This window comes from Lygodium microphyllum, chromosome 1 (genome assembly GCF_053477565.2).
Source record: "Lygodium microphyllum isolate KBCC chromosome 1, Lygodium_microphyllum_v1.1.10, whole genome shotgun sequence".
Taxonomy (NCBI): domain Eukaryota; kingdom Viridiplantae; phylum Streptophyta; class Polypodiopsida; order Schizaeales; family Lygodiaceae; genus Lygodium; species Lygodium microphyllum.
Genome location: NC_141135.1, coordinates 50,195,994 through 50,268,082, shown reverse-complemented (window position 1 = coordinate 50,268,082; position 72,089 = coordinate 50,195,994).

The window sequence follows — 72,089 nt, the reverse complement described above, 5'->3', positions numbered from 1 at the left end:
AATGCTCAACCATGTTGGGCTCATATAGGTTTCCAACCCTATTTTAGGATGACCGAGATCGAGATTACAACTCAACCTAGAGCATGCTGGTTCTTGCCACCCACCATAATGGTAAACCTTCCTATATGTGAGACCTAACGTTACTTAAGTGATGGTCTACCTCCTTAAGTAGTGTATATGCACTCCGGGTGAAGAGTAACTAAGACGGCCCTAGGAATGGCATCACGTCTCATTCTCGTCCGACTGGCTAGAGCCACGTACATTATTATTTTTTCTAAATTACTATCGAATTATTTCAATAATAAACTATCTTAGATGCTTTAGATTTTTCTAAGATTTTTTAGATAATTTTTCTATTAAAAATATACAACTTTTTTAGTTTTCAAGTATTAAAAAGAATATTAATTTTAAAATCAAGATTTTTTGAATTATCAATTTAGTATTATTTTTAATGTTACTTAGTTCATTACATTTTAAAGCTAGTTTAATTTGACTTTTAAATTGTTATTTTTAAATAAAAATTAATATTATTTTGATTATATTTTTAAATTCAAAAGATGAAGAATTTAAAGAAAATAATATCAAAATGATTTTGTTATTTGAAGGGTGTTTTTACGAATAAAATTGATAATAACTTGATTTAAAAATGAAGTAAAAAATATAATGATATACCTCAGCTATATTATCAATTTTAAAAATAAAATTGATAATAACTTGATTTAAAAATAAAGTAAAAAATATAATGATATACCTCAGCTATATTAATGATATCACGATTGCTTGAGAATCCCATCACATTGATATGGTTATGAGGGGCCATTGTAGATGAGAAGAGCAAGAAAATGAAGGATTTGGATAGGATGTCAACGCGTGAGCTGTCGCTAACTCCTTTTTGGGGAAGTTCTTCACCTCTAACTTGTTAATTTTTACACGCGCACAGTCTCAAGAGTAGACTCGTTATCATTATGTGTTGTAAATGAGAGGAGTGGCCCTCCTTTAAATAGTTTTTAGGGAGAAATGGAGTTGTCTTTTTGTGTGGGTTTAGTAAAGAGGAACGATTTTTGTTTTATTCTTTAAGAAGGATTTTTATTTTTTATTTATTTTAAAGAAAATAAAAATTTAACTTAATTTATGCACATTTTTAACTTTAATTTTCTTATATGAAAAAAGAGAGAAGAGGCTTGTTTTTAAATTAACTTTAAAAGGGGGTTTTGTTTCTTTTCTAAGGGGGGACCTCTAAATTATTTTTGAATTAAAAAAAGAACCTTAGAGAGAGAGAGAGAGAGAGAGAGAGGCCAAGGTAGCTCCTCGCAAGATGATAGTTCCTTTATCTCAACGGTCTCCCTAATCACACACACACACACACACACACACACACACACACACACACACACACACACACACACACACACACACACACACACACACACACACACACACACACACACACACACACACACACGCACGCACGCACGCACGCACGCACGCACGCACGCACACACGCACACGCACACGCACACGCACACACACACACACAAATTTTATATAATTTATTATACTTTAAAAAAGAACTAAAATATGTCAAAATTTAAGATAAAAGCTAGATCATATTAAGAAAGGTTATAGCTTTAAGAAAACTACTGAAATTATAAAATAATTTGAGAAATTTATTTAAAATTTAAAAAATATGAACATTTTAAAATAAATCCTTAAATATATAAAATTATTATTTTAACTTAAAAATCATAATTAATATATAAAAATATTTTCTTTTAGTTAAGTATTAATTATCTTAGTTTAGGTTATTTCAAGCATAAATGAATGGAAAAATATGATGGTACTGCATATATTTAACTAAGGTAAATTGGGCATGTTGCGTTCTATTTCTCTTAATAAAGCATTGGAATGACCCCATTCCAAGCAATATGTAAGAGCAAGTCAAGGCAATCTGGTAAGATATAAAAGCAACACAGGATAAGCAAAAGGCCTACATCGATCCAAAGAGGATTGATCAAATATTTAAGAAAGGTGATATGGTCTTCCTAACGATTTGACCCAATAAAACTTTCTATCTCTTGGGAAGTTCAAAATGCTTAGTTCCAGATATTGTGGGTCATACAAAATCATAAAATGCCTTGGGACACATACGTACAAGCTAATCTTACCTTCTCATCTAAAGATCCATAATATATTCCACATAAGCTTACTAAAATCTTAGGTTTTCAATTTAAACATATGCTTGATAATGAAGAAATCATAATACCAACCCAAGGGATCCTTGAAGTCCAACATGAGAGAATCCTAAAAATTGGAGAAAACCCCTTTAGAAATTGTACCTTACAAGAATATCTAATCCAGTGAAAAGACTTTCCAAAAGAGTATGCAACCTGGATTGAGGAATCCATTCTCCAAAAAGAACACCTTGAGTTTCTCTCGACAATAAGAACATCTTGATTGTGGTAGTACCCAAGAAGAATGGAAAGCTACAAATATGTGTGGACTTCCGAAAGCTGAATTCCAAGACTAAGAAGGATAATTTCCCTATCCCTTTCATGGACCAACTGTTGGATATAGTGGTAGGACATGAACTTTATTCCCTCTTGGATGGATCCAATGGATATAATCAAGTCCAGATCGTAGAAGAAGATCAACCCAAAACAACCTTCACAATAGAATGGGGAATCTATGCTTACAAAGTGATGTCGTTTTTGGGCTCTGTAACGCTCCTCCTACCTTCCAACAAGTAATAAAGGTCACATTTCAAAACCATCTACATGACTTCATTGAGGTGTACCTAGATGACTTCTGTGTCTATAGCCTAATCCGTGAGCATTGGGGACACCTAGAACAGTGCTTTGACAGATGTCGAGAGTATGGGATCTCTCTCAACCCTGATAAATGTGTCTTTGACATCTCATCAGGAGTTCTTTTAGGTCATATTGTCTCTGCACAAGGGATAGCAACAAATCTTGCTACCAAGATTGAGAAGATTGCAACCTTAATAGTGCCAACAACCAACCTCAAATAGTCGAGGGGCTTCCTTGGCCATGTGGGTTATTACAGAAGGTTTATTGCGCACTTTGAAACAAATGCATCCCCCTTGCATAAACTCCTCAGAAAAGATACAGAGTTCACATGGACCACTGATTGTGATGAGGCATTCAACACTTTGAAATGGTGCCTAATTGAAGCACCTATCCTGCAACCTCCTAATTGGATGAAGGAGTTCCATGTGCACACTAATGCATTGATTGAAGGCCTAGGTGCGATCTTGTGCCAAAAGGGCCCCTCGAAGTTAGATCAACCTATCTATTATGCAAGCTAGAAAGTAACCAATAGGGAAAGGAACTATATCATGATGGAGCTTGAGTGCTTGGCAATGGTGTTTTCCTTGGATAAGTTATGACACTAGCTACTATCGACACACTTAAAATTCTACGTGGATCATGAGGCCCTATCCTTCATGATAAACAAGGCCGATGTGAAGGGAAGAATGATGAGATGGCTCCTTCTATTTTAGGAGTTGGACTTTGAAGTGGTTACCAAACCTGGTCGTTCCCATGTTCTAGCTTATCATCTTTCACGAATCCCTCAGAGGGATGATGAATAGCAGGACGATCTAGACCTTCTTGATGCTTCCCTTTTTCTAGTCGAAACTATTACCCCTTGGTTCATAGACATAGCCAACCTCTTGGCAACTCAATAGTATCCCCTTGGTATCTCTAGCCATGAGAAGAAGAAGATTATGTTGGAATTAGCCTCCTACACCCTGTTAGGTGGCACACTGTACAAGAAAGGTAAAGATGAAGTATTGCGAAGATGTATTGCAGGAGAAGAGATTGGAATAGTGTTAAAAGCATGCCATGATAAGCCCTATGGAGGACACTTTGCAGGAGAAGCGACAGCGAGAAAGGCTTTACTCGCTACTCCCCTCTAATACCCCCCTCGTGTGGGCTCCTACATGACTCCCCCTCCTAGTGTCCCCCCCCAATACCCCCCCTCCTCATGTCCAGTCCCCCCCGTCCCCTCCTTTCCCCCCTCCCCCCAATCATCCCCTCCACCTCCCTCCTTCTCTCCTTCCCCCACCCGTGTATCCCCTGCTCCCTCCCTCCCTTCCCCTCAATCTTCCATCTCCCCCTCCCCTCCCCCTCCCTTCTCCCTTCTCCCTTCTCCCTTCTCCCTTCTCCCTCCTCCCCTCTCCCCCTTCCCTTGTTGGCTGTTGCCGCCCATGACATGGCCATCGTCGCCCTCCTCCCGCTGTAGGCCCTGCACCTTGCGAATGCTTACACTTGAGTTGAGCCCACTGAGCCCCGACGCCCACGTGTCAAAGGACACACCCACCACGCTCCCACGAACATGCCCGTCACTCTACTCCTGTACTCGAACACACCCCTCCTGTCAGCCTCCTTCTTCCCTCTGCACCCCTCCCGCCGGTCTCCTTCTCCCCTCTGTGCCCCACCCACTAGCCTCCTTCTCCTCTATGCCCACCTTACCCACCCACCTCGCCCGCCCACCCATCACTAAAGCCCCCCTCCCCTCCCAATTACCTCGCTCTCCCACCCCAAGAACCCCCCCACCCCCACCCCCACCCCCACCCCCACCCCCACCCCCACCCCCACCCCTACCCATCCCCATCCCCATCACCCCACCCAAACCCCCATACCCGCCCACCCAACCACAAGGACGCCCCCCCCCCCCCCGCCAAAAAAAAATCACCATGCCGCCCACCCCCCATCAAGTATTTTCCCCTATCTCCACCCCTCAAATTTTGCCCCCGTGTCTCTTTTCTTCTTTCGCGCCGCATAACCACCCGTTTTCCTTGTCTTGTTGGTGTGTTATCCCCTAAGGTATGTTCACGTGCTACGGGGTTTCGGCTCTCCTTACACATGTTTGGGATCGCGGTTGTTCATGCACGAGGATGTGCGTGTGGTTTTGTTTGTGTGAGGACAAGCTTGCAGTTGTTTACGTGCAGTCCACATTGTCTGTGATAAGCCGAGTACCATGTTTTTTGCCTTTTTTATTTTCGTAAACAAACCATAACAACATTTAAAAAATTGTCTTAAATCCATAAAAAATCAATTAAAATGTAAAAAAGTACTAATTTTTTTTTAAAATCTACAATTTTTGATTTTTTTAAAAATATTTTATATCAATGGAAAATTCCAATAACAAATTAAAAAATGTATTATGATATTAAACAAAAGATGCAAAAATTCACAAACCTTCAATATGTCATATAAATTTCTTCAAAAATCAGAAAAAGAAAAAAAAGAAAAAAAACTTACAACTAAATTAATATTATGATTATGATCTATTTAAATTACATAACAATTAACAAACATATCGGAAATGATTGATTGCAAATTTTTCAAAACATGGTTGTTTTCATGCCTTAAAACATTTCAACCATATTTCTTTTATATTCCTAATATTTGTTGCCATGTGGGTAGTCATATTCATTTATTCATTTCTTTATTTATTCACACAAAAAAACCAAACCCGGCTTAAATTACATACACATAAATCTTTAAAAATAAAAAATATTTTTTGAAAAAGAAAACAAAACACACAAACCTAACACATAATTACCTAAATGCAAACCCCTCTTTTGTCCCTGTTCGTTTTATAATAGGATGTAGTTTTTTGTAAATGCCAAGAGACTGACTGTTCCTTGGTCTCCTTATTGGTTGTATACAAGGATTTTCCTATCTTTTGGATTGTTTACAAGTGAGATTTTGCACGACAGACCTTGTGGGCGTCCACATGACGCCAGGTTTTTCTCTTTTCCTCCTTCACATGCACCATAACACACAAGTAATTGTAATAAAAACCAACCGACCGTTGCACCCACAAAATTAAGAGAAATCACATCTTAAATTTTTAATTAAAATGAACCGACTGTTAAGATATAAAAGGAACCATGCCATTGCACGAGCACAATTGCACTATAACTCACTTAATTTGGTAACTTAAATTCCATTTACATGTGCACATGCACACGCACTATACACACAATTAATTTGTAATTAATAAAATGAACCCCCAAAAGTCATGCATGCATGCACTTTGCACCAAAGATCATATAATTTTCTAAAAATAAATTGCATTTGTAGAGATCCCGGTCCGCCAGTCACGTCAATATAAGTTTGGTTTGGGCTATGCAAATGACTCATCATGCATTAACAAATTAATTTGACAATGAACTGTGCTTAATTGATTATCTAATAAAATAAATTTTGTAGTTTTCACTCACCCACTTCACCGCATCCTAGGTATATGCCTTACGTTTCTGAGGATTGGGGATTTTCTTGGTTAAAGATAAGATCTTGTATGTCTATATTTATTGATGATCAGAGTCTATGGTGGTTTAGTCTTGATTTCTCTATGATGCATAGGATATAGGATACAAAATGTGTGAAATTTATTTTCTTTTGAATGACTAATACGGGGTTTATGGGTGCCTAAATGTATGCATCGCATCAAGCTTTCGATTGCATATATGTGTAGGTCATGTCAAATTTTTCGTAGGATGTGAAATGCTTGGGGAGGTTTGGTCAAGTCCAGTCAATGTATTGTTATTGCTATTTTTGTTTCTCCTTTTATTTATCTCAATGGTGTTATGTGTGGTTTTTGTAGGAATCCTTCCTCTTTTCATGGTTTTGTGTGTGTGTGGATATTCTAGTGTGGTCTAAGTGTTATCTTCTGCCACTCTTCCACTTGTTATCCAGCATGTATCGTTACCAATTCATGACTATTCCTGATGATGAATGTATCTAAAAGCCTGGCCTTTATCTTTTTGTGGCCTTGAAGTTCCCTCTAGTGGATGCGAAGCTTTGTCATTCTTTCTTGGAGACTTACAAGAAGCAATCAGGCTTGGTTTATGGCCGTCGATTCTGCCTATCCCCTATTACTGCCAGTGAGGCCTTGTTTCTGCCTTTTGCAGCTTTCTGTATGCCTATTGCTAATCAAATATTATCACTATGGAGATCCTTGCCTTGTTGCAGAAGGAAACCTCTAATCCTTTGGTAGGACATAAAGTTATCACCAGTTCAAGAGTATCAGTGGCACATATTACCTCTCCTTTATGGAATCAATTATGCCAATTCCTCCAAGATAGATTCATATCAAGTAAGCTCACTTCAAAATGTTTATCCAGAGAACTCTTCACATCCATTGTCAGGATCCTAGAAGGGGTTAAGCTTAATTGGACAACATTTCTATTGGGGCCAAGATGGATCAACATTTTCAGTGAGTCACAAAAGGTCAACTCAATAATGTGTCCTATGGAGTTTTTATATAGAAAATCACTCAGTTGACACCTCCACTAAGTGGCATTCCAGTGCCTGATCTTGTTCCCCTTCCACAACAATCTCCTCCACTTGTTCCTTACCCTCTTATGGAAGTCCATTCCAATCTAGCAGATGAACCCCCTACTAGATTCATTTGAAAGAAGCGTTGCATACAAGGTCCTTCTGATCCTCTACCTATGGTACAAATTCTGATCTGTGAGGTGTCTAGTAGCACCTTTCCCTCGTTCTTGTCTTGTACCAATCTTTTTGCTACACAAAGGGAAGGAAAACTAGATCCACAGATTCCTCCTTCATTACAAATAGTCATTTTTGGATCTATGGTGACATAGTTAGTTTCGGGTATTCACAATGCTTTGGAGACTTCCATGACTTCATGTCTTCATACCGTTTATACGAGATTGTGTATTTCATTGCAAGATAAGGTGGATTCTTTGACAAGTCAGCTTAGTAAAGCTCTTGTAGATTTAGCTTAAAAAAAGACTGCTTTAAGTGATATCCATACCTAGTTATGGCTTTGATGGATTCACAACAAGCCATAATTAAGGAGCTAGAAGCTAAGGTTGCCACTTTAGAGGAAACAAATATATCCTTAATGAAAGAGAAGGATGCCACCCTTGAGGAAATGATTGAATCAGCTTGCAAGCTTGGTGTTTATAAAGGCCAATTGCAGCATTCTCAAGAGACTATAGAGTCACAAAAGAAGTTTATTGATGAACTTAATCAGAAAGTTGTCACTATTTCTGTTGCTCCTCCAGCTCCCATGATGTCTTCTTTGTTGTCTAAGGAGGAAGAACTAGACCATTTGCACCAAAAGGCTAAATTGTGTGATGGATTTTCTGCAAAGGTAGAATGCCTTTAGCAGTGCATGAATTGTGTCCAAGAGGATTTTGACCATTATGCTGAATTGGTTTCACCTCCATCATCCTTTTGAATTCAGTATTAGCAGTGCTTTATGTTGTCTATCTCTTTGAGTAATATTGTGGATTTAGAACCTCTAGAGGATGGGTGGCAGAATATGTGGTCAGCAAATTTACTTAAAGCAGTATTTGACAGATTTGTTGATGACTTAATCTCTCATGAAACTCAACTTTTATCTTTTATGTATCTTCCAGGAGATTTGCACATCCCTAATTAGGAGGCAGTCATGTATTTCCATTCAGCTAAAATGAATTTGGTTGATGGCTTGAAGACTTATCATTAGTAGACATTATGGTGTAAAGGCTATGGTTGGCATCCTCCTTTGGAGGATGATGTTCTGGAGCCTCGCCGTCGATGAAGTGTATTTCACAAGTCTAATATTCAGCCCTTGAGATCCCAACTGTTAAACCATATTACTAACAATCCTTTATTCACTGAAGATTTTTTCTCAGCTCTTTTGATTTTCATTGTTCCATCTATCCTTATGATCCTCATGATATCCTATCGTATTCATTAATATCTTATCGATTACCATTGTATATTGCCATTCTCCAATCTAATCCAAATAGTATCCCTCTTTTATCTTTTACTCTTGCAGTTTCCCCTCACATTCCAGTTTTTACTACATGCCCCTTTATTGTGATTCTATATCCTCGCCTACTCCTATTGAATCTACTTTGGTGTTCAACCTATTCCTTCTGTTTTTCCAGCAAGATCCCTTAAAAAATTTCTATTTTCTTTCCCTTCTTTTCCATCCTCATTATCTCTTTAGATAACTTCATTCTATGATTTATCTTACCCCTCTCTTCACCGTTCTCCTATTATCCCATTACCATCTCCTTTAGATTATATCAATCTTCCTCCCCAATGAGTTATGGATACTCCTAGGTATAACAGTGATATCCTCTATCGACAACAATGGAAGTTACATGATTCTTTGATAGGACCAGTGTTTATTTGGCCTATCATTCCTAGTTCTTGGGACAATTCAGCGCAATGTTCAACTTCTTATCTGCAATTTGCTAAAGCACATGCTTCTTCTGAGGATACTTTGGTACGATTGCGGTCTCATTTTTGTTGGTATCTTGCTTTTATGCATCAGTAGTCTCACCTGAATACTAGAAAGAGTATTACAAAATTGATGATTAATCCAAATGAGGATGTGATTATTGCTTAGATGGATTCTCTATATTATTTTGCACAAGCTTTTCCTACCAGGCTCATTATCATGTTGGAAAGGATATATTGCTTACAATTTCTTTAGAATGTGCCTTTATCTTTTGTGGATAAGAATAAGAGTCTAGAATGTCTCAAACTGAGTATGAAGTTCAAGAAAAAATACATTCATCCTACATAGCCTATGGACACTCTCTTGGATGTATTGATTCTTTTTAATGAAAATCTTTCTTCTTGCTTTCAGTTTTTGGGAGCATGTGCCATTTAGACTACATTGTCTTGTGCCCATGTGAGTCTTGTATATGTTTTATGGTGTATATATGGTATTTTACCCCTTTTGCATAGAGTTAAAGATGAAGACAAAGCTGATTGAGAAGATGACTAATGGTGGTTTTATATTTTATCTACGAGATGGATGCTTATGGTAGAAGATAATAAACCTCTTATATCCTTTACAAGTTTGTCCTGCTTTTTGATTTCAAAGTTGTGATCATGGATAAAGGTATTTTCCTTTCATTGTATTCTTTATTAGATATAGGTTATGAGTTGGGGTTGTGGTTGGATGGTATTCTTGAAGATGCTACAGAAGATCGAGATGACTAATGGTGGATTTATATTTTATCTACGAGATGGATGGTTATGGTAGAAGATAATAAACCTCTGATATCCTTTACAAGTTTGTCCTGCTTTTCGATTTCAAAGTTGTGATCATGGATAAAGGTATTTTCCTTTCATTATATTCTTTATTAGATATAGGTTATGAGTTGGGGTTGTGGTTGGATGGTGTTCTTGAAGAGGCTACAGAAGATTGAGATGAGCTATTATTTTGAACTTATATTCTCTTTTTCCTAGGTTGTGAGGATGCTTCCTAGGTTGTGAGGATGCTCCCTAGGTCATGAGGATACTCCCTGATTAAGTGTGGGGATATATTGAGGGTTGAGATGATTTGACTTTTGTTGTTTTTGAGGACTGAATGATCGATTTTTGATGGATTTTGAATGATGTTTAGTTGTTTTGGAAGTGTTTGAGAGTGTTTTGGATGAGGTTGATTATGCTTTGAAAGTTCATGATATTTTATGGTGGAGATGTGATGATCTGACATATTCTGTTGATGTCCTGATAGTGTTTGATTGATTCTATTTGAGTTTGTTGACCTTCTATTTTGCTATGTTTTTCTTCTATATGAAGGGTTGGGATAATTATTGATGATGTTTGAGAGTATTTGGAAGCTTAATGATTAATTCTTGATGGTTTTGAATGATTTCAATTGAGCTAAAGGATTTTTGATGCCTTCTGTTAACCCTCTATTGAGCATATGTAGAGCCTCTCTTCATGTTCCTATTCTATTTTCTATGCCTCTGTAATGTGATGATGGATGAATGTGTAGCTTGGGAAAGTTTTTGAATATTGGTAAGTGATGAATATAAGTTCAAATTAGCTTGAAAAAATTGAAGAAGTAGATATTGAAGACTTGAAGTAAAGACTGAAGAGACAGTGGCAGTAGTGAGCTCTCAAGAGACACTGTAGTGGTCCTGGTGACCTTTCATACTAGACATACCTCTTGAGAGGGGTATCTACAACCTAAGAGGAGTTATGAATGATTCATCTTGATTATCTCATTGTAAAATTTAGAGATAAAATGTATGAGAGAGAGTGACTGAGTGAGAGATAGTCAAATTCTATGCCAAACAATGTATCTATGAGTGAGAGATTGTGAGAGAAGCTATGGAACCTTTGAAGAAGAATATTATGTGATGATTTCCATTCAAACTGTTGTATTATCTTGTGTCTTTTTGGTATCTTAATGAATTCTATGAAGATTGTAACCCTGCTAAAATATGCACCGCCTATGAATATTGTGCAGCAAGTATCCAAGTTTTTCCATGGCCTAAACACTCCTCTAAACCACCGTCTTGAAGCAATGCATCCAATAGACTTGCAAGATGCGTTACTTTGAGAAAAGCCAATCATCCAAGAACTTAAATTGGGCAAAAAAAGATGGTTCCCAAGATCATGACAAGATATGCCACACATGCGGAGAGATAGGGCACATCCGTAGGAGATATTCCTACCATCAATGCTTTCGTTGTAATGAGCTACGACACATCCAAGCAGATTGCCCTGATCTAAGCCCAGAAGACATTGAGCCTCCAAGAAAATGGAGCTACAGAGGTACATTCTATTGATATATCGAGGAATTAGATAGAGACGAAGACCTAGAACCTACAACACCTCTTTAGGATGATTAGAAATCCTAGAAATTTTATCAACATGAAATACAACTTGTATTAGAATAAACTTTACTCTTGTACCTACAGTTAACTTGAGTAATATGAGTTGCATCTATTTTGAGCCTAGAACTTGTAAATGATTAGAGATACTCTGGCAAGGAACGACAGTTATAACTTACAATGAATTTTTCTTAAGTCGTTCCTTCTCAACTAATATAGATTGGGTCTTACTAGAATATCGAAGCTTGGAAGTATTCTTTAGTATTACAAGCAAAGCCGATTGTCCAGGGAGCTCAATCTCGAACTAAGAGGAGGACAATCTGGGAGTATAGTTTCCAAGATAAAGGACCACTTTGATCTGCTAAAAGAATCCTAGGACAATTCGATCTAAAGAAGAAACTCCTGCCAAGGACAACCAAGAACCTTGTGACCGCATGTTGCCAGATGGCACCTACGCAAAGGGATGAGTGCCTTAAATGGTTCTCCTTTGTGTGTACGTTAGCCGGATGAGCGCCTTAAATGATTCTCTATCAATGCGGGGCACGTTCCTAAGAATTGTCTTAGGTGGAAGGTCGATGGGGACGCCTATCCTTTCTAGGCGTCGATGCAAGTGTGAATGTGGGTGGTACCATTTTATCCACATGAGTATTACCATCTTCGTGAACTAATTATTGTATGGAATTCCAAATTAATTGATTTATGAGGCTAGTTGCAATCATTTAGTTGGTTATTATTCTAACATGATTTTCGGAATTTTTGGCAGTTGATGTGTAGAGCAAGGAGAATTGGAAAGGCGTGCCATGCGCAAGCATTCTAAAGATTATTTCCTCAAGAATTTATTAGGCAATTATTGGATTATTGTATTAGACGCACTACTATTTCTGTGTAAATATTTATTAGCAAAATAGGTTTTTAGAAGATATGTTCAAATAAAATATTAATGGTTCTAGAGAGTTGTGGGATGTACAATTGCTAGCATCCATTAATTTAGATTGCTCTATCTCTTTTTCAGTTTACTCAAACTCTTTATGCAAAGAGTGATTGTAAAGGGCCTAAATCTTAGGCAAAGAAGATTTCATAATATTATTATAAATACAGCATGAAGGGAGCTACCCACTTCATGTCGGGGGGATATTGAACCCAATCTTGAGTCGTTCATCTTACTTTACCTTTTCTTTTAGTCTATTTTCAATTTCTCATGAGTTGTATGCACTTTTATGAGTAAAAGAGAGAAAGAGGGAGCTTATTCCATTTACTATGCGCAAACACGCATCCGTTGTTTGCAACAGTGGTATCAGAGCCCAGCCTACCTCTTGGGCTTCCAATTGCCTATCCTCTGGCGTGAAGGTGAGGCCTCTGCTGCAAACCGGCTCTATGGTCCATGTCATCGCGAACTGACTACATGGCTAGATTCCCAGGCCTTCAAAACCCCAAACCCCTCTATCACAGTCAAGAAATTCTATGATTTTCCCACACATTGAAGAATACCCACACCCACATCATGGCGGCATATTTCGTGAAGAGTTGGAGCTTATAGGTGATGAGTAAGCTTAATTAAAGCTTAATTAAAAGCCTAGCTAAAGCTTAAGCAATAGCTTAAGCTCTTTTTTGATTTTGTGGGGGAGGCATTTTTTGACGCCACGACAGCATCAAGACCCATTCTTGTTCAAAAACATCAAGTTTTTTTTAACTTGATCAATTTATCAAGCTAATTACATTACTAACTTACTTGATCAACTTCAACCTCTCTTAGTCCGAGTCATACACAGACCCTGCAAATCTTCACAAGTCACAGCCGACTATCTCTCCCATAGAGACAGTTCTCGTGCAGTTCTTTCTAGCTTCATAAATTTCACAAAATTTCCCACCTTTCTTGCCTACTTCCATCGATAATTTCTTGTCCAAAGATGGTTTAAAATTTTGGTCTTACACACCAAAATTCTTCAATGACAAAGCAAGGCATTTTTCATTTGCAAGGCATCCTAACACTCCAGATTTCTCCATCAAGCAATCATGGCCAATTTTGACTCTGCATCACCGCTTCCTGAGCCAACCTTGGAGCAGCGTATGGATTTAATATCCATGCAACTTGAAGAAGAGCGTCAATATGTTGCCACGTGGCACCTACGCAAAGGGATGAGCTCCTTAAATGGTTCTTCTTTGTGTATATGTTGGCGGGATGAGCGCCTTAAATGGTTTTCTATCAATGTAGGGCATGTTCCTAAGAATTGTCTTAGGCGGAAGGTCGATGGGGACAGCTATCCTTTTCGAGCGTCAATGCAAGTGTGAACATGGGTGGTACCATTTTAACCACATGAGTATTAACGTCTTCGTGAACTAATTATTGTATGGAATTCCAAAATTAATTGATTTATGAGGCTAGTTGCAATTATTCAGTTGGTTATTATTCTAACATGATTTTCTGAATTTTTAGTAGCTGATGTGTAGAGCAAGGAGAATTGGAAAGGTGCGCCATGCGCAAGCATTCTAAATATTATTTTCTCAAGAATTTATTAGGCAATTATTGGATTATTGTATTAGACACTCCACTATTTCTTATAAAGCGTGCACATAGCCTCTATGTAAATATTTATTAGCAAAATAGATTTTTAGAAGATATGTTCAAATAAAATATTAATGGTTCTAGATAGTTGTGAGATGCACAACTGCTAGCATCCATTAATTTAGATTACTCTATCTCTTTTTCAATTTACTCTCTTTATGCAAAGAGTGATTGTAAAGGGCCTAAATCTTGGGCAAAGAAGATTTCATAATATTATTATAAATACGGCATGAAGGGAGCTGCCCACTTCATGTCGAGGGGAAATTGAACCCAATCTTGAGTCGTTCATCTTACTTTACCTTTTCTTTTAGTCAATTTTCAATTTCTCATGAGTCGTATGCACTTTTATGAGTAAAAGAGAGAAAGAGGGAGCTTCTTCCATTTGCTATGTGCAAACCACGCATCCGTTGTTTGCAACACCGCAAGTGATAAAGCTTTGCACTGTTTCTATTACAGGGAGTTATGTCATTTTAAAATGGAATGTCCAAAGCACCCTAAACACTGATGCTCCAAGTGCCACAACATTGGACATAACTACGTCAATTGTCCCAACAGAATTCGAAGAGACCTTGGGCTTACAAGAAATGAAGTTGTATAAGTTCCAATGATCCAGAATATATCATGATACTTAGGAAAAACCTAGAAGATATTCATGAGATGTAACTACAATAATTTTTCTCTTGTAATCAAGACTTGGATATATCAAATACAATAGCTTGTTGTTTCAAAAGACCGCATGCCTATGAGTAATCGGAGTAGCGCAGCGAAAGCATAGCGGGCCCATAACCCACAGGTTCCAAAATGATACCCTGGTTTCTCTCAAGATGAGAACATCTCGATTTCTCTAAGGGGAGGAGGATGTAATATTTCCATGCAATGAAAAGTTAGTTGGTTAGTTTGAAAGTTAGTTAGTCAATTAATAAGTTAGTAAGGTTACTAACTAAAGACTAACTAAGGTAAAAACTAACTAACAATAATAAGTAACCATTTTTATTTAATTAAAAATATTTTATTAAAAAAATATAGAGTTGTAAATCCGATATTTTCCTCGGATCAACAAGGACCATAGCCACCCTTCACAGAAGTTACAACATGAACGAGAGTTATGAGCCATATTAATCACTAGTGTTAATATGTATAGTATGGATGGTCCAAAAATATTAGATTTTGGGCAAAACTGGCATATTCTAGATATTTTAAATATTATCCTATAAAGATATGGAGATTTCTAGAACTGGATGTCATTTAAAAGAAAAGACAAGTGATGTTTTAGTTAGTTTTGGAGATTTTATAAAAAGAAAAAAATAAAGAGAGATTAGCAAAATCGCGCAAGTTGCGATCACAGTCAACAAGTAGTAGACAACACTTCGAACAGTGAGAGAAAAAAGGAGTGATCTAAAAGATTTCTTATCAAGTGTCTTGGAGTTTTACCCCCCTTTTGGAGCCAATGGAACCATTGGTTTTATGAGTTGAGCATCAAATCATTGATTTCTCCAAGATCCCCTCCACTAAGAACTCTTGTTCTCAGCCACATCCCCTCTTCTCTAATTCATTACAAATATGAGGCATGGGAAGGCACAAGAAAGCACGAGACCTCGAGAGGCTGTGAAAGAGGTTGAGAGAAAGAGAAAGACAAAGAGAGAGAAAGAGGAGTTTTTCGAGAGGCTCTGAGGGAGAGAGTTAGCTCAATTCTCCCCTATCTCGGTCTTCAACTAAGCCATCTTCTATTACGCTCTCTTATCTCGAATCTATTCCGTTTTCTTATCTCTTGAATCTACTTGCGGACGATGGCCTCCAAGCGAAGAATGAGAGGGGATCACTACCAATCCAACCGCGGGTCCGGTCTTAAGTAATGTATTTCTAAATTGATAGATGCTTGCTTTGATTCTCGCATGAGATACATTAGGCTCCATACTATGATGTACGAGAATAGGTCATGGGAAGGGATAGGCCTCTTCTCACATATTTGAAAAATGGAGTTTGCAAAGTGCATGTATCAAGGGAAGTTAATTGCACTTAGTTGTGTATGGCTTATTCGTTGATAGAGCAATCAGTCAGGGGTTATGAATAGCATAATCGTAAAAAGAATAACATTAGGAATTGTGCATGCAAGTATTAAGTAAATTCTACATAGAATTGCTCTTTGATCCCAAGGGGGAGAGCGAATATGCAATGGAATTATTATCACGTCTATTCTTGTATTGTTTGAAAAAAATACAATTAGTTTTGTTGGATGATTGAACAACACCCTAAATTTTTTTTTTTACAATCAACTGATTGTTGCATCTTGATTTGGATAAATATTCCAAGTGCTTGTGTTTGATGGTAAAAGCATGGCAAGGGTCAATAATGACAAGTAGCCATGGAAAATAAAGGAATGTTTCATTGGAAGATGATATTAGGCTGATTGCCTTGATCGTGCTTGATTCCTAAATGGATTAATTAAGAAAGGATATTTTTCACGGGTGAATCATCTCCAAGATTGCACCACAGATTACCCCAAAAGAGCACTGCTTGATTCACGGGCCAAAGGTTGAGTGGTGAAAATGTGAACCACGGAATTTTTGTTTCACTCCTAGGCCACTTGGGGTCAGGTGGAGCTCTGGATACCCCTTGCCTAGTCAACGAAGGTGAAGACTACCGTGAGCCCAACGTTTGGAAGTGTTAGAAGATCCTATTCTAGATAAAGGATGGAAATTTTGGTGCCATGTGATTTGGACTGAGTACTTCTGTTGGACAGAAGGGATACATAATTTCTCCTGTACGGGCACGAGAGAAATATTAACTAAGATAAGTTAAGAAACTTGTTTGTCAAAAGGTCTACTTGCTTTGTTTTCGTGTCAATGCTGTAAATTACGTGAATGAACCCTGTTCCCTAAAGGTTTAATTAAGGAAGCTGATTTTAAATGTCACACATAAATGTGATAGGACCTAATTAGATAACTAAAGAATACCTATTGAGGGAAGCGGGTGGACGAAAGCCCCAACGGGTGTGTCCTATGGCAAGGTGGTTCTAGAGAACTAGGAAGCTTCTCATAAGGATTTATCGCCATTCAACTTTAGGTATTGTTAAGTTCATGCCATTTTAGGGACCGGAATGGGACTATGCCCTACGGGCAGAGAGGTTGACCGGCATATCCCTCTCATTACCTAATCTCTTTGAACCAAGTGCAGTATGGATCTACTTCGGATTGGGTATCTCTGCATAAAGTAGGATGTCTAGGATTCGACACCAAAATACTGTTAGGAGACCTCGGTAACTAGGAACCCAAATTTCAGGTCGATCCTAGTGGGTTCGACCGCATACGTTCCGACTCCAGAAACCCTAGGAAACAAGCCTCGGAACATTCCATGGGAGTGCCTGTTGAGAAATAGATGAATGATGTACACTCCAAGAAGAGCTGTCTTGAATCCCATATACATAGTGAGGAAAGTGGAACAACCCAAAATCTATAAAGCATTGTACTTTACTATCACTTTTATATGAAATGAATACAATATCATGATGCTTTGTACGTTCAGTTCAGTGTCTTGTCATTTTCAATCCCACACAAGATTGTGTTTATGAGTCCAAGATTCCATCTTGGAACCTAATTCACTTGTGTAATAGTTTGTCTCTACTTGTCCATGTCATTATGAGTTTCATCTTCATCTTTCATCCACCATAGCTTGTATCATACTCTAGATCCGCATCTTGTCACAGTGCCGAGCAGTGATGCTTAGATTAGTTTCTCGATGGACCACTAAAATTTACTTGGACAGTCGATAGGCAGGCACGTTACACCTTCTCAAAACCTTAATTTTTTCAATTGGGTATGCAACAAGAAATAGAGAGAGGGAAAAGAAGTAAGAAAACAGAGAGGGGGGAATAGAGGAATAGAGAGAGAGGGGGGAATAGAGGGAGAGAGAGAGGGAGCGGAGGAAGGGGGAGAGAGAGAGAGAGAGAGAGAGAGAGAGAGAGAGAGAGAGAGAGAGAGAGAGAGAGAGAGAGAGAGAGAGAGAGAGAGAGAGAGAGAGAGAGAGAGAGAGAGAGAGAGAGAGAGAGAGAGAGAGAGAGAGAGAGAGAGAGAGAGAGGAGGAAGGGGAGAGAGAGAGAGAGAGAGAGAGAGAGAGAGAGAGAGAGAGAGAGAGAGAGAGAGAGAGAGAGGGAGGGAGGGAGGGAGGGAGGGAGGGAGGGAGGGAGGGAGGGAGGGAGGGAGAGAGAGAGAGAGAGAGAGAGAGAGAGAGAGAGAGAGAAGAAATGGAGAAAAGAAGAGATTTCTATCTCTGATTGGATGTCACCACTCTATTTTCCCCTTAAATCGTCGCAATCTTCCTCCCCCCACTTTAAATCTCGACAAGAGAAAGATGAACTCATCCCTTATCAATATTTGGACAATCAATTCTTATTCTCAACATCAATATTGTCTTTCTTGCCAATCCAATGAGATATCTACTCTTATTGAAATTCATGGAGCATGATGAACTTGACAATTGAAGACTCGTAGAAGTTAGCACGTAAAAGGAGTACGTTTGTAGCAGGCCACAAAGTTGCACAAGCAATGGGATCCCTTTGTCTCCAAGAAATATCCACATATCTTTGTAATAAGTTGGAAGAAAATAGTATAGGAACAAATGATGTGATTCAATGTTATCATTGCATACAAATACATCATGTGATCATCACCATTATATGATGTTTGCATATGTGGCAATTGAAAGCCTTGTACTTGACATGAGAATTAGACAAATTAAGCATGCACTTGTAATCTTAGGATAAATTTTTTAAAATAGTAAAAATAATGTTGCTAAGTATTATTTAATTGAGAAATAATCATCTTGTCAATCTCAATAGGGAAACCTAAGAATGTCTCTAGGAGAGAAATATATCTATTCTAGAATCTTACCAAATGTAGTAAGCCTAGAATCCTTTGAAAGGATTAGAGATAAAACTAGAGTCATATGTCATCAAGTTAGAATTTGATGCATGGGATTACTCTACAAGAGATTTGATGGCCCTTTTTGGAGTGAGATTAGAAATGTAGATAGATGCCTTGTGAAACAACAATGAAATGATTTTACATGAAAAAGTATTATATCTTTTGAGGGGGAAAATTATGACATATAAAAAGGTTAAATGTATGCTAACTTAAATTTTAACCAAGATACAAAAAGAGATGGTTATATATCACTTTTCCAATAGTCGTACTCTTAGGAGGATTATGTTGACAAACTTATTGACCCTTATGGGATACTCAAAGGGGTTGTTTGAATTCTAGTTTGTCTTAAAGAGATGTTATAGTTGTCCTAGAAAAAGATTACTTTTCTTAGCTTAAAGATAGGCTATTTACCTTATTTTTGTTTGAACCTTGAGGATTCCATAAGGGGAAGAATTATGCTTGTTCTAAGGCTTTATTGGACAAGGGTTTGATACACATGTGGATTACCTCCATGATTGCATTGTGGAAAAGATGTCAATAAACACATTAGAACTAGATAAACACTACTCGATACACAAGCCAAAGATGAAGTTGTAAGAAGGCCACTATAGAATGAAAGATTTGCTCCTACAACAACATGTACTTCAACGAGGCTCTAGACACCCACGCTACGACTAGGATGGAGAAGAAACGGCTCTATGGCCTAATGTCTTTAGAAATTAGAAGTCACTATTCTAGATAAATGGTATATTATGGATTGTGTCCATGGAAGGCTGGCATAGATATCTAAGTGCTTTCGATATGTGTAAGAGAGGGGGATTTAATAACGGGGAAATACTAGCTACACTGGCTGGGTAGGTGGGTGGGTGGGTGGGTGGGTGGGTGGCATGGTGGGTGTGTGTGTGTGTATATGTGGTAACATGGTGGACTGATGATGATGATCATGAGTGTGTGTGTGTGTGGAAGAAGAAGAAGAAGAAGAAGAAGAAGAAGAAGAAGAAGAAGAAGAAGAAGAAGAAGAAGAAGAAGAAGAAGAAGAAGAAGAAGAAAAAAAAAAAAGAAGATGAAGTATTCTGGCCGTTCCCACTTAGGACCGACCTGAATCAGTGTTTTCCCTAATGGTTATTTCCTAAACGAAAACTAGCGTCAAACCCGAGTGAACTACTTTACGCGTAAACGCCAGGTTCGAAGCGGATTCACGCTACACTTGGTTCAAGGAGAATGGAAAACGAGAGGGATGCAAAGCTCAACCTCTCTACCATAAGGTATAGCCCCATTCCGTTCCCCTAAAATAGTGTAAATCGCGATTATTATCACTTAGACTCTAGGTCAGTGCCCTTGCTATTCATTTCCTTTGAAGCAATCTTCTTGTTGTCCATCATGATCGAGAAAAGTTCCTGGCCAACCGGGACCACCCATCCATAGGATGGACCCATGGCCACATCCACCGCACTTTCCTTAGGTTGTTTTTGTTATCTAATTACCTACCATGTTTAGTTGGACATGCATCAATCAGCTTCCTTATTAGCCCGTTAGGTACCGGTTCCTTCACGTAATCATAGCACTTGACATAGAAAAGCAGTGTCAAACAAGTTCCTTTTCAACAGGTTATCATATTTATCTTTGAAATACACTTATAAAATCCAGCCCGTAGGCTTATCCATAATCCACCCGAAGGCTATCCAGTAATCCACAGGGATTACTAATCAAAGATTCCACCCATAGACTAGTATGCGGGCCTTGAGATCCAATCCCTAGTTTACGGCCAGAGACTCCCTTGGCACCCAAGCATCCTCCTGCTCCAAGTAGCGCTCAACGGAGAGACCTCTTGCGGCGGGTTCGGTCCATCTTCCCAGCGCCGTTAACAACCCCCTTGGTAAGGGTCAAGCAGACAGTTGGGGGTAACTGAGGCCGCCTCTCCCTTCAGGCCTTCAACCTGAAGCATTAGATATCTTTTCATCCTTTAATTCCTTGAGCAAACAAAGCAAACAGTGCTCTCTAAATTGTTACAAGCACAATCATTTCCAGTGGTCATTATTTTGGCCAACTGCTAAGGAGTGAATCCTTTTCTCTGAATGCATCCAGCACTCGATTCGGGTTCAATTGCGACTTCGCAAGATCCCTAAGGTTTTGTTTGATAACCCATATGTCCTTGGGTTAGGGCTGTACCTTATTAACCCAACGTAACCGATACCCTAAGTTTTATTAACAGAAAGTATGTTGTTCCAATTTATTGATTGGTCCTTTTCTTCCAAGCAAATATCTAATTCCCTTATCTTAGTCACTTTTCCCAAGAAAGGTACTATATTAGGACGATTATTCATCCTCTTGCAAGATAAACTTGTGCAAGAATCTGCCAATCTCATTCCGAGGAATTTGGCCATTCCCTTGTGATCAAATCACAAGATCATGCGACTCTGCAACATGTTGCACAAGTGTCACATCTAATCCATGGGACTATTTTACCCATCAAACGGTGTCTTCTAATCATGGAGTCATGATTAGATAGGGAACAGGGTTAGGGTGTCTTCATAACAATCCGTTCCTGATTGCACTAGGCTGACATTGTTGGTCCTAAGGTTCCAAATTCAAATCGAGTTTCATCCTTTTAGCGAGCGATCCTTAGGGTAAAAACCCTAGATCCTCTCTCGCAAGTACATCATATTGTCCCTACATTCCATGAATGTGGGCAAGTCTTTAGGGTATAAGAGTTTCAGCTTTGGCAATAAGAGTGATTAGGTCACGTCCTCAACATGCTAAATCCTAGTTAGCACTTGGGATATGTTGCATCGATTTAACCATTCCTAAACGAGTCCCTCGTAGTTTAGGTGTTTTAGGGTAAACCAATTTACCTATCTATTCTTGAAGATATTTATGATACCATTCTCGTAATCACATGATTCATTGCCTACGTATGATTTGATTTACAAACCCTAACTTTTCTGGTTAAGATCAAAGCATATGTTGAGTTACGGCATAATTCCCATTGATGCATTCACGATTTATGTTGCTAAGCTTTTAGGGATTATGTTAAAACAACCATGCAACCTTTTCCTAATTTCATTTCTGAATGAATTATTCGTATGCTGAATGAGCATCACACAACCTTTCATAACTACCTACGTAATTTATTGAAATTTATGCGAATTGCCTAGAGTTTAATCTACTTCATGCAACTCTAGAATCATTTCCATGCCTTGCAAATTCCTACGGTTTTTAGCAATCTTCTTTAATGAATCCTTGCAAAGAAAGAGATGTCTAATGATGCAACATGCGATTTTATCTTTCCATGCATAATCGAAGTGTATCACAATAATTTCGACTTTATAAAGATGATCTTTAGTTGATCTAAATTTGTTACTTTGTAATACATAAAACCCACTTGCTAAGAATACATAGAGATCTTATGCTCTTTCTTTGTTCGTTTCATTAAGAAATACCAATGACTGAATTCTTCAATCGTGAGCTATTTCTTTTAAATTAGCCAAAGTATTTCAATTGAAAAAGTGCATCCTATTTCCATAAATGATCTATGCACAATTGAAATATTACGACGTAAATTAAAAATTAGGAAGAAAACCTAGACTTGTGGTGAAATGTCCACATGGATGTTAGGAGATGATCCTCCTGCAGTTGTGCCTTGTGCCTTTTTAGGGGCCATCGCGAATTCGACCTTCTTGCCTTAGCCGCAGACTTATGATCCTGGCCCGTTTCCTTCGCACGCGAAACCCCCTTTTGAGATTCGGCTTCCTTGACCGATTGCACTGTCTGTCGAAATCGGGTTGTAGAAGGCCTTGAAATGGGAAAGGGTTTAAAAACCAGCTAATATGGCTTAGATTGTAAGAAAAAGGGAACTTAGAAATTCCGGCTATATAAGCTTTCACAAAAAAGGATACAATGGTTTTAAAAGGCTTGTGTGGAAAGGGCTTTTAAAATGAAACCGGGGTTGTAAAAAGGCTTTGTGGAATTGCTAGGGAAAGGCCTTTTAAAACCCAGCTAGTGTGGCTTATGGGGGATGCAAGGGGGAAAAGTCTAATTCCCGGGGATATAAAAAACCGCTTGGGAAGGGACTAGAAAGGGTGTTTTAAAGGAACTCGGGGTTAAAATGAACTTTCGTGGAATTTGCGATAGGAAAGGGGCTTAGGTGGAACCCACGGAAATGGGTGCTTAAATCCCGGGGGGGGGGGGGGGGGGTTTATAAAACCCACTTGGAAGGGCTTATGAAAGCCCACAAGAAGGGGGGCTTCCTAAGGGGCCTTTAGAAGCTTCCCAAGAAGCTTCTGGGAGCTTCTGGGGGTCGTGATTTGTACACATGGAGGAGAGGAGATGATTTATAGTGGCGGCTTGTTGGCGGTAGGGCCGAATGATGGCCGTGGAAGAACTTCGACGGCAGATCGCACAGCACCTCGACACCTTCGTCTCCTCCTTTCTCATGGTCTATCATGGCCTGGCGACTGCAGCGTCCCTCTCTCTCCTCAATCTGCATCGTGATGGCTCTCCCTTCCTACTCCCCTCCCACAGGGTTTTTATAGGTGAAGGGAGGGGACCTTCCCCCCCTCACGCGGCCTCATTGCATGGCCATTCCCTCCCCTATGTCCTCCAGCTAGATGCTTGGTCATAAGCGCCTTTCTCCCTCTCCTCCAGCACGGCCTTTGGCTGGGGGATAGAGGGAATAATTTAATTTTTTTTTTCCATAATTCCAATATTATCCTCATGACCTCCTCCCAAGAGGAGGTTCTTATGAAGCTATGCGGGATTCTTAGTCCTTAGACTCGATTTGCCAGTGGAGAGCGTATCAATTAAAGACCACACTGTCTGTGACCACAATACTGACATTGTCATTGCATGAGACTCACGCGGCTCATAATATTTGCAGCAGAAATATTATATTCTCTCTCGCTTGGAGGAATCGAGATGTCCTCATCTCTAGCTAAACTGGGGATATTGATGGTTGAGAGTGCTTTCATCTACCCAAGTGGCATCCTCCTCGGGATAATCTTTCCACTGAACGAGGCATTCTCTCAAGGTTCTGGATCTCAGTTGTCTTTCCCTAACATCTAAGATCCTGTCAGGCCTAGTTCAAGGACTCCTTGACTAGGCATTACAACTTGTTGGTCATCAAGTACATGGTTAGGATTAGGTACATACTTCTTCAATAGGTTGATATGGAATACATTATGAACCTTTAGGTTCTCAGGGAGTTGCAGTCTATAAGCATTAGGCTAGGGGACTCTTCTTTGGGCGTATGCAAATGAAGACTATGTCTCCTTCCTTGAAGATTCTATCTTGACGCTTCAAATCTGCGTATGCCTTCTGTCTATCCTTGGCGGCTTGGATGGCCTGTCTTATTGAATTTACTTGGTCATCCATCTCTTCCAACATCTGCCTTGAAGCTTCAACCCTCAAGGTTGGATCTGAGAAGTTTCGGGGACTTCGACAGTCATGACCATACAATGCTTGAAAAGGGGTCATTTGAATGCTTTGTTGGTAAGAAGCATTATAGGCAAATTCAACCAAAGGCAAGTATTGAATCCACCTTTTTGGTTCATGACAATAGTGTGCCCTTAGCATATCCTCAATGACTTGATTGACTCGCTCCGTTTGACCATCGGTTTGGGGATGGTAAGCTATGCTAAAACAGAGTTGAGTCCCAATGGCTTCAAAGATGGCTCTCCAGAAGTGTGATGTGAAGAGAGAATCAGGATCACTAATGATTCTTCTGGGTAGCCCATGTAGCTTGAATATCTCCTTAATAAACAACCTTGCAATGTTTGAGGATTTATAGTTTGTCTTTACTGGAATAAGGTGTGCAACCTTAGTCAGCATGTCAACCACAACCATAATGGAGTTGTATCCTCCTTAAACTTGGGGTAGGCCAACAACAAAGTCCATACTGATGAATTCCCATTTCATTTGGGGAATATCAAGTGGTTGTAACTTTCCTGGCATTTTGACATGTTCGGCTTTGATACGTTGACAAGACAAACACTCAGTGACATATTTGAGAATGTCACCTTTAAGCCTCTCCCAATAGTAGCTCTTCCTAACTACATTGAGAGTCTTGGCATAGCCAGGGTGTCCTGAGAAAGGGGAATCATGAGCTTCCCACAATATCTTCTGTTTAAGTGACTGGCTTGCCGGTATACATAATCTCATTCTATAGTAGACAAGTCTACTATTGATAGAGAATTCATGATACTTAGCATGTAGTTTTTGATCCAGGTCCTTGATAGGGATCTCCCTTAGCATCTTTTGATAGGATGGATCATGGCATGCTTCCTCTCTAGCTAGCTCAAGTATTGGATTGTTTGGCATGGACACCTTTGTGGCTAGAGATCTAGCTGTTGATTTGTTTTGCAAGATTAGAGAAGTAAGGAGTGCCTTGCGACTGAGTGCATCGACAGCTACATTCTCCTTTCCAGGTCGGTATTTGATTTCAAAGTCATACTCCTCCAGCACTTCAATCCACCGACGTTGCCTCATGTTGAGCTCGTTCTAGGTAAAGATTCATTTCAGACTCTTATGATCAGTCACTAGAGTAAATTTGTTACCCAACAGGTAGTGTCTCCAAAGCTTTAGAGCATGGATGACAGCTAACATTTCTAGATCATGGGTAGCATAATTCTTCTCATGGCTCTTCAGTAAAAGCTACAATTGAGGCTCTATTAGAGGTAGTTTCTATGTCCTATGATTCACAACCACCTTGGGTATTTAAGCTACAAAGGTTGCTATCAAGTGTTGTATCACTCTCTTCAGCCTCTCATGAGGGTGGGGAACCATGTAGGCATTGTGACAGTTGTGGCTCTTTCATGCTACTCTTTGCTTGGTTTATGTGTTTGTAAGAGGATTTTGGACTTGAATTTTCTATTGGGCTCTACTGGTAACTATTGTAGGCAAGTCATTAGGCATAAAGAGTAGAGAAAATATTTTTCTTCTATAAGTAGTTGGGGTTTATTAGCCTTGGGTGGGCTTTGTGTCCATCGTAATTTTGAACAACTTGTGTGAGCGGGGTGATAGCTTTGTTTTCTTGATCCTTCTCTAAACATCTCAATGACATATGTCCTAGATGGCCTCGTAACTCCAACAGGTGAGAAGCTCTTGAGATTGGTTGCTTTCCATACTAGAACCTCTCCCCTTGCCTAAGTCCATGACTAGAACTAGCCTAAATTCCATCAAGACTGGATATCCTTGACATAGGGGTTTACATATGTCTCTTCTTCTAGCGGTTCTTCCATATAGTGTATCGAAGTATCACTATAGGTGGATGAGTGATAATGGGTCCAGGCAGTTTGGGTATTTCTGTTGGGTTTATGTCAACAACCTTAAGGGATAATGGTATTTACTTGTTAGGTGCTAGCAATGCTAGTGGAGCCCCTCCTCCAAAGTTAAACAATTTGTTCATGGGATAGAATTGTTGAGGGTAGGGTTGTAGATAAGACAATCTTCTAGGCAATTGATAGTGTATGAGTTCATGCCCATACCTACCACGATTTGTGTAAGTATGAGCTCTTAGGTCTAGGCATTCAAATGGAAGATGATTACCCCTACAATGAATGCATTGTATGTCACAAATCACGTATGGCAGGGGAACAACTGGCTTGAGCTATTGTACCAAACACACACCATACACACAAGAGGAAACTCGCTCAAGAACACAAGAAGAGAGATGGAGGCCAAAACATTTCCTTGTTGGTTTCTTATTATTCTTTCTCTCACAATACAATGCACATAAAGTATAGATAAGATATAACATACAAGAAAGTGGCCTACTACGTCAAACAATGTATAACTGACTATATTAATCGACTAGTGCTATAACTATGCTAGTTGTAGATAGGTATAACAACCAAATATAATAAGTGATAAGTCAATAGTCATATGAGGATCATAATGGCCAATGATATGCTCAATGTAGTATCGAGACCTAAAACAGGCTCGACACTAGCTCTATGGCACTAGAGAGGGCCTCTACTACACACCCAAACCACCCCTCGTGGCCTCATGGCCAAGAGCGTCGAAGGGGTATACTACCCTAACCTCTAATATAGAACTATGCATTTTTATGGATTGTAATTCAACGGATAACCCTTCCCACACTCCTTATAGGGAGTCCCTACACACATTGGTGTAGTAGACTACGTAAGCACTGACAAAGGGAGCGTCCCTCGGCTGATTGCCGTAGCTCCACTACAGCTCTCCTACACCTCAAGGATTGGCCCCAAGATGCACCGTGAATACATAAAGCACATACGACACATAATTCTCTCTTTTAGTTACTTGTTTCAAGAGATGTAATATATTCTTCAATGAATATTCTCCCTTTTAATTACATCTTAGGGTACCTCACCTCCTCAACATGGGTTATCGTTCATGAAAACAATTGTTGTGCATCCAAGATGGTACCGTGTGTTGCGTGCAATGCAATTGTGTATGATTTAAATTTTTTCTTATTGACAACAAGCATTGTGAAGGTGCAAAAACATTTCTTTTCATGCCTTTACTCTAAATCAAGACTGATGTGTTGCATAGGACCAACATCGAGCATGTTAAAGTTTTGCATTCGATGGTAGGTTTAGAGAGCATTTTTAATGTATTTTTCCTTCATGAAAGCAGTAAATACCCACTTTAACATAAAGATAGGGCTAAATTGAGGCTAAACCTCATGCCTTAGTCTTATCATGCATTCACAAATACAACTGCGTTTTTTTCTGTTTTTCAGATGTTAAAAATCTATTTTTTCTCATTTTTTCTATTTATTTATTGATAATAATGATTTTTTAAAAAAAATTTATTGATTTGGACTGATTGATCTTATTGAGAATCATATTCCATCCCATACGAACACCATATGCATAACAAAACCCCAAAATCACATGATTTTTCTTAAAATCGCAATGTTGCGGGTTTTGCATGTTTATAAAGAAATTATTAGATGACTAATTTTTCTTGATTTCCTTAACATTTCTAATAGACCGCAACATTGACAACCAAATACAACCATTTACCAATGGAATTTATCATAAAACAATTAAATTTATGACTTGCTCATAGAATCGCATCTTATATTGTACGTATCTCATGATTGGAGGCCCATTTATGCTTCCCAGCAACAGTTGATGATCCTTCCAACCTTGATCTATACTCCTTCACGCTCCAACATCATCTCACGATCAAAATCTCACATCTTAGCCCACCCCCTTCTCTCATAGAATCAACCATGGAAACATACAACAATAGGAGAGAGGAGAGAAAAAGACAAAAATTGATCTTTCCATTTATTGCATCATTTTTTGATCCCTTTCTTGCAATGGATGGTGAGGAAATTCTTCATCTTGCTGTCCTCTTGCCTTCCTTGGATGCCAACAGGCATAAAATGGCATTTTTAAATTAAAAAATGGGACATTGAAAAAAACACCCCCTCCCCCCGATTCAGTTACCTTCTAGTTAGGCTATTAAGGCTTTAAACCCAAAATAACTAGTTTGAACTTTAAGTTTTCACACTACATGCAAGTGGTTTTTTGTCGAGCAGAGGCCCAAACGAACTCTAATTCGTGAACATAATAGACAACGGCTATTGAAATCTATCAACGTGACCTCCGTCATGTACCTTCCAACTCCCGGATCACATAGCTTCTTTATAATGCCAAACCTTTTGGGGGGATTAAATGGGGGTTTAAACAGACTTGGATCGATGAATTGAGACTTGCATTGCATTCCTGGCATTGAACTCTATCTAGGAAAACTCTAGCTTATTTATCCACAATTGTTTCATTTTCTATGAAAAATTGGTAGCAAGCAAGTCTTCTACATCCTTTCACAACAAAAAGTGCACATTAATACACCAAGTAGTCTTTTTCATTGATTGCTCAATAAAACATGTAATCTACAACATGTTTGTAGATAGAACTTGTGTTTGCTTCCTAGCAAATACCTCAAAACTTATAGATTCAAAATCTGTAACTTGTGTATCTCCTTTTGGTCAATGCAATTGAAATAGCAGTATATCCTAAAACTGCTATTTGCAACCTTATGGGTTTAAAACGGGGCTTGAAACGGCCTCAAATGGCCAAAAAATCACTAGAATGGCCCTGAAGGGCTTATTTGCATAATATAATGTGTTTTGGTTGCACACTAAATTGGTGAGCTTCTTACCCATTGAACACTATATTAGGGAATTTAAGGCTTCTCATATAATTTGGGAATTCTCAATATAGTTAATATTTGGCCATATGATAAAATATTGTCCCCTTACTTGAAGGTGGAGTGTACCCTAATTACTATATAGGTTGTCTTTCAAAGTCCCACTTTGAAGGCTGGGTTAAGATTTAGCCACATGGCCAAATCTTTACCCCTTATTTGAAAGTGAGACTTGGGAGGTTCCAAAATTCTCTAATATGGTGTTATTGCTACTTACTTACTCAAATCCTTACTTCATCTCCTTCACTTTAGCCTTGAAAACCATATTAGAGATGAAAACCATATTAGAGATGAACTACCCTTGTCTTTTGATTGTATTTCTTTAATGGTTTTTGGATTTCTTCTGGGAATCTGATAGGGTTAAAATCAAATTGTCGATATTGAATCCAGAGATAGACATGGCCTCTGACTCTTCTTGTAGGACTAGAGTTTCAATGAGGTTGATTAGGTTAGATAAGGAGACATTGATTCCTAAGGAAGACACTTTGTGGTCTTAGATTTGGTCAAATGATCCATGCATTTGTTACTTGGGACCAAAATAAATTTTACCTTTGTGATCTATATTGGCTAGTAAGTTGTGTTGATGGCTAGGCCATCTTCTTAAGGTACTTTCCAATGGTGGGTTTGTTGTTCCGAGTGTGCTATAGTTTACTATTTGAAAAAAATAGTATTTTAAAATATTATAATGTTAATTAGAGAGGTTCTAATGGTAGCCAAGACTTTTAAGATGGGATTTTATACCTAGGGAAGAGGCCTACCAACTTTGGTTATCATCCTTGGTTATCATCCAAGTCATTATATGAGAGTTATAGACTTTGGAATGTCAATGTGTGATCGAGATTGCACGTAGGAAAAGAGAGTTCTAGGTTACACATATATTTTTTGGGGTAGAATATTAAGAAATTTAGGATTAGTGTCTTTACCAAACTTGTATGTTGAAAGTGGGGCCGGATTATTGTAGAAGAAATCTTGACAATCCGAGTTATAGATCAAAAGTTATTGATAGGTTCCTGTAGGGTGTTCCTACCAGTTTTGAGAGTAGTGAGGGATTAACATCAATGGATACAAAGTTGTATCACCAAGATTTGGATGATAATGCCGCATGTAAGTGAGATGATAAAGAGTTAAGAATCCGAGTTGTTGTAGGTAAAATGATATTCATGAGGAGAGAACTAGAGGAGTATGAAGACCTATAGCTTAAAGAGACATAGTAGGATATTGATGAATAAGAAGGTACAAAGCTTGTAAAAGACCTTGAGAACCTTGAACTTATAATTGAACCTCTTCCAAGGTCTCACTCTACATTGTTAGGATTCCCTTATCCCTTTTTTTCTTCTTCCCTCTCATTTTAGTCTTACTATGTTGCATCCAAGTTAAACATGATTGCTCTTATGTTTCTCCCTCTTAGTTTTGCCTCTTTAGTTATTCATGGTTCCTTTTCAATCAACCAATTTCAGTGTGAGTGCAAGTGAGATGTGCTCAATCAAGCCTTTTATTTTTCCATGATTAATGTGTCTTGATGTAATGCAAAAAATTCCATGGAGATCATGCTCAAGTAGATTGTTTATATTTCAATTTCAATGCAAAGAATGTAGCAAATAACCTTGACAGCACAAAATGTACACACAAAAAATTTAAGAAATCTCCCATGGAAATTTTCTTCATTGTATATCGAGTTAAATCATTGATCCTCGCATGAACCCCCCCCCCCCCCCCCCCCACCTTCTATAAATAACAACCCTCCCCTCCATTGTAAGAGCATGAGTGTGGAGCTAAACAAACTTTGTTGTGAAGAAGGGCAATGAAAGAAGCGACAATGACACCCTTACGCTGCCAAAATCTTCTGTTAATTTTCTTCTTTCTCTAAAATAAAAAAATATCCTCATCATGCCGCCAAGAAGATGATGTGTGGCATCATCCCCAAATGTGGCTATGCTACCAACATTGTCACATAATGCGGGGCCCGCCGGCTACAAATAATCCTATCCAAAACCAAGTTCTAAAATAAATTAAGAAAATGCTACTTTATTTTAGAGAAATAATAAAAGTCATTTTATTCTTTGAAGAATGAATTAGATTATTACTTTAAAGTAGAAAATCTCAATAAATTAATGATCAAAATTGATTTTTTAATGTTAGCATTTGGTGATCTTTTTCTTTATCCAATGATAATTCTTCTTTAGAAAGAATTCATTAGTGATAATTATAGTTAAAGTTAGATTAGGTTATTTTCATTGAAAATAATTAGAAAATTAGTTGTATATATACATGGGATAATAAAGTAAATTAAAAAAAAAATAGAATAATTGTTATGCTCTAGAAAAATCCTAACATAGAATGTTATACTAAAGAATAAACAAGTATGCTTGAAAATTTTCTAACTTAGATTATTATGCTTTAGAAAATTTTATACAAAATGTTAAGTCAAAAATCTTGTTTAGCATCATATCTAGTTTAAGGCTTATCCAAGATAACCTATTAGAAAACTAATATTATTAGAATATTAGAATTAGTATTAAAGAAACATATATAGAATATTAAAATTCTTTCCACGATTGAGCTAATCGTAAATTTTAGTATCACACTTATAAGAATGACATTAGTGGGACCCTTAGAAATATTAAATATTGACTAAGGACAAATTAGTTAAGTCCATCTCTAAAAGTTAAGTATAGTTATAGTAATAATTATTTAGATGCATCATTGAAATTTGAGTTATTTTCTTGACTAAAAATTAATGATTTCTATGAATGTTTAAACATATAGGACTTATTGAAAGGGATGCAGGAGACGTGGAAGAGAAGAGCACAACAATGTAGGTGCTGTCAACAATGTTATGATAGCCTTATTGCACTTTTATATATATGTGAATAAAGAATACGGTCGGTCACTGTACATGGGCAGGCCCAAGGGCCTTTTACCCCAACAACCTCCCACTAAAAGGGCAATGGGCCAAGGAGTGAAAAAACAAAATAAAAGAAAAGAGAGAGGGTGAGGAATCATGACATCTCACCCAATGCCCAATCGGAAAGCGAGTTGTGCAATAAGTGACCGGTACCTCCTCACAAGAAGAATTAAGCATCCCTAAGTCCATGACATCCAGGAGATAAGCGATCCCATAAATCTAGATAATAGAGCAATCCATGACTGCTTCCCATGAAGCAAGCAACACAACTCATAAGTGCATAGCTATAAAGCATCAGAGTGGCACATAGCATCAACGTAGTGCATAAAAGACAATGGAGAGCATACATACTCTCCAAGGTCAATCATCAAAAGAGGGCCATCATCCCAGACACAAGTCAAATGGGGTCTCAAGAGAGTATACGGCCTCAACAAAGTGTGTTTCCTTGAAGAGTATGCTACAGGATGACCTTCCTGCATGAGCACACATCCTAAGGCAAGTGTGCTAGCATCAGTTACTACCTCAAACTCCTTACTACTGAGGTTTGGAAGTTTTAGGATAGGTGCTAATACCAAACTTTGCTTTAATTTATCAAAGCTGGTTTGTTCGGCAGTTGACCATGCAATAGATGTTTGCTTCTTCAATAAATCTGTCAAAGGTGCTGCTATCAAAGCATAGTTTTTAATGAAGACCCTATACCATCCTGTCAATCCAAGAAAATTGCGTATTTCTTTGATAGTTGTTGGTATTGGCCACTCTAGCACATCTCTCACTTTGGCCGGATCCACTAAGATTCCTTCTGCTGATACGATGAATCCTAGATATTCAATCTGACGTTTGAAGAATGCACATTTCTTCATCTTTGCATAGAGCTTATGTGCTCTCATTGTCTCAAGGACAATCTAAAGTTGGGGTTTGTGATCTTCTTCCTGTTTGGAATAGACTAAAGTATCATCAAAGAAGACGAGTACGAAGTCATCAAGATATGGCCTAAAGATATCCTAGATTAACCTGTTGAAGGTGGCATGCACATTTGTAAGCCCGAATGACATAACTAGGAACTCAAAGTGTCCATATCTTGTGTTGAAGGCCATCTTTGGGATATCTTCTTCCTTGATTCTTATTTGATAGTAACTAGACTTGAGATCAATCTTGGAGAAGATCTTCGCACCCTGAAGACGATCAAGAAGCTCATCTATTCTAGGAATAGGGTACTTATTCTTGACATTTGATTGATTTAACCCTCTGTAATCAATACACAGTCGAAGCATTCCATCTTTCTTTTTCTAGAACAGTACTGGAGCTCCCCATGGTGAATTGCTAGGATGGATGTAGCCCTGATCTAGCAGTTGCTTGAGTTATTCCTTCAACTCAATTGCTTTCGGGATGGACATTCTGTAAGGTCTCTTCGCAATTTGCGCAAATCCTGGCACTAGCTTGATCTCATGATCCACTTCTCTTTGAGGCGGGAGTTTTGTCAACTCTTCAGGAAATACGTCTGCGTATTCCTTTAGCCATGAAGGTCCTTCAATAGACTCCTGCTTCTGATCTAACTTATTGAGCTTAATCAAGTAGATAGGTAGTCTCTTTCTGACTCCCTTTATAGTTCGAGATGCTTTGGCCAATTGAATTTTTTGCTTCCCAGTCTCACCTTGGGTTGTGACCAATTCCCCTTCAGAGTTTCAAAAGGAAATTTGGTCCTTTCCATAATGAATGTGGGAGTCATTAGGTTTAAGCCAATCCATGCCAAGTAGACACTCATGGGTGCCTAAGTTCATGACTGTGAATTTGATCGAAGTTGTCTTTCCTCCTAGAAAGAATTTTACCTTAGCAGTTTGCTTGGTACAAGTGACCTCACGACCATTTGCTAATTCCACAAGTAAGGTAGGTGCTTCTACTGTGGCTATTCCTAATCTTCTTGCACACACTGGTGAGATAAAGGAATGTGTACTACCACAATCAATCAAGGTCTTGAAACCTTTACCTTGATAGTCCGACGGTATCTGGATCACCGAGAACTGGCGATTCGGACCTTTCTTTGTAGAGCGGCATGGATTGTCGCCCTTTCAAACTCTACTTCCATGGTCGGATCTTCTTCTTCGCACATTTTCCTATTGGCAACACAGACGGTTCTTCCTCTGCCTCGGGTAGTGGCTCCCTGGCCACGACCTGTTCCTTCGAAAGGTGCCTGGCGATGTCCTCCTCCAAGCTTGGGACATTGCCTTTTGAAATGACCGGGCTCGTTGCAGTGGAAACAACGGAGGTTTCGGCCATTGCTTTGGGTAGGGACAAAGTTGTTGATATTATTAGTCCTTGCTTTCTTTCTTTGTCCCCGATTCTAACCTTGAACTCTCTTCATTTGAGGCCTAAATGCTCCTCTGTCCGGGTCATTATAAGACCAAGCTTTGTTACTTCTTGGCCTAGCTTGCACCTCCTGAATTATAGGCGCAGCTCGAATGAGTGCGTCTTGAAGATCTGATGGGCACATAGATTCGCGACGGGTATTCACTGGTGGGTTTAAACTAGCATAAAATTTTGACACATGCTGTGTCATGTCCATATGTGGCGCATACTTAAGAAGTGAGACGAATTTAGAGTAGTATGCATCAAGAGTGAGTCCCAGCTGGTAGAACTCATTCATTTTCTGCGTGCGATACGCGGGTGGTAAGTATCTTCCCTGCACGGCTTTCTTCAGCTTCTCCCAGGTAACAGATCCTTTCGCGATCCCTTGATCTTTGCACCATTGCTTCCACCAAAGCCTGGCTTCGCCGGTGAGCTTCAGCTTGGCGAGCATAACCTGGATGGCGGGTGCAGTATACCACCTACTTCAAAGTAATCCTCCATAGACTCTATCCAAATTTTAGCATCCGTTTGGACAATCCTACATTTCTCGTCAAATTCAGGCGGCTTAATCTGCTTGAGAAGAAACTTCTTCTCTTGGATTACGGCAGTACTTGATGTAGGAGGTGAACTGGGAATTTGTACCTGGGGTTGTGCCTGGATAAAGGTTTCTTAATGTTATTACTCGTTAATCATTATGATTTATATTTCGTCTCCATTTCAGCTATCAACCAAGAATCCTAGCCACTTAACTTTTTATCAATTCTCATCGACAAAACAGACATTGATAAAAAGAAGTCTTATTGCATTCATATGGGCATAGCCCTTTTGGAGTACAACATTTCCAGAGATGATAGAGCAATTGTTTACATTTAATTTGGGGAGAATAATGTTGTATTACATTTATCTACGGGAACGGGATAATAGTATGGTTTTGGGTCATGGATCTTCAGGAATCGGTAAGTCATTGGAAGATTAGGATATCCTTTCCTTTGGAACCCATTCTTCTCATAGCACCCCAACACCTTGATCCTGTCGGCAGGGATTACAGGGTCACTTCCTCATATACATATGAGTTCAGTTCAATCCTCCGACCTCGAATATGTAAAGTTGAGTTTATGTGAGCCTCCAGAAAAATGAACAGCTTCACAATCTTCAGGTCTTTCCAACCACTTGATCCTCTATAGGTTGGTTTGAAAGTATGCAAACTGGTGGGCAGCTATACAGTAGATTCCTGAGTCACCCGTCCATCTTCATTCCACGTACAAAGGCGATGGATTATAAATACGCTCTAGGATGTTCATCATCTCAATCCTTTGTCGATAATCCGGGGAATGCATCGTGGTCATAAACATGACTCAGAACACTAAGAACCTGTTCCATGCTTCATAATTCTGCAAGACAGCATCGAAAGTAATGAAATGTTCAAAATAATAACATTTGCTTTACTTTTTCCTATTAAGATTTCTTAAAACAAAATCCTTCGTTGGTTCTCTCTGATACCAACTGTAACGTGTCCACCTGTTTCCTTCAGGACATGTCTTATCAGTCCATCGCAAATGAGGTTTAGAAAGGTTCACCCGGCACTCCCATGGAATGTCACGGGGTTTGCGATCTAGGACTTTCCGTATCTGCCACGTAGCGGAAGTATTCTGGCCGTTCCCACTTAGGACTGACCTGAATCAGGGTTTTCCCTAATGGTCATTTCCTAAATGGCAACTAGTGCCGAACCCGAGCGAACTACTTTACACAGAAATGCCAGGTCTGAAGCGGATTCACACTGCACTTGGTTCAAGGGGAATGGGAAAGGCAAGGGATGCAAAGCTCAACCTCTCTGCCCATAAGGCATAGCCCCATTCCGTTCCCCTAAAATAGCGTAAACCGGGATTATTATCACTTAGACTCTAGGTTAACACCCTTGCTATTCATTTCCTTTGAAGCGATCTTCTTATTGTCCATCATGATTGAGAAAAGTTCCCGGCCAACCAGGACCACCCATCCGCAGGATGGACCCATGGCCACATCCACCGCACTTTCCTTAGGTTGTTTTAGTTATCTAATTACCTACCACATTTAGTAGGACATGCATCAATCAGCTTCCTTAATTAGCTCGTTAGATACCGGTTCTTTCACGTAATCATAGCACTTGACATAGAAAAGCAGTATCAAACAAGTTCCTTTTCAATAGGTTATCATATTTATCTTTGAAATACACTTATAAAATCCAGCATGTAGGCTTATCCACAATCCACCCGAAGGCCATCCAGCAATCCACAGGGATTACTAATCCAAGATTCCGCACGTAGACTAGTATGCGGGCCTCGAGATCCAATCCCTAGTCACGTTGGTCTCTTGTGCAGGGCCCAGAAGGTGAGGGATTTACGGCCAGAGCCCTCCGTGGCACCCAAGCGTCCTCCTGCTCCAAGTAGCGCTCAACAGAGAGACCTCTTGCGGCGGGTTTGGTCCACCTTCCCGGTGCGGTTAACAACCCCCTTGGTTAGGGTTAGGCAGACAGTCGGGGGTGACTGAGGCTGCCTCTCCCTTCAGGCCTTCAACCTAAAGCATTAGATATCTTTTCATCCTTTAATTCTTTGAGCAAACAAAGCAAACAGTGCTCTCTAAACTGTTACAAGCACAATCATTTCCAGTGGTCATTATTTCGGCCAATTGCTAAGGAGTGAATCCTTTTCTTTGAATGCATCCAGCACTCGATCTGGGTTCAATTACGACTTGGCAAGATCCCTAAGGTTTTTTTGATAACCCATATGTCCTTGGGTTAGGGCTGTACCTTATTAACCCAACTTAACCAATACCCTAAGTTTTATTAACAGAAAGTATGTTGTTCCAATTTATTGATTGGTCCTTTGCTTCCAAGCAGATATCTAATTCCCTTATCTTGGTCACTTTTCCCAAGAAAGGTACTATATTAGGACAATTATTCATCCTCTTGCAAGATAAACTTGTGCAAGAATCTGCCAATCTCATTCCAAGGAATTTGTCCATTCCCTTGTGATCAAATCACAAGATCATGCGACTCTGCAACATGTTGCACAAGTGTCGCATCTAATCCATGGGACTATTTTACCCATTAAATGACGTCTTCTAGTCACGAAGTCATGATTAGATAGGGAACAGGGTTAGGGTGTCTTCATAACAATCCGTTCCTGATTGCACTAGGCCGACATTGTCGGTCCTAAGGTTCCAAATTCAAATCAAGTTTCATCCTTTTAGCGAGCGATCCTTAGGGTAAAAACCCTAGATCCTCTCTTGCAAGTACAACTTATTGTCCCTACATTCCGTGAATGTGGGCAAGTCTTTAGGGTATAAGAGTTTCAGCTTTGGCAATAAGAGCGATTAGGTCACGTCCTCAATGTGCTAAATCCTAGTTATTAGCACTTGGGATATGTTGCATCCATTTAACCATTCCTAAATGAGTCCCTCGCGGTTTAGGTGTTTTAGGGTAAACCAATTTACCTATCTATTCTTGAAGATATTTACGATACCATTCTCGTAATCACATGATTCATTGCCTATGTATGATTTGATTTACAAACCCTAACTTTTCTCGTTAAGATCAAAGCATATGTTGAGTTAGGCATAATTCCCATTGATGCATTCACAATTTATGTTGCTAAGCTTTTAGGGCTTATGTTAAAACGAACCATGCAGCCTTTTTCTAATTTCATTTATGAATGAATTATTCGTATGCTGAATGAGCATAACACAACCTTTCGTAACTACCTATGTAATTGATTGAAATTTATGCGAATTGTCTAGAGTTTAAGCTACTTCATGCAACCCTAGAATCATTTCCATGCCTTGCAAATTCCTACGGTTGTTAGCAATCTTCTTTAATGAATCCTTGCGAAGAAAGAGATGTCTAATGATGCAACATGTGATTTTATCTTTCCATGCATAATCGAAGTGTATCACAATAATTTCGACTTTATAAAGATGATCTTTAGTTGATCTAAATTCGTTACTTTGTAATACATAAAACCCACTTGCTAAGAATACATAGAGATCTTATGCTCTTTCTTTGTTCGTTTCATTAAAAAATACCAATGACAGAATTCTTCAATCATGAGCTATTTCCTTTAAATTAGCTAAAGTATTTCAATCAAAAAAGTACATCCTATTTCCATAAATGATCTATGCACAATTGAAATATTACGATGTACATTAAAAATTAGGAAGAAAACCTAGACTTGTGGTGAAATGTCCACATGGATGTTAGGAGATGATCCTCCTGCGGTTGCGCCTTGTGCCTTTTTAGGGGCCATCACGAATTCGACCTTCTTGCCTTGGCCGCAGACTTATGATCTTGGCCCGTTTCCTTCGCACGCGAAACCCCCTTTGAGATTCGGCTTCCTTGACCGATTGCACCGTCTTTCGGAATCAGGCTTTAGAAGGCCTTGAAAAGGGAAAGGGTTTAAAAACCAGCTAATATGGATTTTGGGGATTGTAAGAAAAAGGAAACTTAGAAATTTTGGATATATAAGCTTTCATGAAAAAGGATACAATGGTTTTAAAAGGCTTGTGTGGGAAGGGTTTTTAAAAGGAAACCGGGGTTGTAAAAAGGCTTTGTGGAATTGCTAGGGAAAGGCCTTTTAAAACCCAGCTAGTGTGGCTTATGGGCGATGCAAGGGGGAAAAGTCTAATTCCCGAGGATATAAGAGACCACTTGGGAAGGCACTAGAAAGGGAGTTTTAAAGGAACTCGGGGTTAAAATGAACTTTCGTGGAATTTGCGATAGGAAAGGGGCTTAGATGAAACCCACGGAAATGGGTGCTTAAATCCCGGGGGGGAAGGGGGGGTTTATAAAACCCACTTGGAACGGCTTATGAAAGCCCACAAAAAGGGGGGATTCCTAAGGGGCCTTTAGAAGCTTCCCAAGAAGCTTCTGGGGGTCGTGATTTCTACACGTGGAGGAGAGGAGATGATTTACAGTGGCGGCTTGTTGGCGGCAAGGCCGAATGATGGCTGTGGCAGTACTTCAGTGGCAGATCGCGCAGCACCTCGACGCCTTCAGCTCCTCCTTTCTCATGGTCTGTCACGGCTTGGCGACTGCAGCGTTACCCTCTCTCTCTTCAATCTGCAGTGTGATGGCTCTCCCTTCCTACTCCCCTCCAATAGGGATTTTATAGGTGAAGGGAGGGGACCTTCCCCCCCCCACGGAGCCTGATTGCATGGCCATTCCCTCCCCTATGTCCTGCAGCTAGATGCTTAGTCATAAGCACCTTTCTCCCTCTCCTCCAGCACGACCTTCGGCTGGGGGAAAGAGGGGATAATTTAAAAGAAATTTTCCATAATTCCAATATTATCCTCATGACCTCCTCCCAAGAGGAGGTTCTTATGAAGCTATGCGGGATTCTTAGTCCTTAGACTCGATTTGCCAGTGGAGAGTGTATCAATTAAAGACCGCACCGTCCGTGACCACAATACCGACATTGTCATTGCATGAGACTCACGCGGCTCATAATATTTTCAGCAGAAATATTACAACCTTGCTCTCCAAGCTTCCATGTCTTCTTTCCCTCTTTTCTAGTCTTTATCTCTCTATTTCTAGTCTTTCTCTCTCCTCGTAACTGTCTTTCTCTCTCTTCTGTTCTTCTTCTTCTTCTCTGCAGTCTTCTCTCTCCTCTCTCTCTCTCCCAGTTCCTCTCTTTGACAATTGGCATCAGAGCCTAGGTTCTTGGTCCCAGTTAGTCTCTCATTTTACCCAGTTACAATTTCCTAATTACATGAAATTTTGGTACACAATACAGGGAGCAGTAGGGAGTTCCCAAAGACTTCTGGACCACAAGGATTGTAGACAGGAGCATTAATAGCATTTTGGACCAAGTTTGGAGGGAGGAAGACCGACTTTGGCAGCTCGTGGGTCATTTTTAGCCCATTTTGAAGGTAAACTCTTAGTAACCATGGTCACAGGAGTTAGAAGAAAGTCTAGCTGGGGTTACTTTTCAGGGAGGGTATTCTCTCTTCTCCTTCCACAAGCTGCCTGCAAGCTCCCATGGAGGAAACCGGCCCCAAATATTGCTCTCCCCCTTCTTCCATGAAGCATCATCCTTTCCCCTTCACTTTTTGAAGCTCAAGAGCCACAGATCAAGTGGGGCTGAGGTGGGTGGTCACTCCCAACCCGCCAGGAGCAACCCCATAATTTGCGGCACAAAAAATGGGGCTGCTTCCTAGCCTGCTGGACATCACCCAAGCCCTCATCTCCTCCCTGGATCTCACTCCTGGCTCTTGGCAAGTCCCTGGGGCAACATTGAAGGCTTCCTTCTCAGCTCTTGGACTCCTCTTTCCACTTCAAGAAACTTTGATCTTGTGCAGTCCATGGCAGCCATGGAAGCTTGGAATCAAGCTCAAAAATCTTGAAGATTCTGGTCTTTTCTTGGTCCCGAGAGTCCCTCTTCAAGCCTAGCTCAAGATTTCAGCCATCAAGAAGCATGGGAAGAAGATTAGAAGCAAGATTTAAAGACATGCACTTGTGGGCAGCCATGGCTATGGAAGTATTACAGCTTCAATTTCAGCAAGAGCTCTTCATGGGAAGATCCTGAGCCATCCTACCCCCAAGCTATAGCCACATTGGAGATCATTCTCAAGATTTGCAGGCTTCTTGGAAGCAAGAAGGCATTATGGAGTGCTCATTTGGAAGGAATCACCCCCTTGATCAGTCTATGCAAGCAATACCCTTTCCCCATGGAAGAATCCTTCTTCCTCAAGCTTGACTTCATCCTTTCTTGATGGAGCACAACCATTTCGGAGCTATGGAGCATGCGGGATCAAATTGGAGCTCTCATGAAGGACTGAAGTGGCATTAGTGGCTGCCTTCTTCTTCAAAAGACTCAAGGTAACCGATTCTTGGCTCTCATTCTCTCCATTTAAGCCTCTTGCTGAATTGTATCCACTTTTTTGAGAGAATATATGAGTCCAAGTAGGTAGTAGGAGTCCCAGACATTGTATGCATGTTGAATATTAATCTCAGTCATTCCCCTTTGATCTTATGGCATTGGAATGGATTTTACTCATGCTGAAGCTTCATTGAGATTATATTTTTGCTTACCCATAACCTGTTTGGATTCTTGTGAATTGGTTGAGCCAAGAATTGATTAAAAAAATCCATTGTATAAGGGTGAGTAGGCAGTGAGTCACTGCCAGTAAGCTCTCTATCTCTATTCCCCATTCCAATTCCATGCACTTCATGAAAAGCCCAAAATTTTGATTCCTAAAATGCGTCTCATGTTGGGTGTTTAATTAATAAATGTCTTCCATGTATATTTCGGGTGAGAAAAAGCCCGATGCCAGGCGAGGTGGCAAGACAAAAGAGGGGTGACCCCCCTTGCCATCAAAGACCCTGAAGGGGTGCACAACCTGGCCTAGGGGGAACTTTGCCCACCTCCCGGTGATCCGGAGCCCAAAAATCGTTTGCAGGTGCATGTACTTCTTGGGAAAATTGAGAAATGGACTTGGCATGATGGAATTTTGATGACTATGACATGACACACTCTTATGTGCATGGGATGTACGGATGTACCTCAGAAAATGTACCCTTAGATATGCATGCAGCCATGTATGCAGTGATGTATGGGAATGCATTGCCTTACTTGGGTTGAAGATGGATGTATGTATTATTGGATACACCTATGCAGTCATGTATGCAGTAATGGTAGTGATTATGCATGTATGAGAGCCTACCTTGTTGATACGGTCATGGAAATGCTTATTCTCGTGCTCAATAATGCTAAAGTGATGCCAAATATGCAAAAGGTGCTCAAGTGATGCATGATGCCAAGCAAACAGTGAATCCCACAGTGCAATAGAAGGAGAACCCAATTTCAGCCCTCTTGTGACTGTTTCAGAGTGCCGGAGAAATTGCTTGCATTTGCAAAGGTGTTGTCACTCCCAAGAATTGAGGTTTTGACCTTGGAGAGTACCTTCAAGCCTTGCCAAGAACTCCGTTTATTTTTGGATACCCACTTGGAGCATACAAAGTACCTATAGCCCACAACAAGCCTTTCCTAGGTGTGGATAGGGTGCTGGATTGCATAGAACAGTCCCACATTTCTGATTACAATTTTTTTTTGTATAAAACCTAGGAATGCTTGCATATACTCATCTCGAAGAGGGCATCACTTCCTCCGTTTTGAACAAAAAAGTAAGTCAATCGGAGTTGTCTAGCTCTAGTTATAGCCAAAATAGTGACAGGTAGTCTCACGGGACTGCACCTAGACATGTCAGGTAACAGGGAGAAAAACAAAGCAAATGAAGATGTTCAAAAACAAATAAGGGATGCACACATCCCGAGGGATGAAAATAACTTTGAGGTTGAAGAGGAAGACCTATCCCACTCCATGGGAAGTCTTAGTGCACTCAATCATACCCTCAGCTCACACGAGACTAGACATGCAGAGAGGCATAGGGAAATAATGGAAGGTCAAGCTCAAATGGTGACGGAGATGTGCCAAATGACCTCTACCATGGAATCACTTGCAGCCAAGTTCTCAATGTGGATGGAGTCCCAAATAAAAGGCAAGGAAAAAGAGGATAGACCAAGCATGCAAGCTGAAAGAGTGACCATTCCATCCGTAAATGCAGCCTATGCAAGTACCCAAGGTATTTTGGGAAGGATGGGCATTCCCAACATCAGCTTTGAACAAGGAGAGCCCTCACAAAGGCATGAAGAGCCCATAAACAATGGGATAAGAAGTAATTCTCAGCTACCAACTATGCCCATGCCACCTATGCGTGCTCAGCCATCTTTTGGAAGGAATCACTCAAATAATGGGTCATTTCTTGGCAGCCCAATGGATCAGCCCCATTTTGGGTATATGGGATAGCCCCCCAACCATGAAAGGGAGTTGAGAGACAAGATCATTTTCTCAAAGTTCAATGGCCAGTCATCCTCCCTAGCTGAATTAGAAGAATGGCTCTCGAAGCTTGAAGACTACTTTGACATAATGCCAAGAAATGATGACCAAAAGATACACTTTGCCATGATACACTTAGAGGGCTTCGCCGACACGTGGTGGCGGTACATAAAGAGGGAAAATCAGTAGCTTGTTGACACTTGGGATGTATTCAAAGCCCTTATGATTCAAGTCTTTGTATCTCTGATTGAGAAGGAGAAGCTCGCAAGACAATGGTATGGTTTAGAGCAATGCGGGATGATGGTGTGTGACTACACAACCCAATTCCTCAATCTCACAATGTATGTTGAGTCCATTAGTGACGATGCAAAGCTTCACAAATGCATTTATTGTTTGGATCCCCAACTCTCGGCTGATGTTTCAGCCCAAAGCCCATTAGATTTGTTTGAAGCTATTGAGTTGGCTGAGAGGTACTCTCGTAAGTACCGCCGAGATGCTTCATTTTAGCATGGGCAGCAAAGAGGGGCATCTCAGCCACTGTTTGGGAAGCAAAGAGGACCTATGTAGTCACATTTTGGGCAGCAAAGAAGTGCTGTAAGACCCGGCAGTTTGGAGTAGGTTATGGTGGTGGAAATAGGCCATTCAGCACCCCGAAGATCCCCACATATCCCACCTTTAATGTCTCTAGGCAAAACATTAATTTTAGGATTGTAAACCAGAAAATAGACAAGGGGACATCAAGGGGAAAAATGTATCAGCTTTTGGTGGTCAACACTCTATCCTGATGGACCTCTACAAAGAGATGAAAGAAAAAGGACTTTGCTTTAAATGCGGGGAAAAGTATACAACTGAGCATGCATCTAAATGTGCTTACAGAAATGCAAAAGCAAGGGTACATAGCATGTTAGTCTTTGATGAATCAGATGAGGATCATGAGGATGCTAGTGCCTTTGCAATCACGGCTGAGAATGATGAGGTTGAAGAGGAATGTGGGCAAGAAGAATTCTTTGACCCGGCTAACACCTTCCCATTTGACCCCGGTGGTCATGTGGATGTGAATATGGGCGATAAGAATGATTCACATGTTGCTGCCAGTGTTTGTACTATCTCCCTGGATGCTTGGACAGGATCTAAGAGCCCCAACACTCTTCGTCTTCAAGGCAAGATTCATGGGAAAGATGTATTTGTCTTGGTAGATAGTGGTAGCACACACAGTTTCATAAATAGAGCAGTCATGGACAGGCTGAAATGTTTTGTCTTTGATTTACAGCAACCAATGAGTGTGCAAGTGGCCAATGGGAGTGAGGAAATTAGTACTCATGTATGCCCAGCTGTACCTATTAAGCTTGCTGAAAATTATGAGCATAAAGTGAATTCGATTGCACTCAATATGGAGCCGATAGACATTGTGTTGGGCTGCGATTGGCTGAAAACTTTGGGCACCATTTCCATGGATTTTTCATTGCAGTACATGCAGTTTTTCAGGGCTGGACAGCTTATTCACCTGCAGGGAATTGAAAACAGTAGTGAATTTCAGCTTATTACAACCAAGCAACTCAAGAAAGAGTTCAAGAAACGCTCCCAAATTTTTGTATTGCAATTAAACAAGGAAAACACAGATCAGTCCCAAAAAATGCAAGATAATTCAATCCTTAAGGCTCTACTTGCGGAGTATAGTGACTTGTTTCAGCTACCTATAGCATTACCTCCCAAGAGAGTGGTTGATCATCCCATTGATTTGGAGCCCCATTCCAAGCCTCAACAAACCCCCTTACAGGCTGTCCAAATGTGAAAGAAGAAGTGGCCAAGCAGGTCAAAGATTTAGTAGATATGGGATTCATTGAGCCTAGCTCATCCCCTTTTGCATCACCTGTCTTGCTGGTCAAAAAGAAAGATGGCACTTTCATGATGTGCATTGATTACAGATATCTGAATAAGATCACTATAAAAAATAGATACCCTATTCCTAGGATGGATGACCTGTTAGATGAGTTGAAGGGAGCTAAGTATTTCACAAAGATTGATTTGAGATCCAGCTACCATCAGATATGCATGCATGAAGGGGATGAGATAAAGACTGCATTCAAGACAGATCGTGGGCTCTACCACTTCTTAGTCATGCCCTTTGGCTTGACTAATGCACCAGCCACGTTTCAGAGCCTCATGAACAAAATACTTCAGCCTTACTTATTCAAATTTGTATTGGTATTTTTCGATGATATCCTCATTTATAGCCACTCACAGGAAGCTCACCTTATGCACATGAGGCAGATATTTGATATACTTAGACAGCATAGACTCTTTGCTAAGGAGACAAAGTGTTCATTCATGCAGACTGAGGTTGAGTACTTGGGACACATTGTCAGTGAAGCAAGCATTAGAGTTGACCCAAAGAAAGTGCAGTGTGTCAGAGATTGGCCAACACCTGCAAACACCACCTCCTTGAGAGGATTCTTGGGTCTCTCCTCATTTTACCATAGATTCATTCGGCACTATGCCACTATTGCAGCCCCTCTCACTGATAGGCTGAAGAAAGAAGCATTTTTCTAGGATGCATGTGCAGATAGAAGCTTTAATCAGCTGAAAGATTTGCTTACTTCAGCCCCTATCTTGGTATGCCCTGATTTTTCTAGGAAATTCACCATTCAATGTGGTGCTAGTGGGAGAGGAATTGGTGCAATTTTGCTGCAAGAACATGGGGTCATAGCGTTTGAGAGCCGAAAGCTGGTTGAAAATGAGAGGGTTATGAATGTCTATGATCAGGAAATGCTGGCCATCCTTCATGCCATCAAGAAATGGCATCACTACTTGTATGGCAGCCGATTTAGAGTGAAAAGCGACCATAGAGTACTCAAGTACTTCTTGTCTCAGTCGAATCTGACTCCGAAGCAAAGGAGATGGGTAGCCACCTTACAAAACTATGACTTTGACATCACCCACACTCGTGGGAAGGAGAATGTAGTGGCTGATTCCCTGTCTAGAATGTGGGCATGTAAAGTCTCTACTATCATGGAATTACACAGTGATTGGATACATGAGCTTCAGGAGACTTACCTACTAGATATTGATTTCAGCAATGCATTTCAGAAATTACAACAAGGATAATGTGTGGAAAACTCTTCGTATCAGCTGAAAAATGGGCTTTTACGGTATAATGGCCAAATTGCCATCCCTCATATCTCCCCATTCAAGCAGAAAATCATGCAGGAGATGCATTCAGCCCCCATAGCTGGTCATTTGGGAATCTTTAAGACCTATGACAAAATTGCTAAAATCTTTTACTGGAAGGGCCTTTGGAAAGATGTGAAAGACTTTGTCTTGAGCTGCGTACCTTGTCAGCAAAACAAGGACATCACCTTAAAACCAACTGGTCTACTTCAGCCATTGCTTATGCCTGAAGGTAAGTGGACACACATCACCATGGACTTCATCATCGGCCTACCGGTGACCAAGAAAGGTTGGGACAGCATCTATGTAGTTGTGGACAGACTCACAAAGGCAACCCATTTCATTCCCATGAAGACTCAGTATAATGCTTCTCAAGTAGCCAGCCAATTCATAGAATATGTTTTCAAATTGCATGGCTTACCATAGGTCATTGTGCATGACCGAGATGCTAAGTTTATGAGTAACTTTTGGCAGGCAGTTTTCAGCTCTATGGGCACTCAATTAGCACATTCCACTGCTTACCATCCACAGACAAATTGGTCAGACAGAAAGGGTCAACAAATGGCTGGAAACTTACTTGAGGCATTTTTGTCATGATGTGCAGCATGCTTGGGACTCATGGTTGCACTTGGATGAGTTTGCCTATAATAACTCCACACATGCTAGCATTGGAGTTTCACCTTTCGAGGCCTTGTATGGCTACAAGGTGCCCCTTCCTATGGTGATCTTCAATGATAAAATAAATCCACAAAGCAAGGAAGAATTGGAGAGAATGCATGCCTTACTTTAGCAGTGTAAAGCTAACTTGAAGAGAGCCCAAGATCAAATGAAGCTTTTTGCTGATGACAAAAGACAAGATGTGGAGTTCCAAGATGGGGATTTAGTGCTCCTAAAAGTGCCTAAGTCACGATATGACTCCCTTAAGGATGGGTCTAGCAATAAGTTGGCACACAGGTTCTATGGACCATACCAGATTATCAAGAGAGTGGGAGACTTGGCATATCGATTGGCATTACCCCCATCTACAAAGATCCAAGCCCTTCATTGGCTTAGCCGTGGACTATGTTGAGAAACTCCCACCAATAGATGAAGAAGGCATTATTCAATACATACTCGAAAAATTCATAGGACAAAGGGAAAAGAGGCTTCGCTCTCGCTCGATCATGGAATACTTGATTAACTGGCAAGGTTTACCACTTGAGGAAGCTTCTTGGAGGCCAGCTTCAATTTTGGAAGAGTTCCCATACCTTTTAGAAGTAGATTTGGCTGAAATCTAGCTAACTATGGCCCTATTTTCCCCCAGATAGATTGCAGACAGCACTCTGTTTTAAAGCAGTTTTTTTTCTGCACTATGAACAGCAAGGCACACCCTACATGGGCTGAAAGTACTTCTCAAGAGCTCTGTTTTGATGTATAACACACCCCGTTCGGAGTCTTCCACAGAAAGTTATGACAGATTTACTATAACAGGGTCCTATAGTAAACAACATACTGCCCACTGTCTGCAGCCCGCATTTAACCCAGATATTTGGGTCAAAAACACATGTTTATAACTCCCCAATAAGGCCCATGCATCATACATACCCCATGGCCCATCATACACAATAATACCTCTTCATTCATTAGTATACCCTTGTAATAGTGCCACAGAGTAGTACTTTGATCGGCCCCTCCCAGTTACCGCATGTTCCCAAATTGTTTTTGAGGGCAAAAACCTTCGGGTGGGGATGGAATGTAAGAGAGGGGGATTTAATAACGGGGAAATACTAGCTACATTGGCTGGTATATAAGGTGAGAGCGACTTAATTTTTCATTATCTGATAAATATACAAGTCTTCTTTCTCCTTCACCTTGCTCTCCAAGTTTCCATGTCTTCTTTCCCTCTTTTCTAGTCTTTCTCTCTCTATTTCTAGTCTTTCTCTCTCCTCGTAACTGTCTTTCTCTCTCTTCTATTCTTCTTCTTCTTCTTCTTCTCTGCAATCTTCTCTCTGCTCTCTCTCTCTCTCTCCCAGTTCCTCTCTTTGACAATATGGGTCCCAATGTAAGGAATGAAATACCAAATTGGTTTTGCACATAGACAAATACATTTTTGCTACTTTTTTTCTTAACATTGTCTGAGCTTATCTTTGTGTTTGTGCCTAAATTACATGATTGAACCTTATGCTTAACAAGATAATTAAAGAATCTATTTTTATGTGTCAAAGTAATTGTGCTAGTTAATTAAAAAATTAAGCAATCCTATCATAAAAAGAAATTGGAAGGGTAAATCCCTAACAGATCCTATGGTTGGGTGGTCTAGATTTTCCTCAAAGCAATAGAATAAGTGCAAGTAGGAAGAGCTAAAATATTGAGCACTAGAGAAAGATTAATTTAGAATTCAACCTCGTATCATTTTAGTGGTGCCAAGATGAGAATTTTTCTTATGGGCAGAGAGGTCAATGTGCTAGCTTTCTCTCGTTTCTTACTCTTTATGAACCAAGTGCAACATAGGTTCACTTCAGTTTGGATTGATTTACGCAAGAAATTTCCCATGAGAAATACTAGATAAAGTGACCTTAGCATTATTTAGGAGCTTTATTTATAAGTCAATTCTTGTGGGGTATGGGGTATGTTGAGAAACATAGATTCTTAAGCAAGGTCTATCTATGGAGGATGGAAGTCAATAACAAGAAGCATGATGACTGAGACTAGACACACTGATTGTTACACAAGTGAATTAGGTTCCAAGATTAATTGACTTGGACTCATAAACACAAACTTGAGTAGACATGGACAAGACTGAAAGTACATAGTACAATAACATTCATATTCAAATGATTGTCAAGTATATTCTTTTATAGTTGTAGGATGGTACCACTTCCTCAATGTGCCTATGGGATAAAAGCAATTCTTCCTAGATTGAGCTGCATGTTCCTTGCCTAGCTATTCATACAAAGAGACACATATGGGTGTGATTGCATATTTCTCAACAGATTACAATTTTCCGAATGAGATAGAATCAATTGATCCTAGGCAACAAAGTCTACGATATTCCAAGGGAGTTTTGGATGACATCATCTAGGTTTGTCTCTTGATGGGCTACATAAATCATGCACTAAGGGAGCATTTGATAGGCACATTATAATATTTTCTGCAACCTTCTCATTTCCATTGCATGTCTTCTAATGATAAGTGTGGATGATATTACAATTTACATAGAAGTAATCTTTACTCATTATATATTACAAAAGCATAATCATTTCTCATTTGCAAGTGATAAAAGGGATTAGATTACAACTCCACTTTCTGGACAAGCATCAAGACATAATGAAATCCAAAAAAGAATTGCTTTCAAAGAATGGATTTTAGCACTTTGACTTTACATCCTTTATTTTAACTTTAGCCTCTTGACATTTACTTATAGCTTGGTTACATATAGCTGAGAACACCCTCCTCTCCCTTTGAATGGCTACACCTTATTGTCTCTTCTCTCTTCCCAATATCTTTTGCTTCGTATTACTTCTCCCTCACAATTAAGCTATTATATCCCTTGAAAAACTTGGGGATTGGCCTTATAATCCATCTCTTTTTATTCTTGGATTTGGCAACCTACAAGTGGCCAAATTTCCCTTTTGTGTGCCTAGCTCACACATACACCCTATTTCCCTCCAATGCATTAGTATAATCTCTTGTTGTACTAGTCTTGAATAGCTTACTAATGGCCATAGATACAATCACTCCATCCAAACTATTTTTCTTCCATGCGGGCCCTAGAAGAGTGTGTAACATATCCAATTTTTTGTATTCAAATATACTCTATACAGTCTTATTCACTCAATTTTTTTTGCTTAAAATAACTTAAACTAGGATTATTAATGCTCTATCTAATAAAAATGATTTTTTGTAAATTAATTATGATTTTTATCAAATAAAATCATTTTATTTTATATTTTTAAGGATTTATTTTAGAATTTCCATGGATCCAATATCGATTTCCTAAACTATTTTAGTAACTATCAACTTTTTTAAATTATGGTTAATTTCTAAAATTATTTTAAATTTTAAATAAATATATTACATTCTTTCAAGTTAATTCAAAATTTTTGATAATTTTCACAAATTTTTTTGAAGCCATAACCTTCATTAACATGACTGGCTTCTATCTTGATTTTTTTTCATTTGACTTGACTCTCTCTAAACCACTCTCTGTGATGAGAAGTTATATGGTTAGAAGCACTTGAGTCTACATACCATATACCATTATTTGATGAACCATCAATAGTCATAAGTGCTACATAACAAACAACTATAACTATTAACTTCTATCATCATTGTTTCTACTAGATGCATAATTGCATTGCTACTTTTTTCCATTTCTAATTTCGTGTTTCTTTTTGAAGCAGTTTTTAGAAATGTGGCCTTTTTTACAACAATGCTAGAACTCCCTACTATCATGAAAATTCTATTACCTATTAGAATATGCAGCTTAGCCTCTTTAACTCCCCTTCCTCAAAATTTTCATCCTCTATTTGGTTATACATCATAGCTTTGACCATGGCCACTACCTTGGCCTCTGCCATGATATCTACCTCTGCTAGTAGAGTAAAACACCTGTTTAGACTTGTTCTTTCTTTGAGAAGAAGAGGAATCAAAGCCAATGTTCTTCTCCTCAAGTTTCAACATAGAAATCAAGTTTACAAAATTAGGGATATCATCCTCATATTCATAGATGGCATGAATGTCATGAATCGCATGGTGGAGAGACTTCCTTGAGCTGTTACACCAAACACACACCATACACACAAGACAAAGCTCACTCAAGAACATAAAAAGAGAGATGGAGACAAAAATATTTTATTTCTAATTTCTTCTTCTTCTTTCATTCACAATATAATGTACACAAGTATAGAGAGGATACAACATAAAGAAAAGTGGCCTAAGTCAAACAATGCATAATTGACTATACTAATCAACTAGTGCTATAACAATGCCAGCTGTAGGTAAGTGTAACGATCTAAATATAATAAGTAATAAGTCAATAGGGCTATGTGAGGATTGTAATGAACATCAACGTGCTAAATGTAGACATGCAAACCCATCTAACGAGGCAATCCATCATTAATATCTGCACGTGTTGAGCTTGCCATCTCAACACTCTCCCTCAAACTCAACTATATCTTTGCAACTCCAAGTAAGCTTCAAAATTTTTGAAGCTCCTCTACAGCCAATGCCTTTGTGAAAATGTTAGATATTTGATCGTGTGTGCTAACATACCAAGCTAATCTCTCCTACAAGTACCTTCTCTCACAAAGTGGTAATGCACCTCAATGTATTTTTCCTTAGCATGGAACCTTGAGTTCCTAGCTAACTGTATGTTGCTCATGTTGCCACAGTGAATAAAAACTAGACTATCTCCATGTAGATCCAAATCCCCTAATAAATTTTACAACCATACCATATCACATACTCTCATAGTAGCACCTATATACTCAATCTTTGTACTCGATAAAGCAACTGTAGGTTGTTTTTTACTACTCCAAATAATTGTTGCCCTACCAAGGGAAAACATGAATCCATTGATAGATATTTTGTTAAACATGCTACGAGCCCAATTGGCATCTATGTATCCAAACATCTATATATCCTTACCTGCCTCATTACATAGTCCATAATGCAAGTGAACTTTAGATACCTCAATATGCATCTAACTGCATCCAAATGAGGCTTTCTAGGCATCTACATAATCTGACTTATGAGTCCAATAGCATAACTAAAGTTTGGCTTTGTAATAGCCATGTAAATCAAACTCTCTACTATCCTCCTAAAGTTTGGCTTTGTAATAGCCATGTAAATCAAACTCTCTACTATCCTCCTAAACATAGTAGGGTCTTCTATCTCATCCCCAACATCAACACTCAACTTCACATTTTTTCTCCAACGGCACTGAAAGAGGCTTACACGTTGTCATACCATACTTAGAGCCATACTAGCTTGGAGATAGCCATATATCATCATCACATCTGACCACCTCAATACCAAGAAAGTATCTCAGCTCACCTAAATCCTTCATCTTAGACTACTTCTTCAAAAGGTCCTTGACTTTAGCAATCCCACTGTCATTGTCACTTGTAATAATCAAGTCATCCACATAGATGACAATGATGACCAATCCTTCATCTCCCTTTCTCACATAAAGTGATTAATCATCATAATTAAACATAAAAGACGATGTTGAAACGATACTCTCTGATCTTGTCAGACCATCCTTTAGGTGCTCGCTTCAACCCCCACATAGAGCACCTTATTTAACCTACATGCACATGTGGGATGCTCTAGATCCTCATAACCTATTGGCTGCTCCACATACACCTCTTCTTGCAATTCACTATGCAAGAAGACATTCTTTAGATCCATTTGTTGTAAACTCCAACCTTTGGCTACTAGCAAAGCAATCACACATCTAACAATTGCCATCCTAGCAATTGGACTAAATGTCCCTTCATAAATTATGCAATATATTTCAACTATCATGATGATATTTCTTCTTCATCTCAACCATCATGAAGAGTCCACATGGAGTCGTATCCAAATGGAATATGACAGTTCTTAGTTTTCTACGAGTTGCCATATTGGACCCACTTACAGATCAACCACTTGTTGAATCCCATGCATATTTTCAAGAATGTGGGAAGCTTACTATGGGACCACATCACAAGAAAGAGAGATATTTTAGGGGCACAAATGGATTTGAAGGAGGTAGGCAAGATGGAGGCACTTTCGCAGTTGAGTGCTGATGGTTGCTTGCAACTACCTCATGCTCCTTAGGTTTTGTCCACTAAAGAAGAGCGCTTTGTGAAGCAAATTATCAAGTCTATCCGCACTCTAATGGATATGATGCATTCTCTCATATCCACATTTTCTAAAGATGACAAATTATCAGGGCTAAAATCCCATGATTGGTATAAGATATATAAGGTTTGTACTACGAATGGATTGTAAGTGGCCGGCATATTTTGCTATTTGGAGTGTAGTCATTGTTCGTAATGCTTCTTCATTTGTGGAAGTTTGTACTACCAATCACAATTGCAGGATACCTTACTCTAGAAATACACGGGGTGATTTATAGGTTGTCAAATTTAGTGCAATGGATCTCACAGATGGTACCTCTACGGGTACTAGTCCAAGAGATACCACCCCCATGGGTACACCAGATGTACAGCGGTCTCCTAGATATGCCTAGGAGCGCGATTGTAGGTGGGAGAGAACACATCTTAGACGTATCCTAGAGGGGTATAGATACCTTATAGATGATAGGACAGGAGCCGTCATCATGAATGATGAGGGGAGGAGGGTGATGGCTCATATGAGAGAGTTGTGCCAACAAGTTTTCAGCACAACGTCTTGGATCATTGGAAGAACATACTAGAGGGGAGCAAGGACTACATAGTAGCATCCTTGCATGAGGAGTTTTTGATACACCCTGCAATAGATAGGTTTTCCATAGGCTAGATGATAGAGTGCATGCGTGCGTACATGTCACACATACAATTCGATGCACGCAAGGCACTTAAGAGTGGGGCCTCAAAGCCCGAGTGGCTAGACACAGATGACAGGCATCAACTCAGGGAGGAGGCTACAAATTCTCCAAGACGTTGAAGACACCAATGTGAGGCAGCGAGGGCACGATTGGAGGCAGGAGTGGTCCATCATCTTGGGAGTAATGGCCACAAGACTTATCCGGAGGATTTTGTAAGTTTTTCTTTTGTTCTTCTCACTTATTTTTGTGCAATATCGCTTGTATTGACAATCATGTTTCTAACAGTTTTATTTCATTTTCTTTACAACACTCCATTACAAACTGCGATCCCACTTGCCTAGGGCATCGATATGCAGAGAGACGTGGTCTCACTGCATTGATCGATAGATTGTATGCACGCGTCGGTCTAGTAAGTCACTCATCTTTCTTATTCGTAGTTACTAATTTAAATTAAAATGCATTATTGTATGGTGGACTCATGTGTAGTTGTTTCTTTTTTTGCAGAGTCTGTTCGATGCTCCTTTGTAGTGGGATGGCAAGGATCTTTAGCTCGTGCTTAGATCCGTGGAGCCCACATCCTCTTCTTTTTTGATCTTGTGATTTATGTAGGCATTTTCTATGTATTATGTTATTATCATCCTTTGTATCTTGCCATGATTCGATGAGAGCTTTCATTAAGTGATCTTGTATTTATTTTATGTATCAGTCTTGAACACCATATTGGGGAATATGGGAATTTTCCATAAGTTTTGGGATAGGTGGTCAAATATTTGGATTTGTCATATGACGTATGATTTTTGATGCTGAGAAGTGCTTAAAAATAGCAAAAAATTCCAAATTTCAGGGAAAAAATAGGGTTCATCGAAGGCGGCAGTTGCAATCAGTATGATTTTAAGCGGCAATGCTCGGAAATGCTTAAAAGACCCACTAGACGATGGTTGGTGAATTTTCATAATTTTTTGGCATGTCAAACAAGACCCTCGGAGTTACCCAGCAATGGAGGACTTCAAGATGGACGCGTAGGATTTTTTGGACTGTGAATCGGACATCGGACGATGAAATGGAGATGCTCGGGAGGCCAAGCCTGAAAGGCCAAGTGTGAATATGACTTAAGAAGTCTAAAAGGCATGCCTCTTGGGGGATCCATTTGGGGAGCCCCAAAAAATTAAAAACATGGGGAAGGGGGAGGCATCGTTTTTTCCAGGCGTATCCTGAGAGAGGGTGCTATCATTCCATGCTTGAAGGAGGGGCTATGGGAGCTGTAAACAACCCCCCCAACTGACCGGATACATGATCTACATTCTATCTACGCTTCCAATCGCCTTTCTTTGCTCCTCCATTGGTTGCCTGGTTGTGGAGATCAAAATTTAGTCTTTCTCTCTCCTCCCTCTCTCTCCTCTTAAGAGGCACTTCATGTGGCAAGAATCAAGAAGAGAATCGGGTGATGGATGCTTGTCCGGGAGGCACCGGATTGTTCCAAGAGGATGAGGAGGCTGAAGGCTGAAGATCTATGCTAAAATCCATGGCTAGTTGGTCGATACATAGTCCCAATTAAATATTTAAGAAACTCAAAACACACAAAAAGGCGGTATGCTCTATTTTATGAAAGAATTTTTCTTTTTTTAATTGTTCATAGTCTAAATGGTGTGCACATGGGCTGAAATTTGATTTGAATGTTCCTTGAATTATGTTTGAGGGCTGCAAACATTGTTATGTAGAACTTGTATTAATTTACAGCAATTATAAATTTTCAAAACTTGAAAAAACACTAATTTTGATGGAAATTGCTAGTTTCTTTGATTTTAAATGGAAAAAAATGAGTGGACATGGGATAAAAAAGGAAAAAGTGCTGAGTTTCAGTTCAAATGATCAGTCATTAGAAAGAAACCTGAAAATACCTATTTTCTATTAAAAATAAATAAGAAAAATATGAAGAAATAGGAAAAAATGGATTTCTTGCACTAGAAAAAATTGGAAAAAATAAGATCTATATATGTGATGTTTGACGGGGCTGAAGCATGAGGTTAAGCCTCAGTTTGGCCTTGTCCTTTGTGTTAAAGTGCGTATTTATTGCTTTTACATACAAAAAATGACATAAAAAACTCTCTACACCTATGCACCGCAACGAAATTTAAACGGTGAGGGGGAGGATGATGTTATACATTAGTTTGAGCATTGAAATAATACAAAGTTTGATTGTTATCTTTATGCATAACATTTAGGATACAGTTTATTTGAAAATAATGGATCTAGTAGCACGAGGTTAGCCTTGGTGCTAGGTTCCTACAACACAACATTGCGTATTAGCGAAAATTCATTAAAAGGGTTGTTTTTGCATGACACATAGGTTGATTTCAAATCATAACTATTTGTGCACAATAAGACATACACTCTTGCATGAATCATATACACATGGTATCTATTCCTGGTATGCATAACAATTGGTTGAAGTATAAATGACCCACGCTGGAGAGAGTGAGGCACCCAAGATGTAGGTCTAAACAATGGGTCATGGTACATTCCTGGAACAATATAATATTGGTACCAAGAGCGAAGTCTGTTTCGTATGTGTTATGTGTATTAGTGACGCATTGAGGGGCCAATACCCAAGGTGTAGGAGGGTCGTAGTGGGGCTGCAGCAGCAATTAGCCGAGGGGTGCCTCTTATGTTGTTGAACGTGGTAAATTACACCAAAATATGTAGGGTCTCCCTTTGAGGAGTCTGAGAAGGTTAAGGGTTGGACTATAAACACGATACAAACGCAAAATGTATATACGATGGTAGAGCAATGTGTCATGTAGACGCTCCTGACCACGAGGCCGTGGGGTTGTCTTGTGCATGTTAGATGTTTGGCTAGTGCTATAGCTAGTGCTGGCTCATTTTAGGTCCCATCATCATAACTTGAATATTATAACTCTAAATCAAGCGCTCTATAGCTCAATGTATTCCATTTTTCAAGAGCTTTCTAATGATAGGTCAAATCATATGGTTTTGAGAAACTTCTAAGCATGTTATCCGGGTGCCACCTTTTTAGTATTCAAAAAATGGGAATTGGGAGATTCCCAAACTCACTAATAATGTGTTCTTGTGGATTCAAGTACACTTTGCCTTCATTTTTGATGACCATTGTACACTTTACTGTAACCCTTTTGGATGGCCCAAATACAACACATAGTGCTTCATGTGGCAGGGCAACTTGCTGCCCTACCATTAAAAAAAATTCTCTGTAAGCGTCACTATTAGCATCGCAAATTTACTTGTACACCTCGCTATTATCATCGCAATTTGTGTCACAAAACATCGCTATTTGCGTCGTTATTTGCATAAAAAATGTGATGCAATTGCGATGCAAATAGCGACGCCAATAGCGATAGTTCTATGGCATTACTAATACCGATGTGTTTAGCAATGACATGAGCATTTTTTTTGTAAACATTTTTATCACTTTGAATGTTGGTATGAGGCCTGTATCTTGTAGTGCTAGGCCTTCTCCTTAGTAAGGCCACCCAAAGTAGGTGAAACTAAATCATTATCATGAAGCATTACATTAATATCTATTAAGGTATCTACAATGCTTCTCACTTTCAAAACATACTCATGTACAAATATATTTCCTTTCTACAAAGTATTCAACTCTTCCTTGGGTTGAATCTTATATGTGCCTCTGTGTTTACTGAAAACATATTCTCAAAACTTATCCAAGTTATATGTCAAGCTTCTGTACTTTTTATATATCGTGCCATAGTATTATCAATGATTGCAAATAGCTACAATATCACATTTTTATCGTTTTCACTCCATTCTTTCCATGCCTTTAATTCTTTTGTAGTTGTAGAATCACTTAGCTTTAGCTCCTTTTTTTCACTTCAAACTCATAAAGGCCTTTTCTAATAAGGAAGTTATTCACACAAAATTTCCATGATTGGGTAATTGTTATTGTCTAGCTTTCTAATGATAGGATTTCCACTATTCTTTGCCATTTTTGCAAAATTGATATAAATTAATAGTATTCTGTAACCTTTTACAACAAGCGCATAGCAACACATCAAATACCCTCTTTTACTGACTACTCAACAGTACATACAATATGCAATACATTTGTAGATAAAACTTGTGTTTGCTTTCTAGCCAACATCTTAGAGGTTATAGATTCAAAATCTATAATCTGTGTATCCACTTTCAAATAACACAACTAAAATTGTAGTATATCCCAAAACTATCTATAACCTTGCAGGTTTAAAACTAGGCTACCTGAAATTGCTATCTATAATCTTGCATGTCTAAAACAAGGCCCAAAATGGTCTTAGGATAGCCAAAAAAAGTAGTATTTAGCCCTAAAGGACCTATCTATAGAATATGTATTGCTTTACTCATACATCAAAGCTTACATAATTGTAAGATTTTTGCTTTATCTTACTTCCGATGCCTCCATAGGTATTATCCCAAAGAACGCGTGGAAGAATAGAAGAGCTTCTTATCCATTGCTTGCTTACTCGAATCCTTACTTCTTCTCCTTCACTTCAGCCTTTAAAAGTAGCCTCTCTTAATGGCACTGCTCTAATACTATGTCACGAATCATATGATGGGGGACTTGCTTGAGCTATTGTACTAAACACATACCATACATACAAGAGAAAGCTCACTCAATAGCACAAGAAGAGAGTCAGAGTCCAAAACATTTTCTTGCTATTTTATTCTTTTTCTTTCACCCACAATACAATGTATATAAAATATAGATAAGTTACAATATGAAGAAAAGTGGTCTACTAACTTGTCAAATAATACATAACTTACTATACTAATTGACCAGTGCCATAACTATGTCATTGTAGGTAGGTGCAACGAACCCAATATAATAAGTGATAAGCCAATAGACATGTGAGTATCATAATGACCACTAATGTGCTTAGTGTAGATGTGTGGACCCATTTAACCAAGTGATCCATCATCAATATCTGCACGTGTTGAACTTACTGTCTCAATACTACTGAAGCTCTTGTATTCATCTCTAAGTCCATCTAAGCATGCACACACATCATCATCATTATCACTACCACACTAATAGATCCAAGAGCTTTCATAGAGATCTTGATCTTCAAGGCATAATCATTAATGGATAGATTCTCTCTTTCCACTTGGTTCAATGAGCTACTACTTTTTGGTCTTTGTGTTTACTTTAAATAGCCTTTCCAGATTCTTCCATACAATAGTGGGGATATCAGATTCTTGCAAATAGCCCATCATGCTATCTGTGATACTAACAGACATCTAATATATGACTTTACTTTGTGTCTACTCCCAATATTTCTTAGCCTTTACTTGTTCTACAATAGTATTTCATGTAGAAACTTTGGGTGCTATTGCTATGTCTCCTTCAATGTAGTTCCAAACATCTTTTCCTTTCAAGAAATTTATCTTCCTAAACTTCCACATAGGATAATTGTTCTTATCACGCTTCTCACTAAAAATTTGGTGAAGTTGTTAGAAATTTTGACAAAATAAAAAACTTATTAAAATTTGCAATCTACAAGCAAGTTGATACCACAAGTACATCACAACTAAATATACAACCTTTCTCAATGTGACTACACAATAATAACTATAATCTATAATCTGTATGTAGACGTCTTCAGTGTCTACAATCTAGCAAATATCTAAAACCTTACAAATTTGACATTTGTAACCTATGCACTTATAAATGACTAACATAATCAAAACTATAGTATACCTAGAAACTATTTTTGGGACCATTGGCAAGTCCATAACAAAGACAAAATGATTTCCTACTTACCAACTTTCACTGCAATTAGAGACTAGAACCCTGCTAGCCTTGAGAGCCTTCCACAACTATAATCCAAGGAAAATCAAGCAAGGTGGAAGAGCTTCTTACCAGTTGCTTGCTTACTTGCTTTGATGATCCAATGCCTTTATCTCATCCTTCAATCGGGCTTTGTGCAATCATGGAATAGATCTAATACTATGAAAATAGACAAGAGGGAAGAGAGGTGAGAACATAGAGAGATAGGATTGAAAGGGCTAAAATCTTCTTCTTCTTTCACACAAAAGAACTAAGTCTACAATATGATAAAAGACTAATATAAAAGTACCACAACATATGTACACATGGTCACTAAGTGTAACCTGGTAATGAAAGAAGAGATGGCACCATGAATGTGCCATAACCAAGGATGGACTACATGCATATAGTCCAGTTGTAGACTCTTTGGTGTATCCTCATATTGATCACCTAACATAGCAATGAATAATACCCTACCATATCACCAAGGCATGTAGTGGATGCCAAATCATGTAGAGCTTGACATCTCAACACTATGTATTGCTTTCATATAAACCCCTGACAATTACATTAATCTATGATCCATGGTTAAGCAATGTAATGGATGGAGTCTCAAGCTCCCCAATCATAACCACAATTTTAGTTGTTACATGAGCCAAATGGTTTCAAGTATAATGACTTCTAAATATAAATCATGAAGCCTTATCATTAATATGTTGCATCTACTTCATTGCCCTTTGTGTACTACTGCAAATAACCACTTTTTTAGCCAAGAGATTAGCATTTTTACCCACAACCAGCTCATTTACTGCATCATCCCTTTCTAAAGCAACACATATATTTTTTCCATAATTAAACTATATGCCCTATAAACTAAGCTCTTCTTCCATTTGCACCATAACATTTGTCAAATCACTAAGGAACTATCATATCCTCTTTATAATATCAATAATTTCATCATGAACCTCATGTTTTGAAATACCAAGAAGCTCCCTAAGAGTAAATTCATCATATCCTCTTTATAATATCAATAATTTCATTATGAACCTCATGTTTTAAAATACCATAGCATTTGTCAAATCACTAATAATCTATCATATACTCTTTATAATATCGATAATTTCATCAAGAACCTCATGTTTGAAATACCAAGAGCCTCCCTAAGAGTAAATTCAACCCTACTATTAACAATATGCTCTTCAAGCACTTTCTTTATATCCATCACACTCTCAATATCACCATTTTTCTTCCCATCATGTTTTCCATCTTGTTTCTTTTCTTGAGATGCATCCTCCATTACATGCTCAACAATAGGCTGAATTGAAGCCTTAGGTTGCTCGGGATTTCTACATAAATTTTTTTTGAATTCCCTTTATTAGCTTCATCCCTCTTTCTCTTATCCTCCACAATTATGTCTATGTTTTTGCAAATTTATCTAGAAAAGCATACACCAAGAGGAAATCAATTGGGGAGTCCCACCCTATCATGTCACAAATACTTGCTCATTAGTTAGATCACATCTTGATACTCCATCCTTTCGATTGAATAGAAAAGGGTAATATTTTATTCATAAAAAATTCACAAATAAGGATATGTATAAATAGCCCTTGAACGCACGTGATGTAGATGATATATATATATATATATATATATATACTAACTTCCCTAACACACACACACACACGCACACACACACGCACACACACACGCACACACACACACACACATTCCCTCTCTCAATTGTACAATGAGATAATAAAGAATAATAATTCATAACCCATCTTAGGTCTTGGATGCCCCTCCCAAGATGTATGTCTAGTATGAAAGGTCACCAGGACCACTACAGTGTCTCTTGAGAGCTCACTACTGTCACTACCACTTCAGTCTTTACTTCAAGTGTTCAATAGCTACTTCTTCAACTTCTTCAAGATAATTTGAACTTATATTCATCCCTTCCCAAGATTGGAAAAATTTTTCAAGCTACACATTCATCCATCATCACATTTACAGAGGCATACAAAACAGAACAGGAATAGGAACATGAACAGAGGTTCTACAAACGCTCAACAGAGGGTTAACAAAAGGCATTAGAAAGCCTTTAGCTAAACTGAAATCATTCAAAATTATCAAGAATTATTAAGATTCCAAAAAATCTCAAAATTCATTAATCATTATCCTAACCCTTCATACAAAAGAAAAATAGAGCAAAACATAACGTCAATAGACTCAAACAAAACCAATCAGATACTATCAGGACATCAATAGAACATGGTAGAACATCACATCTCCACTATAAAACATCACAAGCTTTCAAATCATAATAAACCTCATCCAAAACACTCTCAAACACTTCCAAAACAACTAAACATAATTCAAAATCCATCAAAAATCAATCATTCATTCCTCAAAAACAACAAAAATCAACCAAAAAATCAAATAATCTCAACCCTCAATAATCTTGATTGCCTAAGATTGTATGAGTCTATCTCGCAAGGAAGACTCCGCCCTATACCCATGAGGATTGACCTATTAATTAGGCTCATAAAATAATGTTTCTTGCAATGGATGGGGTTTAGGGTTTGGCTCATAGTATTAGTGAGCTATAATATTCCTCCATGGCTTGCGACTATGAAGGGCCACTTCATTCTTATTTTTCTCATTCTTAATTAGTACAAGGTGAAGGATATAGATGTCTATCCAGTCTCTAGTTGAGGAGCTTCTTATATAGGGCATTGCAAGAGTAGAGGTATGGAAGTCAAGAATCCTTCAATCCTAGGTATCTTAGATTCTCTTTGCTCAGATTTTGCCTTTGTGATCACTTTCCTTTTATCACCTCTAGTAGTGACTTCCTTTTATCTCACTTGGGAGAGGGCTGCAAGTTGCACTTCTAGTTCATACTCCCTATCTTTTAATTTTCCCTTGGAGCTATCCTTAGTTATGGTTGCTAGAAAAGATGGTGTGATGATCATGATTAGAGCTCATGGGGCTTTTAATGATGCCTTTCCTTTGCCTAACACTAGTGTAAGCTATGAAGTACCTACCACATTTGGACTTGTACATTTTTTGGTTCTGACTTTTGTTAAAGTCCTTAAATTAAGGCCCATGTGTGCTCTTTCTTTGGCCCTTGTTGTTTTCTCTATTATTGTTTTAATAGCCATGGCTTTCCTACTTCATTTCTCCTAAGCTCCTCCTCTTCCTCTTGTTGGCTTATGTTCCTTCCTCTTCCTTCTGGGATTCCTTCTTAGCTCTTTCTATGACATTCTCCTCCTCAAATATAGCTTTCTATTTTTGAATTACTAGTTTCATGATGATATTTCTTCTTCATCCCTTATCAAAGGTGGTAGATCTTGGCTACTTTGGTTATGTTACATATTGTTGCTAAATTTTAACTCTAGCTCAATGTGAATATTGTCATCTTTTTCTTCTCCAGTGGTCATTCTAGTGGGTTGAGATTGAGAGGTTTCTATTGCTACATGTTCTAGTTCATTCACTTCCTCTCTCTTAGCTAAACTTCTCATGAGGCTTGGCTTGATGTTTTATTAATAGATTCTTGTCATGCCTTGAGCTTCCACTACATTTCTACAAGTTTTTTTGTAGCTTCCTCTTCCTTTCGTTGCAATTCCCTTACGTCCTCTTTTAGATCTTCTATCAACTCTTGCCCTAATATTCCTCAAGAGTGGAAGATGTTTCTTGCACTGACACCTTAGGAGGCTTTTGGTATGTTGATAGGATCCTTTCTAAAAGATTTTTATGTACTCCTCTACTATTATAATTAGGATTCCTTAGACCCCACTAGTGTAGCCTTGCATGTAGCTTCTTACTATTAGTGTGGGTCTGGACTTTTAGAGCCATGCATTTTTGTACTCAATGTTTTGGATATGGCATGGATGGTTTCCCTAACATATGAATCATATTTTTTTAATCCATGACTCCTATTGCTACGATCTCCAACATTCACACATGGATTATACTCATTATAGAGCTATACTTAATGCTAGAGAAAAATGCATGTATTAGTTTTGCTTAGATGCTTACATTAGGGTTCCAAATGTCCACTATGCTCACACCATCATCGGTAAAAATCTTCTACTTGTTTATGCCTAGTCTTGTGTAGACATCCATCTTGCTTATTGGTATCTTCTCTTCTTTTCCTTACAAGTTCAAAACTTTATTTACTACATTTGGCCTGAGTGCTATTTCAATTTGTTGTTGGCCATTGGCCTTATCCATTATGGTCACTTCAGTATGCGTGTTAGGATCATATGTTGTGAAGAACTCTATATACTTATCATAGTCCACCTCCCTTTAAAAATTTTCCATAAATGTCTTCAATATGCATGAATTCACCAGTCCATTTGCTTTTGGGCCTTTTGCCACTAGTGCAACAAGGTTGCGAATCTAACAATATTGCAGGTGATGATAGTACTTGATTTCCATCAAGTTGTATTTGGTCTATTTGCCTTTTGTGAATGGAATTTAAGGCTTGTTGATTCTCTCATGGATGACATTATCTCCTTCTACCATTTCAAAGAATCTAACATAACACATGATGGTGAGATATTGAGGAAAGGTTTTTTCACTAATATAACTATTTTAGCTTATGCAACTTTAAAAAAAAGTCAAATTCTAGTTTCTATTCTATGAATTGCTTCGTTTTTGGTTTTCTCTTCTTAGTTTTAATTTTGAGTCTGAAGAATCTCTCCCCTACCTAATTGAATGCAATAGTTCCTACAATTAGGAGGGGTGACTTGAGATTATGTGAATTCTAAGGTATGTGTATTTTTGTTTACATTATGCTTATACACTTATTTATATACATGGTGACATAATACACAATTGCCATGGCAGCCAACAACCAATCATAAAAGTGAGGCTTATACTCACATGCCACAAAATGATCCTTTGATGTGGACATATGCCAACATGCATTATGTAGGTAAAGATACCAATTAGAAAATCACTTAAACCTATTCTATTGGAAATATGAAGCTCTTTCTTACTAAGGATTTGATGATCTAGATAAGGGTAGACTATAATGTTCTCCTCCAATGATTGATTTTGAGTCAAGGCAAGTACCCAAAGCAATGTAGAGGTGACATAGGTTTGGGTGAGACTAATTTGGTTGTAATATGAGTAGCAAAGTTGGATGGGTTTTCAATTTTGACTTTAGATTGTGTAGTCTTGGTATTGGTGGCAAATGTAACATGTTGCCATTGGGATCAATATCTCATAAATTACATGGTGGAAAGACTTGTTTGAGCTATCCTGCATAAATAATACACAATACGTGGGCACAAGAGGAAGCTCACACAAGAATAGAAGAAGAGAGATGGAGGCCAAAACATTTTCTTTTTGTCTTTTCTTTCTTTTTCCTCACACAATGTAATATACATAAAGTATAGATAAGAAATGACATAAAGAAAAGTGGCCTACTAAGCCAAACAATGTAGAAGTCATTATGCTAATTGACTAGCACTATAATATACTAGTTGTAGGTAGGTGTAACTAACCATATATAATAAGTGGTAAGTTAGTGACCATGTGAAGAAATGACCACCAATGTACTAATTGTAGACATGTAGATCCATCTAGCCAAGTAGACCATCATCAATGTCCATAAAAGCTAGAACAAAAGTGGAAGAATAAGATAAAGTAAGAAGAAAGAAAGAGCTATGGAGGTTCAAGAAAGAAGAGAGAGACTAGTGTGTGAAAAATCTAGCAATGTGTGGCATATATTCCCTTATTATATGCCACTAAAAGAATAAAGAATAAAGTGATAATGATGAGCCTCTACCATTTATAGTGTATATGTATGTAGTTATAGTGTATAAGTAAATACATGCAACTAGGCACAAAGGTGGCCTTTAACCCCTAGCAACCTCTCACTAAAAGGTAGATGCGCTTGAGCATGGAGAAAACAAGAAAAAAGTAATGAGGTACAAAGTGTACTTAGTGATTGCAGTATACTCATTGTGGTAGTAGAAAAGGCCATGCATTTCTATACCCTAGACATCTACAAGATAGCACCTCAAGTAAATGTAAAGATATACCTAGAGGTGGACTTCCTACTATCTACATGTCCTATATAATCTAAGTTAGTGTAACCCATGAGTCCCATATCTTGGCTACCATAGCAGATGCACATATCTATAGTGTCTTTAAGGTATCTCTCATGATAGGCTTCATGACTTCCAAACGTCTCCTACTAGGGATAGCTATTTAACATACCACAACTCCCACTATGAATGCTATGTTAGGTCAAGTGGCTATCATGGCATAGATAAAATTGGCCATTAAAAATGCATACAAAACCTTGACCATCTTGGCTCTCTCATCATCTAACTGGGGACAACATTCCTGACTAACCTTCACATGAGAAGGTAATGAATAGCCAATAGGCGTATCATCTTGCATATGGACTCATATGCTGATTTGGGACATATATACTCAGCATGTTAATTTGGAAAACAAGCCAGATTTCCATTTTCCAGGAATACACAGAATAGTAGTAGGCCTCTACAGCTTGTGCACTCAAATGTCTGAGGACGTGCGCATAATGTATCACTTGGTGGGTTTTGATACTATGTAACATTTGTGGATGACTATAGCAAGTATACATGGATATACATCTTAAAGCATTTGTGGATGACTAAGGACGTGCGCATAATGTATCACTTGGTGGGTTTTGATACTATGTAACATTTGTGGATGACTATAGCAAGTATACATGGATATACATCTTAAAGCATAAAGATGAGGTATTGGATAGCTTTATGAATTTTAAAGCTCATGCTAAAAAATATCTTAATTATTATATCTTATGCTTATGATCTGATGGTGGTGGAGAGTATGTCTCAAAGGATTTTGACAGATACTTAGCAAAGCATGAGATCAAGAGGCAATTGACTTGCAACTATACTCCACAACACAACAAAGTTGCTAAAATAAAGAAAAAGGTGATTATGGAGGTACCCAGGGCCATGTTAGCAACCAAAGGTATCTTGGTCAGCTCCTAGAATTCGGGGTGATTCCTAGTCCTGCTAGCAACAAAGTTGCCAAGGCTACTATGCTCTATTCTGCAACTATGTTGTCTATGAGTCACTTGGTGAGAAGCTTGCTCGACTTCTAGTGCTTTCTCTCTCTCAACGTTTAGTATTGGTCCTATTTCAATTGGCATGCGCTAAAATGTGTTGGACTTCACTCATTTTTATGTCTTGCCTTAGCTTTTGAGCTCATTACTCTTAGTGATAGGCGGCAATGCTTAGCAGCTCTTTCCTTGCTAACCTTCTCTCCTCCTCTAGATTAGCTATGGTGTTCTTGGTTGGTCTGTACCATGATGCTCCATTTTCATTTGCAGGTCATACTGGTTCATCAGTTGGGCTCGATGTCAACTAGGAATTCTCCCAAGTCAAGCTTCAAGTTGGCACTAGTTCTTGACATGTTGCTAATTTTTTGGGGCAACTAGGGTGTGGATTAGAATGATCAAGTCAGGTAGAGTTGCATCCCTAATCCTGCCTATCACTATTGCTTCCAAAGAGGCTTGACGATTCAAGTCTCTCAATGTTCCATGATTGGTGTCCTTGGCCACCGTTCGATGTCTTGAGTCTCTCCTACTAGTGGGTTCATTAAAATTATCTTATTTTATGTGAATTCATTGTTATTTAAAATAATCCTCAATGTTACAAGCATTAGATGCTAGTGGTGTGCTCCTCAAAGTGCACTGTGTGAAATCATGCTTTTTTTCTAGTGTGCGTCCAATGTTCAATTGATGTAATGTGAAGATCCAATGAAAACAATACAGTGCAACATATACTTTCTTGATCCATTTATGCATTTAATGGCCACTCTAACTAGTTTGATTTTGATGCACAAATCGGATGTTGTATGCGTGCGTAGTGAATGCCGGAAGGTCCCTAAGAACAAATAACTCTACAAAAACTCATAAAGCAAGAAGAAAGGTTTGCATGACATGAGACAAAAAGACAAATTAGACACATAAATTGAAGCATTCACAATTGTTAGAAAATAATAAGATAAAACCCACAAAAGTGAAACCTAGCAGTCTTCAACTACAAAATAAATTAATAGGTTGGAACTCTACACTCTAAACTCATAAATGTCCATGAATTTAAATATGTATTTTGTGGAATCACCCACGTGTACATTAAATTAACATGACACCCGAAAAGGACATGTATCCCCATCAACTTCTCACACAAGGAATCCTCTTTGTGTACGAGACTCGAAAAATACATATAATTTTACAGAATCCACCGTAAAACCTCACGGAATTCATCGTGGAATATGCCTCTAGTTTTGTGGAATCCACCGTGGAATATGCCTCCTGGCATAATACCTCCGGTGATCTTCATCTTCAGTCGCTCCCAAGTAATTGATTTGAACAGTTGGCTTCTTGGATTTAGAGTTTATAGCTAAGTGTCCAAGTTGTTGACACTTGTAGCAAACCATAGACTTACTTTGGAAACATTATTGGTAATGGCTGGAAATTTGGGTATGTTGGGATTTGGCTGGGGTGGAGAGATGGCTTAGGGTTTGAATTTGTGTTTGATGGTAAAGCAGGGGGTCGAGTCCAGGGTTTACGGAAAGAAGAAGGAACAAAGTGATTTTGATTGAATTTTTGAAAGTTAGAATTGAATTGGTTTGTACCAAAGTTACCATTATTTGGAAATTGTTGTGGTCACTTTTCGCATCCATGAAATTTGTCTTCAATATCATGCAATAAAGAAATTGCATCCTCCAAAGTCTTTGGCTTGAACATGTTCACTTCCGCATAGAAGTGACCAAGAAAACTAGACATATACTTGTGCTTGTGGATCAACTTAGGAACATCTTCAATCATTCAAAGTTGTAGTAAGGCACTCTAGAAATGCTCAGTGTATTGCTGTATGGATTCACGATCTTTTTGTTGCAGAAGATCCCACTGTTTCATTACTTTTTCATGGAATTGAGATGGAAGAAAATCTTGCAAAAATTTCTTTTGAAAGGCCTCCCAAGTAGTGGGACAATCAATAATCTTGCAGCCAACAATCCACCATAACAATGCTCTGTCTACTAGATGGTTAGTGACACATTTGAGTCTATCTTTTTCAGCATACTGCTCTTCATGGAAACAATCATCAAACTGATTGATGAAAACAAGAACAATTTTTTTGTCACGTTTCCCACTAAAAGTACGAAATTTGAAATTTCTTTTACTTATCTTAGCTTCTTTTCTGAGAGAGTGTGCATTGAGTGTCACATCAATCGTACATTGAATAACATCTTCAGGTTGCGCTCCATCTTGATCTGCAGTGGATCCTTGAAGTGTAGCCAGTCGTACTTGCAAATTTTGACATGCTCTTTGCTCTTCTTGAAGTTGCACCATATTTAGGTCTAATTTTTGCCCCATGGTTAGTTTCATTAAATCATCTTCGGCCATAAAATCTTCCATGTTTTGATTGGACATCCTGCAAAATCTCAAACAATCTCACATACTCAAAATCTTGTTAGGAGGATGAGCGTAGCTCAAATTTGGGTTAACAAGGCTTGCTTTTTTTAAAAATAGCTTTTATGATCTTGCTTCTTTCACAGGTACGGAAATTGATGATGGGGTTTTCTTCCAAGCGGGAAATAGACTGCATGTGATAGTCTGCTTGTTGCTGGAAATTAGCTCTGTCAAGGTGCAAGTAGGAACAGAGACTTGTTGAAGTTTTTGGGAGTGGGTCGAGAAGAGATCGAGAAGAGCTTCATGTGAAATCCTGCTAAGAAGGAGATTTAAGAGTGAAATTTTGAAGCTTTAGTATAAGCTTAAAATCTTAAGTAAGCTTTTTAAAGAAAATCCTTTTAAACAAATCGAATTGCTACGACAGGACGACGGTATGTTGATGCCGAATTCGTCACTTTCCCTGTCATTGTCAACTTCGTCCTCTCCCCCTTGCACCTTTCCCTTCTCTCCCTCCTAAGATCCTTATGCTGCATATTTTTTTAGCTTTTATCAATGTCTAGAATACTTGCCCCATCTTGAGCAAACATAGCAGCATTCAACTCAGGTATGTTTGCATCCATTGTAAACACCTTGCATGTCTCTAACCTTTAGCCTGCCTTTAGCAAACCAATCTACATACTCTGCCATGCTCCTCTATGAAGCAACCATCTCTATTAAATCATACATGCAAGTTCTACTTAATCATCTAACCTACATATAACAGATTCTTGTTAATCGATGGTACATGCAATATATCATGCAAGTGTTTTTTCTTGCCGTCAAGCATAACCAAAAGAATAATCCCTGTGTGTGCTATATCATGATGAGAATCATCTCCTGTACTTACATACATAGCCATTAGCACTTGATTTTAGCTTAGCAAACCACTCACCATGTGATGTCATGTGGTTTGAGACACCAGAATCCATATACCAGACATCATTAGACTTTCCTTGATACTTTCCCTTGTTGTGAACATGAGTCATAGCAAAGAGTCTTTCACCAGTCTCAGGCTCTACATGAATAGAAGATGCATAGTGACCTTGTTGTCTACCCTTTTGATCAACCTCCTTCTTCCAATACTCTTTTGCAATGTGGCCATGCTTGCCACAGTAATGGCAATCTTTGTCCTTGTTTATATTTTCATGACTAGATTGAGTATGCCAAGATCCTCTACCCCTAGACTGAGATCTCCCCCTCAAATGGGAGAATCCACCACCTCTACCAGCAAATCCCTACTAACCTTGTCCATGTTGAGATGCATGCTGCTACTGCTGAGTTTCCCTACCACCATGGCTAGAACCTTTGCCATGATAACCACATCCTCTCTAATTAGAGTAAAAAGTTGCATCTTTGCTTTTAGAGCTACTCAAGCTCGTAGCCAAACCCAATTTCACTTCTTCATGGATAAGCAAGGATACAAGTTCATTAAAGTTAGGCATTTTAGCCTTGATTGAAATGGACGTATTGAGGGACTTGCGTTCAGGCCCTAAACCATTCAAGGTCACAGCCGCCGCCAAATCCTCATCATCTACATTAGTCCTAATGGATACTAGTCTACAATAGTCTTTATCTCAATTACATAGTCATGAATGGACTAACTTTTCATGTACATTGTGTTAAACTTCTACTTTAGTTGTATTTTTTTGGTGCTAGTGGTAGTGCCATAGTATCTCATCAGAATATCCCATGCATCTTTAGGTGAGCTGCAATGTATTATTTGCATAACCATAGCATCAAGAATACATAGGGATAGCCAATGTAGTACCCCACAAGCTCTCTTAGTCCATGCTTGATGTGTCCTAAGCTAATCACGAGTCGCATTTCTATCGGGGAGTTTGGGCTCAACCTCTGCACTTGTAAGCAAGTCCAAATAGCCCTTGCCAATGAGAAATTTCTCCATCTTGAACTTCCAAATATCATAGTTGTGTTGTCTAAATTTTCTCCCACTATTTGAGTTATGTTATCAATTCTTTCAACATTTGCCATCTCTACAACTCTATGCATTCAATAAAGTATACAACCTCTAAATGCCTGAATCCCTGTAGTTCAAGATCAAAATCTCGGCAATTGAAGATCAGACTCCCAGTAATTCTAGGACAATTTTCTTGCAGTTTCGGGAATAGTTTTCCTACAATTTTAGGATAGTTTTCCTACAATTTCAAAAATAGGTTGTGAGTAATGAGTAGTGAAAAACATAGTCCAATGAGCATAGACCAAGCTCAAATCATCTCAAAATATTCTATGGTAGTGGTAAAATATCTAGATATGATAGCATGTTCATGTAGACTTCATCTCTTGCATATCTTATATGTGGCCAAGCTATGTAATAGTAGACAAACAAGCACTTTGTAATGACCAGCAGACAATTTCCTATGCAAATTGAGGTATTCTCAACCCAAATTATCCTCACGACATCATAGACATGTCCCATTACATCAAGGATTCAATACATGATCAGACAAGCAATCAATGCTTGCACTGTGTATACAAGTAGCAGTGTCAAATATTCTTCCCAAAGGCTGTTTACAGCTAGTCCAGTGTTATAATAAGAAATATTTCAATCAAGATCAAATCATTTAATTCTCATTTACATCCGTAAACCATCTTATATTCATGGACTAACATCCAAGAATTTACCGGTACCAAAATAGGTGTCAAGATGCTCCAAAACTTTAAGTGTAAGCTCTCATAT